The 63520-nt window shown below is 47.5% G+C and overlaps 3 protein-coding genes across 4 annotated transcripts in view; 2 read left to right on the top strand and 1 right to left on the bottom strand.

Annotated features, from left to right (window-relative positions):
* Positions 1–2927: 2927 nt before the first annotated feature.
* TMEM121B (transmembrane protein 121B) lies at positions 2928–4762 on the top strand. Its single transcript, XM_039249993.1, has one exon. It carries the CDS (start codon positions 2928–2930, stop codon positions 4686–4688), a length of 1761 nt encoding a protein of 586 aa, XP_039105924.1. The 3' UTR covers positions 4689–4762.
* Positions 4763–13215: 8453 nt separating this feature from the next.
* On the bottom strand, positions 13216–39314 carry IL17RA (interleukin 17 receptor A). The gene is made up of 13 exons (XM_039250011.1): positions 39048–39314; positions 28437–28461; positions 27560–27706; positions 26004–26116; positions 24298–24424; positions 22709–22756; positions 22461–22624; positions 20910–20993; positions 20470–20554; positions 19137–19148; positions 18767–18868; positions 16318–16356; positions 13216–15705 (listed from the first exon to the last, which is right to left on the bottom strand). The coding sequence occupies exons 1-13, from the start codon at positions 39189–39191 to the stop codon at positions 15650–15652; spliced, it is 1146 nt and encodes a 381-aa protein (XP_039105942.1). The 5' UTR covers positions 39192–39314; the 3' UTR covers positions 13216–15649.
* Positions 39315–61201: 21887 nt separating this feature from the next.
* The window catches only part of LOC120243784, a 10295-nt gene continuing 7976 nt past the window's right edge, over positions 61202–63520 (top strand). For both annotated transcript variants that reach the window (XM_039250025.1, XM_039250026.1), the window contains exon 1: positions 61202–61471. The gene's annotated coding sequence lies outside the window, so the exon portion shown is untranslated. The remainder of the gene's footprint in view (positions 61472–63520) is intronic.

The following is a 63520-nucleotide window of genomic DNA, read 5'->3' as shown; positions in this document are numbered from 1 at the left end:
CTCTCTCTCTCCCTCTCTCTCTCTCCCTCTCTCTCTCTCCCTCTCTACTCCTCCCCTGTGTTCTCTCTCTCTCTCTTAAAAGTAAATAAACTTAAAAAAAAACACAAGAAAAATTTCCCAGAAATACAAAGGATAATGTCAACCTGTCCTGGACGCACCTGTGGGAGGGGGGCTGGGGCTGCCAGGTGAGAGCAGGGCGGGAGCACTGTGAGTGGCGAGCGGGCAGGGGTGGGGAGTGGGAACAGACCTGTGAGTGTTCTCTCAGGAGCTCAGTTCTTTGCTTTCATCAGCTGCTTTTGCTCCTTCACTGCTCTTCATTAAGTTGAGCAGAAGGCTTGGCTCAGCTTTCAGGTTAGTCTTTGGCTGGTGTTTTCCCTGGGGGAGAGCCGGGAGGCTGGCTATAATCCCTCCCATTAGCACTTGGCGGCTCCCCAGTCTGCTTCTTAACCTGGACTGTCTCAGGCCTGACGTCCGCCGGGTCTGCTGTGGTGCTCACACGTGAGTGCAGCCTGCACCCGCTCTTTCTTCCCCACCTTGCCCCACGTGGCAGGAGAATCTCTCACACTGTGAAGTCTGTAAAGATCGGATCCAAGAACCACTGTCCTATTGAGAGAAGCTTTGCTCCCTCACGCTTTCTGGCGTGCGAAGCTGTGGGGGACAGAACTCTGAATGTGGCCTCAGGAATCCAGCCCAGAAAACCATCATTAGTGGCCTGTACCATGAGTAAATGTCCCATGGGAGGTGAAGACAAGAGCTAAGAGGAATTATGATAACACCAGCTTCTTTTAACTGAGCACATACTCTGTGCCAGGCACTAGGCTAAACCCTTTGAACTCATGACCTCTCTTAATGTAACAGCCTGTTAAGGTAGATATTGGTCCCTTTTTACAGTTGGATAATGTGAGGCTCAGAGAGGGGAAATAACCAAGCTAAGTGGCAAAGCTGAGGCCACTGACCCCAGAGCTCACGTTCGGTCTGGCATGATGATTGGACATATTTTCAAAGGCTGTGTGTGCCAGAGGCAGGTGGAATAGTGCACGATGGTGGTTCTAAATCCCACATTTACCATGGATTAGTTGCACAGACTGACTTTCAAGAGACTGGAGAAAACAAGTTTGGCTACAACTGACCCTTATTCAAGAGGCAGATTTAGGGGCAAGGCCTGGGCTCTTCTGTTTCCTTGTCCCTGGTGTCATCTAGAAAGGTGAGCCCCAGAGGCACACGCTCTAATGGCAATGAAATCAAGGCAGGGAACTTGGAGCCTGAAGTATGTGGGGAAGGAGGAAGGGGCTGACAAGCTTCTTGCCTAGCTCTGAGGAGGCCGGGATATTTGCATTATACATGAGCCTTGGATTTTTTTGAGTCCCAAATGCTTTAGTCATTTTTTCTCCCCTAAACTCATAAAGCCATAGCTCTACCTGCTGCCTTCCCGAGTTGCTGATGGATATCTAGCCTCAGTCATGGAATAAATCCTAGGGGCTGAGTCAGAAAGAGCTCTGAGCTGGTAGCTGCAGGCCCCTGTGTCTTCTGTCTACAGTGGCCAGTTGTTAACATTCACCATCACCCTCTTTGCGACTTGGTTTTTTATCAAGGTACCCATACCTCTAAAGAGGCCTCTACTTTCCTCTCTGCTAGGTGCATCTTTATTATTTCCAATTCCTGCCTTAAAGACCTCTGAGAATACCAAAAGCCCCACTTGGCTGGGGCCACAGAAATAATTCTTTTATCTACCCTCTCTCCCCCAACAGTTATATTCAAAGAACTGCTCCATTCACTGGAAATTGGGACCTCCCTGAGGGTCTATCACTGAAACCAGTTCCGGGCACATGAATATGTAGAAATACATGACTGGGCTGGTCCGTTTATTTTTTTTTTATTTTTTTATTTTTTTTAATGTTTTATTTATTTCTAGGAGAGAGAGAGAGAGAGAGAGAGACAGCATGATCAGGGTAGGGTCAGAGAGAGAGGGAGTCACAGACTGAAACAGGCTCCAGGCTCTGAGCTGACAGTCAGCACAGAGCCCGACGCGGGGCTCGAACCCACGAACCGCGAGATCATGACCCAAGCGAAAGTCGGACGCCCAATCGACTAAGCCACCCAGGCGCCCCTGGGCTGGTCCTTTTAAACCGTATAGCCTGATGTCTTCATTAGTTTTTAAGTGCGTGGCACTTAAAGGCAGGATGCCCCAGGCTAGTGGGCACTGGACAGAGGGGAGGCGCCAGAGCTGCCTTTCTGCCTCCAAAAGAAGTGTGCTGACCAGGAGGAGCAGAGGCCTGAACCCGTCGCCCGTGCCTGGTGCTCAGAGGCATGGTCTACACCGAGACCAAGGCTATACAGTTGCTAACGGTTCAGCAGTTCAGCTAGTGGGATCTCTGAATGACTTCCCTAGGAATCCTGTGCTCGGGTTAGTCCTCCCAGCGCCACCGGCTCCCCCCACCCCCCCAACTCCCGCTTCCTGGCCCCTCCCTCCTCCTCCCCTCTTCCCCTAGGCCCATTACCGCGCTCCGTACCTCAACTCTCTTGCCTCTGCAACCCCTTCCCCCTTTTCTTCCTGCTGATCCAGCGAGCCAGGCTTTCTCCTTCTCTGGTCTCTCCTCCTCCTCTCCCCCTTGAATCCAGTCCTGGTTTCCCCGCCACCAGCCTCCCTTTTCTCTCCGGCTGGGCTCGCTCTCTGCCCCCGCCCCCGCCGCGCCCGCCTTCACCGCGGAGGGTTCAGCATCTCGCCTTCCCCGCTCCCAGCCACCCGGGGCTTGGCTGGCCCAGTCCGGTAGCTCCAGTCCAGATCTCGCTGCTGCCCGACCCGGGTACGAGTCCCAGCCGCTCCGGAGGAGGCGGCGGCTGGCCCCGGCTCCCCTCGGCCGCCTAGCCAGCCCGGGGTTGGCGGGGAGGGAGCAGCTGGGCAGTCCCCCGGAGCCCCTTGGAGGACAATGCACCCAGCGCTCGGCAACCCCCGCTCGGTCTCGTCCTCGTCCGGCTCTTTCCCGCCGCCCCCCGCCGCCGCCCGGCTGCAGCCCCTTTTCCTTCGGGGGGGTTCCTCCCGCGGCCGGAGAGGCTCGGGCGACAGCAGCACCAGCACCAGCACCAGCCGGGGGGGAGGCGGCGGCAGACGCGGCGGGGGCGGCGGCGGCTCCCCCAGCAGCAGCACCGGCGCCGAGCGAGAGGACGACGACGAGAGCATCAGCATCAGCAAGCCGCTGGTGCCAGCCACCGCCGCCGGGCTCCCGGGACCCCCGGCTCAGGGGGGCGCCCCAGCCGCCGACCCCGCGCCCGCCGCCTTCTCCTCCTCCGCCGCCACCTCCTCCTCCACCTCCACGCCCACCTCCTCTTGCAGCATGACAGCCGCGGACTTCGGCGGGGGCGCGGCGGCCGGGGCCGTCGGGGGCCCCGGGGGCCGCTCGGCTGGGGGCGCGGGCGGCTCCGGGACAGGCAGCGGCACCTCCTGCTGCTCGTGTTGCTGCTGCTGCGGCCGCCCTGCCCGGCCTGGCCGCAGGGGTCGACGCCGCGGCTGCACCCCCAGCCCGGGGTGCCGCTGGGGCTACCAGGCGCTCTCCGTGGTGCTGCTGCTGGCGCAGGGCGGGCTGCTGGACCTGTACCTCATCGCCGTCACCGATCTGTACTGGTGCTCCTGGATCGCCACCGACCTGGTGGTGGTGGTGGGCTGGGCCATTTTCTTCGCCAAGAACAGCCGGGGCCGTCGGGGCGGCGTGGCGAGCGGCGCGCACAACCACCACCAGCACCACCACCACGCCGCGCCGCCCCTGCACCTGCCCGCCTCGTCGGCAGCCTCCGCCGGGGCTGCGGCAGGGGCCAAGGCGCGCGGCGGCCGCGTGGGGGCCGCTGGCCCGGGGGGCGGCCCGGGGACTGCCGGGGCAGCGGGAGAGTTCGCCTTCGCCTACCTGGCCTGGCTCATCTACTCCATCGCCTTCACGCCCAAGGTGGTGCTCATCCTGGGCACGTCCATCCTGGACCTCATCGAGTTGCGCGCGCCCTTCGGTACCACGGGCTTCCGCCTCACCATGGCGCTGTCCGTGCCCCTGCTCTACGGCCTGGTGCGGGCCATCAGCGAGGCGGGCGCCCCCCCTGGCTCGGCGGGACCCTTGCTCCTGCAGCCCCAGCAGCACCGAGCCGCCGGCTGCTTCCTGGGCACGTGTCTGGACCTGCTCGACAGCTTCACTTTGGTGGAGCTGATGCTGGAAGGCCGCGTGCCGCTGCCCGCGCACCTGCGCTACCTGCTCATCGCAGTCTACTTCCTCACCCTCGCCTCGCCGGTGCTCTGGCTTTACGAGCTCAACACCGTAGCAGCAACTTCGTCCTGGGGCCAGGCTTCAGGGCCGGGCAGCTGTAGCCGCCTTTTGCGACTGCTGGGCGGCTGCCTCGTGGACGTGCCCTTGTTGGCGCTGCGCTGCCTCCTGGTGGTGAGCTACCAGCAGCCCCTCTCCATCTTCATGCTCAAGAACCTCTTCTTCCTCGGCTGCCGCGGCCTGGAAGCCCTAGAAGGCTGTTGGGACCGGGGGAGTCGGGCCTCTCCCAGTCGGGGGAGAGGGGGTTACGGCGCTCCGCCCTCTGCCCCGCCGCCGCCGCCGCCGCCACCACCTCAGGGAGTCTCCCAGCTGGGCCACTGTATCTCGGAGAATGAGGGGGGAGCCCATGGCTATGTCAATACCCTGGCTGTGGCCTCCCAGAATTGAGGAGGGATGAGGGAGAGGGGCTTGCTTTGGGATTGAGAGACCCCAGCCCTTTATCCTCTGACCTTCTCTCACCCAGATTTGATCAGGCTCTATTTGGAAGAGGTAACTGTCAATACAGCTACGGGCCAGTGTGCCCTTCTGCACCCCTTGGGTCAAGACTGCTTGGAGGGAGACCAGCCGCTAATGGTGAAGGAGGAAGGTCCACTTACTCTATTCTCCCTTCTCCATGTCTTACTCTAATCTAGCCTCCAGGGGGCTGGATACCTCTGTTTCTTGCTTTTCCCACCGCCATCCTAATTCCTGTCCATTGTGGGGGAGCATGGAGGAAAGGGGGTGGGCAGCAGGGGGTGCTGGGCCTAAGCCTTCCTCTTGCCTGGAAGTGTCAGCTTCTTATAGGCTGTGGTTAGTGGTCACTGTCCCATGCCTTGACACTGACCCTAAATCCACTGTTCCCCTGATGTGTCTATTTGGTTCCCCCCATCCCCAGAAGGTAGATGTGTTTGTCTCTGTGTGTATAGTGTTGTTTTCTCGTGTCCACACTGTGGCCCCTTGCAATCAGTAGATCTGGGGAAGCCCTGCCCTCCCCATCACACATATGACCACCCTCCTCATTCTTACCTGAATTTGTGGCCATGAATTCCCAGAAAGAGCTGGGCTCCTGGGAGCTGCCCAGTTGCTCTCCTCCGAGGGAGAAGCTCACCCAGGATCTTCCTCAATTCTATTCCTCTCTTCTCAGCTTAGGAGAGGGTCCATACTCTAAGGACCAAACTGCACCCTTTCTTGGGTGAGTGAGCATTTCTACCTCCGTGCTTTCAACTTTTGTAGCATCATGCACTGATGCTGCTTGCAAAAAATACAGGCAAAATACTCAGAAGTTGCATTCAACATGGCCACTGGATCCAGCTGGGGTTTGGTGCCAGTCTTATTACAGGGTCTGTGGAGTATCAGCCATTGGCTTGCCCTCCCTTCCTCCCTCCCTCTGCACCCAGAGCTCTTATCCTTCCTGAGGTTTGTTGCTGACTGGGTCAGATCTTGGCTCAGAACAAAAGCTTTGGTGGGGTTCCTGGATATATGTGAAGTTGGGGCTCCCATTAGCTTAAGGAAATCCAGTTCCTCATCTGTCCTTCCTCTAGGAAGCCTGGTGTGGATCACAAAGGGTGGTGATGACCTTTGTCCTCGGCTCTGGTTAAGAGACTTTCTACAGAGAAGGCAGGCTGCATGGAGAGGCTGGGCAAATCTTACCTCTGCCCCGCCTTCTTCCGTGGTATTCTCACTGAGATTGATGACGAGGGACACCCAGGGGTTACCCACTTATAGTCTCAATGTGGGACCTCACTCTTGAAGCAAGATAAGTGTTTTTTGGGGAGGTATGAGTACAGGAGGGCAGCTGGCAGCAAGGCCAGGAAATACTCACTTTCTTCCACCCCAAAATAAGATGGGGTGGGGCTGTAAGAATTTTTGTTTTCCCCTCCCTGACTTCTTATGCTTGAGAAGTCTTGTGTGGTGTAATGAACCCTGGACAAAGGACTAGAAGTCATGGATTATAGTTTTGACTCTGTCACTCACTAGCTTTGAGTGACACATCACTTTTGCTTTCTGGGCTTCAGTTTTTCACTTGGGGCCCTTCTCTCCCAATTTGTTGGGAGTTTGTTGATACATAATGTCTGTCCATGTAGACAGAGACACAGAGGGGTTGATGGCTCCACCAGAGTTCTGAGCCTCCCCTACTGTCACAATGAGGAACAATGGAGGAAAAATGTTTACACTCAATGTATTATCTGTGCGCTCAGCCCCTCACCCTACCAGGTCCAATATTAGCTAGTTGGATTTTACAACTGATCTTTTTTTTTTGTTTTCTTCCTTCTCTCCCCACTCCCCACTCCAATCCTTTCCCTTTAAATTCCCTGTGCTTGAAGTTCTGGGCCCAGACTCTGGGTGGGCCCCCATGGCTGCTCCCTGGGTCCTCATATCCTCTCTCCAGCTTTGCTCTCTCTGCTACCTAATCTCAGTGGTTGTGAAAGGGCTCTGTGTCTGAGCCATGGCCAGCCCCTGGCTGGCCCCTGCCCTACCCCTCTCTCCTGTTTGGATGGTGGTCTCCCGATGAATGACTGTAAAATCTGAGTGCTATTGAGTTTTCTGGTGGGAGGCTGTGATAGGTTCCAATGAGCTACCACTTCCCAAGATACGATGAGAGATTGATGGCACCTGGCCAATTCTGGCAGAGGCCAGGCCTACTCAGTCTCTGTCTGCTGACCCCCTACTAACCCCTGGACATTCTCTTTCAAACATCTGGTGCAAGCACTTTGTGCTCGGGGGTCAACCCCTTTCTTCTGGGGTTTCTTTCTTGAGTCCTTTTACTTTGTTTCCTTGCCCCACTCACAACAAGAAATGACCCCTAAAGTTTCATTTTTCTTGCTTTCTAGGGGCGTCTTTAGTGGGGGGTCAAACTGGAGGTGTTTCCCGTAGGTCTAATAAAGACAAGGTGCACTGCCTCCTGAGGCTTGTGCTGGGAGCACAGTTCACAGAAAAGTACCCTGGGTTCAGAATTCAGACTGCCTGCCTCTAACATTTGTGCAAGGAAGGTGTGCCCTTGACCTGAGCATTGGACTCTGACTCTGTTTTAAAAGGGGGTTGGACCAGACCCTCTTTAAGGGCTCTTCTGATATAATGTGCCCTGGTTCTGATTCTATGTGTCTTTGTGGAAGAGAGCTGTCTGGCAGTTAGAGCCTGGAAGAAGGGAAGTGGCACCTCACTAGCATTTATCACGTTTTTCCCCCCTTTCTCTTTTTAAAAATAAAACCAGCCTCTGTTCTGAAAATAAAAAAGAAAAAAAAAAAGAAAAAAAAAAAAACCTTGAGACTTGTGACAAGCTTCCTGTGTGGTTTGTTTAAGATCTTTCCCGTCCTGGTTTCCTTACTAAATTCTTAAATGTCACTGTGACATTTGTCATCATTTTATAGGCCTGTGTTAACATTGTGGGTACACCTTCGCTATTTCCTTCTAGGCAGTAGGCATGCTATTCGTAGAGGCAGTGTGGCTTTGGCCTCGACCTGGGGGTTGTTGAGCCAGGCTTTCTATAGGCAGAGCTAACTCAGGTGGGCGCTGGGCCTGAGAGAGATTTCCCCAGCCACTTGGGGCTTTCACTCCCATTTCTTTCTAAGAATAACTTGCTAAGAGAAAGACTGAGAAACTTATTTTTAAATACTCTGCCCTCTTCTATTACTCTTCCCCCAGCCAAAGACATGAATTATGTATGAATGAGAAGAATGAGGCCTTTAACAAACAAACAAACAAACAAACAAACAAACAAACAAACACAAAGGGGATAGTGAAATCTAAGACAGAACATTGAGTCTGCACAAATATAGTAGATTTTTTAGCACAGCTATAGCCACTCTGTGTTGTTGCGCTTTGGTGCTGCTGGCCATTCCAAAGACTACACAGTGATTGGACCCAGAGGGTGAAAGAGGCAAAATCAGAGCATGGGAACAGCCTGGCCCTTGGCTTGCTCTCTGTCCTACGAGCTGAGGCTGTGGGCACTTACCTCACCTCCTGGAATGTTTTCATCACTTATAAAACAGGAGCAATATTACCTCACAAGGCTGTGGTAATAATTAAGTGAGGTGGCAAAACAGTCCTTTTCCTCAAGATATTTATAATCATAATGGGGGGCAAATTTACATATAAAAGAATGACAGAAAAACATAAGATCATGTCTTCATTTGTTCCTAAATCTAGATGCAAAATAAGATGGTGACTGGACTTAGCATATTATAAATATTTACACGTTTCTCATAGTTAGGTAAGCTAGCTCTTACCCATTTGGTCAGCGGGACCATATATGAAAGCATCTTTGTGAAAGATGCAGAAATGACATATGAATGGGCAGTATATTCAGAGTGGGTAGGGCTGAGGTCACACTCAGGCTTTGCCGGGGGGGTTGAGTCTGACCCTGCAGTTCTGACCCTCTGGAAGAGGCTGGCAACATCCTGTGCTCGCCTGAGTCAGGCCCTAGATGCACAGCAGCTCATTTCATCCTCACAGCCATCTCCAAGGGAGCCTTGTCTCTATTTTCCCAAGGCCCAGAAAGACAGTAGCTTGCTGAATACCACACTAGAGTCAGGAAGGGAATCCAGATCAGGGGTTCCTGGGTGGCTCAGTCGGTTAAGTGTCCAACTTCAGCTCAGGTCATGATCTCTCAGTTTGTGGATTCGAGCCCCACAGGGAGCTCTGGGCTGACTGCCCAGAGCCTGGAGTCTGCTCTCTCTCTGCCCCTCCCCTGGTTGTGCTCTCTTTCTCCCTCTCTCTCCCTCTCCATCTCTTAAACATAAATACATACACATTTTTAAAAAAAAAAAAAAAAGGGAATTCAGATTTGAACCCAGGTCAGTCTGCCTTCCAGATCTGCACAACCCCAGGCAGCCTACAGACTCAGCTGTCAGTTGAGTTCAACTTCCCCTTATTAAAGCTTCAGAAAAGTCCAGCTAAAAAGCAGGGGCTGCTTTTCATATTCTGTGTGAGTTCCAAGGAAGAGACACTGAGCAAAAGTCAACCACTGGGATACCCATGTCAGGGTGCAGGGTGCAGGACACCAGCCAGCTGCGCCTCATTCCTTTCTGTTCTCCTTCCTCTTCTCAAGTCATTGTTGTATCTTCTTCCTCTCTAATCAGAAAGGAAGGATCCAGTAAACTAATAGCCTAGGGGGCTACTCTTCCTAGGAAAGGAATCTAGGAACTGGGGTGTCGGGGGGCATGTTGGACAAGAACTCTTGGTATCCTTCAAGTCATAAGAGAGGGGACTCCATGTTCCTCTAACAGACAAAGCTGGCTCACCTGTCTTCACCAACCTGAATGGACAGGATGTGAATGTGGTCCCAGCACCAAGATCTGGAGGAGGCAGCAGCGCATGGAGACCTGTGGGGAGACCAAAAGCAAGAAGGTGGACCTCAAAGGCATTTAGGAGTGATGTGGGAGGCCGTGAGTGGGCACCCCGACTTTGCAGCCTGTACCCATGGGCTGGGGGCAGTTGCCTTATTTTATATTCTTTCATACTATAGAATACTGGATCATATATTACTTTTGTAATCTGAACAAGCAAACGCTAGAGCAAGAAAGCCCTAACAACAGGAAGAGAGGCTAGATTAACAGTGAGGTTCCTAAACTGCTCTGACTCAAATCAGGTCAGAGTGATCCTTGCTAAGAGGCAATGAGACCTAAGGGAGCCTCTGGACTCCTCACAAAGGCAACGATGTATAGGGGTAGCAACACCTGGATGAAATGATGGCTACCATGTACTGAGTACTACCATTTACTGAGTACTCCTGTATACTGAGTTCTCCTGTGTACTGAGTACTACCATGTACTGAGTGCTCCTGTGTACTGAGTATACTACCAGGTGCTAGTGAGTGCTCCTGTGTGCAGGACACACCCAGGAGCTTCACATGCATGTTCCAGCCACTCCTCATAAGACCTCTTTGAGGTAGGAGCCCCTGTTGCACATCCCGCAGCCTGAGACCTAGGGAGGGTTACTTGGTAAGCCACATGGTTGGCAAGCAGCAGAGCCAGGGTTCCAGCCTTGGATTAATGGTTGCTTCTTTTTTTTTTTTTTTTAATTTTCAATGTTTTTAATTTATTTCTGAGAGAGAGAGACAGCGTGAGCAGGGGAGGGTCAGAGAGAGAGGGAGACACAGAATCTGAAGCAGACTCCAGGCTCTGAGCTGGCTGTCAGCACAGAGCCCGACGCAGGGCTCGAACCCACGAACTGTGAGATCATGCCCTGAGCCGAAGTCAGTCGCTTAACCGACTGAGCCACCCACCCAGGTGCCCCAATGGTTGCTTCTTTTTAATGGATCTCTCAGGCACCTGGGTGGCTCAGTGGGTTAAGCATCTGATTTGCGCTCAGGTCATGATCTTACAGTTCATGAATTCGAGTCCTGCATCGGGTGAGCACGAGCCCTTCTTCGGGTGAGCCCCGCTTCTCTCTCTCTCTCTCTCTCTCTCTGCCCCTTGCTCACTTGAGCCCTCTCTCTAAAAAAAAAAAAAATTATCTCTCCCTCTTTCTGTCCTTCCCCTGCTCTCTCTAAATAAATAAATAGCTTAAAAGAAGAAAGAAAGACACTCTGTCCCCAACCCCCTGGCTTGAGACCCACAGCTGGGGCTGAAATACCAGCTCTGCTTTTATTCCAAGCTCATGCATACTTGGGCCATTACTTTCTTGCATAGCCTGAAGCAGCTGGTGTCTTGTGGCCCTTACTTAACTGACAGGTCTTTTCAGAAAGCGCTGGGGCAGAACCGTCTGACACTGCCTTTATGTATTTGGAATGGGGGCGCACCAATTTCAGAGCTAAAGGCCACAGGACGAAAACTTCCCAGTGCATTGTAAGTACATCTTCCTCTCCCTTATGCCTTATTTAATATGCAAAGACAAGCAGAAAATCAGTAAAATCCATCATACCCTGGCATGTAGAGATCCCAGCTCAAACTGCTGAATGGATGTTTAAGTGACTAACAACCCCCTGAAAGCTTGGACATCTCTGAGATCCTTCTTAAGCAGAAAAGAGTTTAGAAGTCGAGTTGGAAAGCACTGTATTGAACAATGTCTACATCACCATTTAATCATCACTCCACCCACCCTCGCGGGGTTTTTTTTGTGTGTTTTTTTTTTTTTTTTTTTAACCAGGAACAAGACAGCAGGCAAGTCCACTTGGAAGTTGGCAGCTGGCCTGGTTCAAGCGTGCAGGTTTGGGCTGGACACCAGTCACAGCTGCTCCACTGCAGGCTTCTGTCACATGTTGACTGTGGGTCCTCCCACCCACTTGAGCCACTGCTGTTGCAGTCTACTTAGGAGGGGGCCTGGGTGGTAGGAAAGTCACAGCTTGGAGGACATCTGTTCTTGGAATGGTATTTCTGGGTGAAGTAGGATTTTATTAGCCATGTTTCAGAATAATATGAAAAGAGAGGCATGGCTTTATTTATACATGCTCTTGAAGCTCTTGGCATTTGGCTGACAGCGGACACCACGGGTTGACAGAATTTCTGGCATAAATATGCTAGAAAGACCAGTATGAGACTGGGGGCTTTAGGGGAGAGGAGGCGACGGGGGAGGAGTCAGGGAAGGACATTAAAGAAAGGGTGCAGAAGCCCTGGGTAACTTCATGATTCCATTTACATGTCCTGTCCACAATGGAGAATTCTATAGAGGGACGGGGAGTTTAGGGAGGTTGGGGTGAGGATTAAAGAGGGCTGGATTTTCTTTTCGGGGTAAGAAACATATTCTAAACTTGGTTATGCTGATAGTCACTGAAGTCTCAACTCTTAAAAGCCACTGAACTGCATGAGGGCAGCTGTGAATGGTATGGTATGTGCACTGTATCTCAAAAAAGCTGTTAGGAAGAAAAGTAGCAGCCCTGGAGATAAACAGGATACAGTGAAGAATGCTAATTGAGGAAATTTGGCCTCAGAGGCCAGCAAAGCTAGAATTCAAGATTTGCAGGGAATGCATTTCAAATGGGAATGTCTTCTGGGCACCAGTACTAGACGGGTTAGGGCCATTCTGCCAGTGACGCCCACTTCCGGCTTATTGGAGAGGGGACCGAGCCTGAGAGGCTGGAGGCTGGGAGAACTCACTTCCTTTTCTCCCTTCTCTTAGTCTCTTAGGGCTGCTCTAACAGAACACGATAGGCTGAGCTGCTTACAGATGCAGGAATTTATTTCTCACAGTTCTAGAGGCTGGTAAGTCCAAGATCAAGGAGCTGGCGGATTGAGTGTCTGGTTCATGAAGGACCATCTTGCTGTGCCCTCACGTGGCCGAAGGGTGGAAGTCTGGGGCTCCATCCATGTGACCTCATCACCTGTACCTCCACTTCCGTCACACTGGGGATCAGGTGTCAATGTAGGGATGCTGGGGGGACACAGACACCCAGTCTGCAGCGCTGCCTTACTTGGCCCTGTGCTGCTGGGAGGCTGTGCACAGGCCACACTCTGTCTAGGACTGAGGCCTGATGCCCACTGCCACTGTGAGGTGAAAGCTCAACACTGGAAAGGACTCTACGGCTGGGGACTCTTGACCCCTAGTAACACGTGACTCAGACTACCAGGAATTCTTACCAGAGTTAACACGTTTATTCATTCTTTTATTGATAATCTCTTTTGTGCACACACATGCATGTATGTGTCACACACACACACGTAACCTGTGATATTTGGTTTCCCATTACATGCCAGAATTCTCACCCCTTCACTAAAGCTCGGAGCTACAGGTGGGGACTCTATTCCAGGGGCAGATGGCATCCCAGCATGCTTGCCGGGACCCCAGAGGGACAGAAGCCTTCAGTTTCTCTAAAGGAGGCACTTTCAGGAACCACTTCTTCAAACACTGGGCCTTAGCATCTCTCCTCTTGAAACACACTCAGACTTTCAAGTACAGAGTGGGACACTTTCTTCTCCCCTCAAAGCGGCCTGCCTCTGGCAGCCCTCACTCCTGACCACCCCCCCTGCTGTGAGCATCCATATCTCATACTCCCCCCCGCCCACCCTGCTGTGAGCATCCATATCTCATACTCAGTCTTGGACCCCCAGGTCTGATGCTTCCTGAGCTCACAGGTGCATGTGTGTGTGTGTGTGCATGCACGTATGGGGGGCTGCTGCCCAGAGGCCCAGCCACGCAGTCCCTGAAGACCCCATCTCCCATTGACTGAACACCAAAAAGGGGGCTCAGGATTTCAGACTTTTCTCCCTACTGAGTGCTGCTAGGTTTCACGCCACACAATTCTATCCTCTTTCCAAAACTGATCTGAGGTGGCTTTCGGGTATGTCTGGTCCTCAGCCTCCTTCTCTGCAGAGCAATAGAAGGGAATTCCATACCAAAGGAATCCCAGGCCATGCGGCTGATGTCTCAAACCTCTGCCTGGCCCACATGCCTTCTCCAACCGGCCTCTCCATTACCTCTCTTCCTACCCCTCCTTCCGCTCCAGGCTCACTTGCCTCCAGCCCTTACCCCACCCGCTACCCACTTCCCCTGCGTCGCTGCCTTCTGCAACCACAGTCTCTTGGCCCAGGTTCCCCTTCTGTGTATTTTCATAGTCCTGGGCAGACCTCTACTAAGGCTTTACTTTGCACATGACCATCTTGTTTGCTAATCTGTTGCTCTCACTAGATGTTAAGTCCTCTGTGACCAGGGTGTGACTTCGGCAATTTATCTTTGAATCTCAGATGCCTGGCACATAAGAGGCGCAAAATAAATGCTGAAGGAATGAAAGAATGAACGAATGAATGAATGATGGAGATTCAAGGACACTTTGTCACCAGCTCCTGGGAATGGGCCATGGATTCTGGTGGGGAAGAGACATAACCAGAGGGTCGGAGAAAGAAAATTAAGGGGGATGCACAGGGGTCAAGAGGTCTACATTTCAAAGGCAAACATTTCACACACGGACCTATGTGTATATACAGACACTCACGTGCACACTCTTGTACACACACGCACCCTTCTCCCAACACGCAGGGTCTGAGGAAGCCCTACAGTGCCTCGGGCTCCACACTGTCCCAGCCAGAGTTCTTCTGAAGCTCTTGGAAGAAAAGCTGCTGCTGGAGGCTTCTCAGGCTCTCTAGGTCCTCAGGTGAGAGCTGCTTGGCTGATCTCCCTAGGTCCTGCTCTTCGACCCCCTCCTCCATGTCCAGGAGGCCTTCGGGGGGCTGCGGGGAGCTCCTGGAGATGTAGCCCTGGTCAGACTGCACTGACTGCCGCTGCCCATCCTCGCAGGGCGGGTACAGGTCTTTGAGGGCCACCGCGGCACTCTCCCAGCCCTCCTGGGCCTGGCAGCCCAGACTCTGCTGGAGGAGTGAGAACATCAGGCCTTCAAGCTGTTCCCGCACGTCTTCCGGGAGGTGGCTGGGTGATGCCCTGGGCGTGCTGCGGAGGGCTGGGTCCTCAGAGTCCACGGGGAGGAAGAGGACGCTGTTCCGCCCAGGGCCATGGCCCTCCAGCAGCGGCCAGGCCTCATCTCCCTCCACCACAGCCAAGCGGCTGGCTGGGCTAGGCCCAGTGGCTTGAGGGACAGGCTGCACTGCCTGAGCTGGAGGCACCTCCTCTACCGGGAGTACCTCTGTCTGGAGGGTCTGGGCCGCCAGCTCTCCCTGGGGCTGAACTTGAGGTTTGAGCCTGGACATTCCCCTTCCTTCCTCACGGATGCACAGATCGAGCGCCAGGCAGCCCTGGGAGGCAGGTTCCCGTAGCAGGGGCTTTTGCTTGATGATCCCTCCTCCAGGTGGCAGCAGTGGCTCTTCAAACACCTCTTCGTCCAGGGACGGGAGGTCCTGGTCATCTGCGGAGCAAAGGTTCTCACGCTCGAACCAGTCAGGGCACTGAGCCTGCCACTCCCGGAACCTCTCCACGGCCTCCTTCAGCTGCCAGCCACTGGGGCTCCGCAGGTAGTTCTCACCCGTGAGCTCCCCGACACGGTGCATCCGGCCGGGTTCAAACATCTCCAGGTCCTGGATTCGGAAGTAAACTTCCTCAAATTTGTCCATGAGCGGGTACCTGGAAGTGATGTTGAAGAGGTCAGGGATATCGCTCTCACTGCTGATGTCACGGAAGTAGCAGACGATGTAGGTGCCGAAGCAGGCTGGCTTCTTAAAGTCTGGCAGGATCATGTTCATGGCCGCGGTGAAGAGGTCTCCCCCGGGCTTCCAGCGGTCACACCGAAGCTGGACAGCAGGCTCCTCCCAACCGAGGATGGCCTGCCACTTGGCGCGGGTGCCTCGGGAGCACAGGATGATGATCTTGGAGTTGGTCTCTACCATTTCCTGCTTCTGGCGGCCCACCCAGGTCATGATCCCCACCTCTGAGATGACCTGCTCCTCCAGCAGATCGAGGGCCACTTCGGTGCCACAGACGGTGAGCAGGAACTGGGCAAACTTTAAGACCACATCCACGTAGAGGGGGTGGTCAGCTGAGTAGACGATCTAAACCTTCCTGGGCTTCAGGGGTGGGGGTGTCAGGCTGTTCTTGGGCAGAACATCTAAGGGAAACAAGGAAAAGCAGGCCCACAGTTTCACGTGTACACCCACACTGATCCTCAAACCGCAGGCAGGAGCAGCACTCCTAACTGGTCAGGCCAGGGGCACCCTGGACCAGGCAGAGACTGGCTCCCTAGCCTACGTAATGCAACCGAGGCCTCAGAATAAGCCAAATGTTGCTACTTTGCCCATTTTGGCTGCCTGAAAAGAATCACAATTTTGTGCCTTCTGGGAGAGTAAATTTCTTTTCTCAAGATTCCTATCTGGCCTCTAGCTGATACTTTAATTATTGTAATTAAAAAGAGAAAGAGGCACAAAGGCCTGCCTATGGAATACAAATGTCTGTTATAGGTAGGACCTCTCTTCATAAAAGATGGTCCCTTCCCTTCCTTCCTTGTCTAAGTGATTTAAAAAACTGTTATCTTAGCTTTGCTATTTGAGGTCCCCTCTGTATGGGGGTACTAGGAAGCAGGTCCTCTTATGGGGAGGTCTCCTGAAGGAGCTCAGGAGTTAAAATACAGAAGGTAACCCACCCATGTCTCTCAAGAGAGCCCTCCATCAAGCCTTTGACAACACACACCAAACCCAGCCCACCCACACCAGGAAATACTGACCTGTGCATTTGGTATCAGTCTCGTATTTTTCATGAGACCCTGAAAGAAACAAAAATAATACACTAGAGTAGCTCTTTTGGAAAAGAAATAGGGACCAATTCACAGGGGCATCTGATGGCGTGCTGTCCCAACCCTGACGCAGGGCAAATGATAAGGGAGGGTAGTTATTAGATGCTTCAGGGCCTTTGCAGGATCCTGTGCTATGTGGAGTCTCTCAGGTGTGAATCCCAGGTCAGCCATGAACCGCTAGGAGATCTGGGAAAGTTACCCATGCCTCAGAAACTCAGTTTCTTCCTCTGTAAAATGGGTCTGTGTGGCAGGGATTAAATGAGATTGTGTATGTGAAGTGTCTGGCACATTGAACATACTCAATCAGCTGGGGTCACAAGCATGAGGCAGCACTGACCCAGCCAGGACCCTGAGAATGGTGACTGGGGATTCCACCCGTGTCCCTCATCGTAGCCCTGGTTCCTCTCCTCTCCACAGCTGGGATGTCTCCGAGAAACACCCCACTGCAGGGAAAGCATCTTTCCCAGAAGTGTCCTCGCCAGAGGCTTACAACACATCTCCACAAGTAGCCCCCACCAGGTCAGTTTACAACATTTCCTCCTGGTATTTTTGAGGTGAGGAAGGGAAACAACATTCTTAAGCAACTGCTCCCCTCGAGCTACAAAGAAGGAAGCTGTGGTGCAGGAGTCGGCTCCCCAGTGACACGGCAGGGTGAATGGAACCCATGATGGCCAAGGAGGATATGCAGAACCTTCATTTCTTTTTTTTTTAATGTTTTAATATTTTTATTTATTTCTGAGCGGGGGAGAGAGAGAGAGAGAGCGACTGAGCAGGGAAGGGTCAGAGAGAGAGGGAGATACAGAATCTGAAACAGGCTCCAGGCTCTGAGCTGTCAGCACAGAGCCCGACGCGGGGCTCGAACCCACAAACCATGAGATCATGACCTGAGCTGAAGTCGGATGCTTAACCAACTGGGCCACCCAGGCACCCCTCTTTTTTTTTTTTTTTAAATGTTTATTTATTTTTGAGACAGAGAGAGACAGAGCACGAGCTGGGGAGGGGCAGAGAGAGAGGGAGACACAGAATCTGAAATAGGTTCCAGGCTCTGAGCTGTCAGCACAGAGCCTGATGCAGGGCTCGAACCCACAGACTGCGAGATCATGTCCTGAGCCGAAGTCGGATGCCTAACCGACTGAGCCACCCAGGTACCCCCAGAACCTTCATTTCAATCCCTACCTTTTGGGCCCTTCCCCAGAACTACCAAGAGATAGTGAAATGAGTGAAGTTTCCTTTGTGTCCTCTCCTTCATGTGTCTTTTCATGTCAGTGTGGTGTGGGGCACTTCAGTAAAAGGTCACAAGTACAACAAAAGAAAAGGAGCAAAAGCCTCTCTGGCGTCTGCAGGGAGCTTTACAGTTTATAAAGCGCCTGCAGAGATGTTAACTTATTTGACTCTCCCAACAATCCTGTGGAGAAGAGCTCTCTAACTGGGTCTTCCAGTGCCTGGTCTGGTGTTCTTCCCATCACACAATAAATAATAATTAATAATACCTAATCCTGACAAGCCTTCAACATGTGGAAATGGCTCCCAGACTACTGAAGGAAGGGCCCGGGCCCAGGGAGGGACAGGGAAAGGCTGAGTCCCTAGGCTGAAGGCCCATGTTCTCTCCTGCTTAGAACTTGGCCAGCTCATTCAATCCTTACCACAACCCTGAGGGGGAGGTGTTATCCCATTTTACAGAAGAGAAGACCAAATCTAGGGTTTGTTAAGCAACTTGCCTATGCCTGCAAAGCAGGGAGGCAGAGCTGGGATCCACACCCATATGTTCTGGGTCCACCTGGAGCCTTCCTTCTCTTTTCACACCATGCTGCCCCTCACCATTCTCCCTGACCTCAGATGTACAAGTGTGGGGGCTGCAGCATGGCGTCATTCAGGTTCTCCCACCCACCTGGCTGATCATGTCTGATGCAGGAAAACTCTACCCTAGCTCTTTCTAACAGTTTGTTTTAATGGTATTACTTCTAGTAGCAATAAATATAATTATGGTTAACATATGTTGAGCAAATATGTGCCAGGTTCTATGCTAAGAATTCACACACATTATTTCATGTCATCCTTGTATTTGTTCTATGACATGAGTATCATTATAATTTCCATTTTATAAAAGAGGAACCCGAGGGTCAAGAATTTAGTAATTTGCCCAGGCAATAAGGGGTGGAGCTGGTATTTGAGCCCAGGGCAGCCTTCCTGTAGGCTGAGTTCTTGACAACTGAACTAGATGTGGCCTAAGAAAGGCAATGTCTGTTCTTCAGGCTGGGGTCGAAGGGAGCCCTCTGAGTACAGCCTTACAGAGACTGGAGCGGAAAGATGGGGACATAGTAAGAAACAGAGGAACAGAGGGGAAAACCCCATGACCCGTCCCCACAGCCCTGCCCCTTACCGGGTAGCCTCCAGGTCATGCAGATGATCAGCAGGATGACGGAACCCACCAGCAGGATGGAGAGGCCCGTGATGAACCCGTACACCCACAGGGGTATATAGTCTGTGGTAAGCAGAACAGCATGAGTGACGTGGCAGAGGAGGTCTGCTATGCCAGCCCTGAGCTCCCCCAGGCCCCGTGCCTGGCCCCTGGGCTGTCCACTCTGGCCTGCACCATGACGTGGTGACGATCTCCACCCCTGGGCTGGCCTCTCAGTTCAGCCTTGTCTGCCTGGCTCCATCCAAGGCTCAGCCGGGGACGTCTCACGTGGCCCCTGGGGAATGGCCCCTGCAGACTCCTACAGCGTTATGGGAAGGAGAGCACAGCTTACCTGCGATCGAAACTGCAATGAGAACAAAGGGAAAACAGCATTCTTAATTATTAGCAGTGACCACAAGAACCATCGCTGCCCCCACTGAGGGCCTGCCGGTGACCTTGGCCCTGCACTAGCACTCCAGATACCTGTAAACTGAGTGAAAACAACTACATGGAACACCTGAGTTGTCAGTCTACTAAGAGATGCCCCAACTCCCACCCAGGGGGCCAGATTCTCCTCCAGGCCAATGGAATGTAGCAATGCAATGTGGGCTACAGCCCCACACTAGGCTGCAGGTGGCTTCTGAGGGAGGCTGGCCACGGTGAAGAGGGAGGGAACGGGCTGCCGAGTCTCTGGCCCTCAGGTCAGAAGCTGGAGCTCCACCACTTCCTTGGTGTATGATCTGGGACAAGTTACTGAACATCTCTGTGCCTCTATTTCCTCATCTGTGAACCTGCGGGAGGGACCCTCTGCCTAACAGTATGAAGAGTCACAATTTGTGAGAGTTGAAAGTGGACATGGTAAAACACTTCATTCAGTACTCGGTCCATAACTCTAACTCTCTGACAGTAATAATCCCTGTGTTTTTCAGTCCCAAAAGTTGAGGATCAGAAAGGTTAAGTATTTTGCCCACAACTACACAGCTAATGAAAGGCAGTCAGGAGTCCAACCCAGGAGTGTTATTTATTTTTTAAATTTATTATTATTATTTTATAGTTTATTGTCAAGTTTGTTTCCATATAACACCCAGCGCTCATCCCAACAAGTGCCTTCCTCCATGCCCATTACCCTCCTTCCCCTCCCCCTCACCTCCACCAGCCCTCAGTTTGTTCTCAGTATTCAAGAGTCTCTCATGGTTTGCCACCCTCCCTCTCCCCAACTATTCTTCCCCTTCTCCTCCCCCATGGTTCTCTGTTAAGTTTCTCCTGTTCCACTTATAAGTGAAAACATCTGTCCTCTGCCTGATTTATTTTGCTAAGCATAACACCTTCGAGTTTCATCTACATTGCTACAAACGGCCAGATTTCATTCTTTCTCTGTACCATGTAGTATTCTATTGTATAGATAAACCATATCTTCTTGATCCATTCGTCAGTTGATGGACATTTAGGCTCTTTCCATAAGTTGGCTGTTGTTGAAAGTGCTGCTATGAACACTGGGGTACATGTGCCCCTATGCCTCAGCACCCAGGAGTGTCTTTAGAGCCCCACATTGCAGGCCCAAGTAACCCCAAGTAAAATTAAACTCTGCCCCCACCCTCAGGACCAGGTCAGAGTTCAGTTCAAGGTGTTGACTTTCATTCACGCTCACCCCCCAAAATGCCCCAGAGCAGCCATAAACCTCCTACCTGGAGGATCTGGAATTTCCGGGCAAGGCACGGTTATGGAGTGTCTGAGGCAGTCATTTAGACAGCTACTGAAGAAGGGCTGGATCTGTGAGAGCAGAGAAGAGAGGGGCCCTGAGATGCTGGGGAGACTCGGGACCCTCCACTGATGCTTCCCCTCCAGCAGGATAGCAGAGAGGAACACGCCTAGCTGGCTGCTCCAGGACCTGCCTGTGACTGTCGGGCAGATTGCCCATCAGCTACAGGAGCCAAAGAAGCCCACCCAGGTGAGACTGGAAGAAGGGGCCGGGGAAGGTGGACGTGATGCCTCGCCAGGCGGGGAGGTCCAGTGCGGCACAGTCCTCGGAGCAAGGGTCCCTGAGCCCCCCTCCTTTCCTATTCTGCCCATTAGGAGTGCCATCTGTGCACGCACTCTCACACCTGTGCACACCGCACTCACCCACCTGCACTCGGTGGCGGCAGCACCAGTTCGAGTCTGACAGGATGAGCGTGACGTTGGACCGCTGGTGGGAGTCCTGGTACGCAGGCTGCAGGGAGAGAGGACGGGTGAGAATGCACTGCGGGCGGCTGGTGAGAAAGCTGTCATTGCTGTCCACTGTGCCCTTTAGGGTGGCCATGCACACAAATGCTTCCCGGGTTTCTCTTCCAGGAGAGACTACGTTTCCCTAGGGCGACTGGCTCGTTGTTAATTCATGAACACATCTAGTAACTGGAATTTCTCTTTGCTTTGGCTGCTGGCACCATGGGGACAATCTGTGTTCACGGCCAACAGCGTGACACACATTTTCCTTTCTTTTCTTTTTTTAATAGTTTATTGCCAAGTTGGTTTCCATATAACACCCAGCGCTCATTCCCACAAGTGCCCTCCTCCATGCCCATCACCTCCCCTCCACCCCCATCAGCCCTCAGTTTGTTCTCAGCATTCAAGAGTCTCTCATGGTTTGCCTCCCTCCCTCTCCCCCACTATTTTCCCCTTCTTCTCCCCCATGGTCCTCCGTTAAGTTCCTCCTAATCCTCCTATACGTGCAAACATATGGTATCTGTCCTTCTCTGTCTGACTTATTTCGCTCAGCATTACACCCTCAAGCTCCATCCTTGTTGCTACACATGGCCAGATTTCATTCTTTCTCATTGCCATGTAGTATCCATCGTATAGATAAACCACACCTTCTTGATCCATTCGTCAGTTGATGGACACTTAGGCTCTTTCCACATTTGGCTATTGTTTAGAGTGCTGCTATGAACACTGGGGTACATGTGCCCCCTATGCATCAGCACTCCTGTATCCCTTGGGTAAATTCCTAGCAGGTGACACACATTTTCAGTAGTAACTGCACCCTGGCTCAATTTTACTTCCTCGTCTTTATTTCCCCTTTGTCTTAATACCCCATTAAAAATCTTCAGATCCTTTATGGAATAAGGTGGAATAAAACAACAAAAACGACAAAAAGAACAGATGACACTATGGGGAAGAAAGAACTGAAAGGACGGGGGAGGTGAGCAGGGCAGATATCAAGGACATTTTTTTTTTTTTTTTTTTTTAAAGATTTCTTTTTTTTTTTTTTTTTATTTATTTCTAGAGAGAGAGAGTGAGCAGGGGAGGGTCAGAGAGAGAGGGAGTCACAGACTGAAACAGGCTCCAGGCTCTGAGCTGGCAGTCAGCACAGAGCCCGACGCGGGGCTCGAACCCACGAACCATGAGATCATGACCTAAGCGAAAGTCAGACGCTTAACTGACTAAGCCACCCAGGCGCCCCATCAAGGACATTTCTATCAACTGCAGGATTGACTATAAGAGACAAGGGAAAGATTCACCACAGAACCAACTCTACGTCAACCACATATCGGAAGAAAAAGGACAGAGCCGTGTAGGACTGGGATTGACCAAGCGCTGGACTTCTGGCAAAGGTTCTGTCCTGACAGGGGAGGGTGACTTGAGGTCAGGGGAGGCGGGTGGGGCCACACTGCAGGGGTCAGTACAGCAGCAGCATTACCTCTCGCACCATCTGTGGCTGCTGGAAGCAGCTCTGGTTCTCTGTGTCTGGAAAACTGGTCAGCAGGATCTGGTAATGGGTAGATTCATTCCACAGGGTGAAGCTCACCCACAGCTTGCGGGCGTCCAGGATCTCCACAGTGATGTTGGGGTCCCACAGGCTGCCTGCTCAGGGCGCAGACATGGGTTGGGAGTGAGGGGAGGGTGTGCATGCAAAGTTCCCTCAGCAAGACCACCAGCCGCCGTTACCTGAGCCCACGCATGGTGTGGTCATCTTCATCCTGGGATCCTCGCAGCCTGTCAACCCAGAAAAAGGTGAAACCACTAAGCCTTTGCCTTAGGAAGCTTGCTTTTCCAGACTCCCAACACCAGGGATAACAACCTCTTTCCTTCTAGCCTTCAAAGATGGGCCCTTCACAGGCAGCTCCCAGACAGCACTGCTGCCGGGGGCCAGAGGTCCCACAAAACTGGGGGCTGACCTGGTTATCTCCTCCCTCCTCTCTCAGGGAACCTTCCAGATTCAACTGTACTCCTGCTGAACTTGCTCTGAGTGACCCAAGAATCTCGGCCCACTCCAGATCCTCCTCCCACCTCCAGCTTTCTCTGCAGGTTGCCTCTGACTCTTGACAGGGGCAGGAATATTTTGTTCCTCCACAGCAGTGTTTCTCAAACTTTTCTGTGCATCATCATGGGTAGTTTCTGATTTAGTCAGTCTGAGGTGGACCCTGAAAATCTGCACTTCTAACAAGCTCCTAGGTAATTTGATGATGCCACTGGCCCAAGGATTACCTTGAAGACCACTGCTCCGTAAACATCTTCCTAACCTCCCTTCCCCAGTGGCCTTGACGGTATTGTTTTCATTTTGGTTGAAGAAGACAGGTGCTAGGTATGAATTGCCATGGAGTGACAGTCACTGAGTCAGTCTACTGCAGGAACAAGGGAGGGGGCTGGGGAGATTCACACATTTGACAAGCACCTACTGAGCACCAATCTGTGCTAGGCACTGTTTTAGACAGTGGTAAATAAGACAGAGTCCCTGCCCCCTGGAGAACACATTCCAGGAGAGGAGGCCAATGAAAACAAACAGCATAACGTAACATCACAAACATATTGCGATAGTATGTCAGGGAGTGATGGGTAACGTGAAGAAAAATAAAGCAGGGTAAGCAGATCGTGCGTGTGTGCGTGTGCACGTGACTGTGTGGAGCGCTCCAGGAATGGAGGAGGCCATCATCACTCTTCACAAGCATTTCCTGATGGCCTACTATATGCAAGGCACCGTGTGGTTCTGGAGATTGCGCAGATGGGTATAGGCCCCAGACCTGTCCTCAAGGGGGCTGGGTTTCCAGATGTAGTTGGCTTTGAACAATGAGAAATGAAGTAGGTTGTGGCTGAGATTCTGGAGAGAACAGAGAAACAGGCGGTGCACACACATGAAATGTTTTAGAAGATAAACCCAGCCTTCTTAGGCAGGAAGGATTCATGGGGGAAGAGGAGATGGTATCACACATGGGATGGTGGTAGATAAATGCAGGTAGGATGTGGGGTAAAAAGTGAAGAACCAGGTGGGGGCAAGTGGGGAATGAAAAAGAAAAAGGTGCAGAGCAAGGTGACCAGAGCTGGAGACAGACTAGAAGGAGGAGGGAAAACTCTTTTGTCTTCCTGACCCTTCCCAGTAGGAGCTCCCCAACTGTGGCGTCTGTTTATTCTGTAGGTACTGCATGCTGACAATGGCAGCCACTGTCCAGCTGCGCAGGGAGGCTGATGTCTGAGCCACCTGCTGGTTTCTTCTCAAAGAGCTGAGTGGTGAAGGGAATGGCTTGGGAGGGTGCTCTTACCAGGTACGGGGATGTTCCTGGACTGGTGGTTTGGGTCACCGTCAGGGATGGGTTTGGGCAGGTGGTGAACAGTCACCTCATACTCCTGGCCAGGTTCTACCACAAAGTGTCTGAAGGCAAAATGCCACTGAAGAGAGGGAAGAAGGGGAGGTTGGAAAGGTCACACACACACACTTCTCACCCAAAGAGCTACAACCCCACCCACCCCCAAAAGATCAGTGAAATGGGAGAAGTAAATAACCACCAGAGCAAGATCCCAAATCAGAGGGAGGCACTTCTTTGTTCTTTGTTTCCTCTGGTCTTTGCTGCCTATTTTTAAAAACCTAGGTCTGGCCCCTTATCAGGAGACTGTAGTATCATATGCCAGAGAATTTGGGGAAAGCCAAAATAGTCTTCCTCCCTTGTGAGCCCTCTCGAACTCCAGAATGATGGTGTAAGGAAGCCAGGGAGCCGAGCCAGAGGACTCAGGGCTATTGGGAGAGAGCTAACACACAAGAGGTAGTTCCATGGCTGTGCCTATTTTGGGCTTTCCATTTCATATGAATAGGATCATTCATTCATATGTGAAGAAAAAAAAAAAAGAGGCAGCTAAACACCATTTGTTAAATGACTCTTCCTCCTTAAGGGAAAGCCAGCGATTTTTTTTTTTTTAAATGTTTTATTTATTTTTGAGAGAGAGAGAGACAGCATGAGCAGGGGAGGGTCAGAGAGAGAGAGGGACAGAGAACCTGAAGACAGGCTCCAGGCCCTGAGCTAGCCGTCAGCACAGAGCCTGATGCAGGGCTCGAACCCAAGAACCATGGGATTATGACCTGAGCCAAAGTCAGATGCTTAACCAACTGAGTCACCCAGGCGCCCCGTCAGGGATCTCTTGAGAATATTCTGGAGAAGGAAAATGCAGAGGGAGGGTTATAGATCCCCACTGAGTCTGCACCTATAGGCACCTTTGTTGCAGAGATAACAGAAGCTGTGCAGATATTTTTTTCTGGATGGTGGAATCAATTCACGTCATTTACAACTCCCATTCTAACTATCCTGGGGGTGATGGAGGTGGGGGGGGGGGCTTCGCTTCTAAGTTAATCTAGGCATCTGGTCCTCACCATCCACCTAGCAGTCAAGTTTGAGGGTCCTAATTACATACAGGAGAAGGATTCTGGGATCTGTATGGGCTGCTTATGTTTGTGGGAGATCTGCAAACAGGCACATTTGCAGATTTCAACCAGCCATTTGCACACTGGAGCTTGCACCAGAATCCCTGGGCAGGCTTGGTCAACACCGATTGTGGGTCTCACCCTCAGAGTTTGATTTTGAACTCTGGAGTGGGGCCCTAGATTCTGCATTTCTAACTGGTTCCCAGGGCATGTGCATGCTTTGTGAAACCCCTGCTTTAAACAAACCAAATGAGAACATTTTACCATCGAGCAGTGAGCAGCCAAATAAACAGAAACCACTGCAGAACTCACTGGCTTGTGCCCCAGCCACGGGGTTCTCTGGGCTGGGTAAAGCTGTTCCTTCATGGAGGAACAGGTTAACCCACTTACAGAGAAAGAGAGGAAGTCCTTCCCATTCAACTCTCTTTTCAATGAACAGCTAGGTAAAGCTGGAAGCAAAAGCTGGGGTGGGGATGTCTGGGAAGGCTTCAGAAACGTTTTCTGCTCCTCACTGTCACCAGAGGAACACACTCCACTCTGGAGCCAGACGCTTACCCGCTTGTGATGATGCTTCAGTCTGGTCAGAAACTCAAACTTGACACACAGACGTTCATTGGTGTTCAGCTGCAGGACAGACAACTCTGCACCCTCCAGGTAGAGGATGCTGGCTGCAGGCCAGAGGGAGGAAAGGAGACAAACAGATGCAGATCAACAAACACAAACCGCGGGGTGTGGCGCTTCCCCATCTGTTATGCTTACTCACTCTTAAAAGAAAATCTGTACATAATACCTACCCTCCCACTTCCTGTTCCTTTTTGCTTGGCTCTTGGGCCTGAGTTACCCTCCTGCCTTGCAGACACTTACTTCCCAGCTGGGCAGGGACAAGTGAAACTTTACACTGGGCTAGAGGCAAAGGCTGTGCAAATTTGTGGCTGGGGTGTTGAAAACATGGCATGGGTGTCACACATGGCTATCCCCATCCTTGGGGAGGCTGGGGCAGGCACCAGAGGCTGGAGACTTATAAGGAAGATGACCTCCCCCAGGCTCTGGTCACAAATGTGGGGCTGGCTCTTATTAACCCCAATCTTCCTGATTCTGTCATACAAATCTCTATTCCTGGAGAAGTTTTTTGGGGAAGAAGGGTGTTCTCTTAAAAAACGCCAGCCCTCACATGTACCCTAATGTTCATAGCAGCACTCTCAACAATTAAGTGTCCATCAACTGGCGAATGGATCAAGAAGATATTGTTTATCTATACAATGGAATACTACATGGCAATGAAAAAGAATGAAATCTGGCCATGTGCAGCAACATGAATGGAACTTGTGGGTGTTACGCTGAGCGAAATAAGTCAGACAGAGAAGGACAGCTACCATTATGTTTGCAGGTATAGGAGAATTAGGAGGAACTTAATGGAGGACAGTGGGGGAGAAGAAGGGGTAAAATAGTTGGGGAGAGGGAGAGAGGCAAACCATGAGAGACTCTTGAATGCTGAGAACAAACTGAGGGCTGATGGGGGTGGGAGAGAGGGGAAGGGGGGAGATGGGCATGGAGGGGGGCACTTGTGGGGATGAGCGCTGGGTGTTATATGGAAACCAACTTGACAATAAACTATTTAAAAAAACATTAAAAAATAAAAAATGCCAGCCCTTAGGAGCTGCTGGCTGGCTCAGGCAGAAAAGCATGTGACTGTTGATCTTGGTCGGGGTTGTGAGTTTGAGTGCCACATTGGGTGTAGCAGAGATTACAAAAAAAAAAAAAAGCCAGCCCCTAAATTAAGAGGAAAAGCAGGCTGGCAAATGTGTTACCATTTTCCAATAAATATTTGGTACTGCTGTCAGAGAATTAACCACCTCACTTCCTTTTCCAGGTTGATAAGGATTTTAGGCAGAAGGAAGGATGTCATTGTGGGTTAATATCTAAAACATTGAAAAAGTATTTACTTATTGCATGAAATGACAGAGACTTTCAGCATGAAATCTGGGCCCTCATGTCTAAGCACAGGACTGGGAGCCCAACTCTGAGTCTGGTGGGAGAGCCGGATGGTCTAGTCTGTGGATTCACCTGGAGGTGGGTAGAATCCCCCAGGGCCCTGTGACATGCCCACTCACCATCTGTCTGCAGGGTCCATCTGATGCCAGCTACAGGCAGTAGGTCTCCATGCTGGGTCTGGACAAAGTCCAGGTGGACCTGGACGTCTTTTGGGGATGAAGGGGTCAGATTTCGAGGGTGGATCCAGCTGTCATCCAGGCAGGTACCTGGAGCCAGAAAAAGCAGAAATTAGAGACCCACATGCTCTGCAAGAACCTGAAAAAACTGCAAAAGAATGAGGTGTGTGGGCAAGATGTGCCAGCAGTGGCTCCAAAGAGCTAGGTCTTAAATGCTCAGGGGCCTGTGACCCTTGGCTGGGTTCACGGCTTCACCACCCTGCCCCCTACCTCTTTTCCAGCTTGTCTGGGTCACTGCAAGTCTCTGATGTCTAAAGGGCATGTTAGGACAGAAGATGAAGCACGAAATTTGGTTTTGAAATAAAGCAGTGAAATGGGAGCACAGGAAGGATGGGGTAGTGATAAAAGTTGATTTATTTTATATGCCAGGAGTCCCTAATTAGCACAGACACTTGAAGAACATGCCTTCTTCTTGAATTAAAACACAAAACAGAATCTATGCTACAGATGTCTCTCACCTTACAGTCAGAAGCTCTGGAAGATCAAATCATATTAGAGACACATCAGGGCAGCACCCCAGACAATACCTTCAAAACCCAAATGACAGTTCTGTTTCTTACTTCTGGACTTTTGCATAATGGATATTCTTGACAGGAAGGGCAGGTGCACACATCCTGGATTCCCAAGGGCACCTCCTGCCGGGGGCTGTAACCCTTATCCCAAACCAAAGTGGACCAGGGGCACTCTTGTCGGAGATCAGCATAGGGTTAGCACTTTATTAACAAGGCAATGACAAGATGAACAAAAACAGATGACTTACTATTCTTGACTGTGCAGTTTAGCCCCTGTGGAAAAAAGGAAGGAGGTAATTACAGCTGTGAAAGAATGGCAGTTCACGAACCAGGCTCCCCATGTTTCCCTTGGCTTGTTCTCAAGAATAATATGTACACAGCCCCCCACCCCCACTTCAGGCCGCTCTTGGGGCAGGGAACCATATTCGCCTCACGCTTCTCTTCTGCCCATCCAAGGAGAAACAGGATGGCAGTGGGTACAATGGCTGGCAAAACAGAAAGGGCATTTTCTGAATAACTAGTAACAGCCGGGAACTTCCCAATTTTAAAAGACACTGAGGGGGTTCTCTTAGGGCACCCTGCTGAAAAGTCCTCTAAATACCCCGAGGCTTCCCGTCTCCTGGCTGGGTAACAGTGTTGTAAGAGGAGGGAACAGAAACTATAGCCCTTGTTACAGGATCAGTTATGGAAAATTCGTCAAGTTTCTGCAAGCTCCCTTAGGTACTAGACCCTGTTCTGGGTGACTTAGATATATTATTTCACTAACTCTCACACACGTATGATTAAGAACTGCCTTGGGGCGCCTGGGTGGCTTAGTTGGTTAAGCGTCCGACTTTCGCTTAGGTCATGATCTCGCGGTTCGTGGGTTCGAGCCCCGCGTCGGGCTCTGTGCTGACTGCCAGCTCGGAGCCTGGAGCCTGTTTCAGTCTGTGACTCCCTCTCTCTGACCCTCCCCTGCTCACGCTGTCTCTCTCTCTCTCCTAGAAATAAATAAAACATTTAAAAAAAAAAAAAAAAAAGAACTCCCCTCAGCCCCGTTTTATAGATTAGAAAACCGAAGCACAGATATTCCCTTATGCCGCCTCCCACTTGGCAATCTGTATTAACTCTTTAACCCAGAGGAGCTCTGGGGAGCCGAATTTAGAAGCCCCAATTACAAACAATAGATGTAATCACCGGGCTTGAGTTTGGCCAGCCAACTCTACTTTGGAAGACACACATCCCTGGAGCTCAGCCACCTTCCCACCTCTTACCAGCTAAGTGATTCTAGGCAATCAAACATTGCCAGGCCTTGATTTCTTCAACTGTAAAATCAAAACACCCATAACGCCAACTTCACAGCATGGTTGAAAATCAAATGATACAAATATAAATATCATGGGGTAGGGGCTGGGCTGGTGGTGATGGTGGCATAGGTTTAGGGAGCTCCTTACTTTCCACTTTTAATATATCTCTATTATAAAAAATTTCAAGCAGCAGAAATGTATTTGTGTATTAATGATGCAATTAGATAAAGTAATACAGCACTCCTGGACTGTTAAATAGGTAGCTTACTAGAAGCCCTAAGAAAATCGTTATGAGGAATTCTGTTGGCTATAGTGCCCAGGGAACCATGTCACTGCCTGCTAAACGAGACAATATTTATCCAATGTCTGGCACATAATGGCTGCTCTTTAATTACTGGCTGCCCTTCCTTGGAGCTTGGCATATAGTAAGCACTCAATAAATGGAAGCTATTACTATAAGAGGTAACCTCTATATATTCAGATTTGACAGTGGAGCAAAGGAAGAACGTGGGCTCAGGTGTTTCTAGTTATCCAAACTGGCAAAATGGACCAATAATCACTTGTGGGACAGAAAGTTGGATGTCGAAGCAGATCAGAAATAAGATTTTCAGGACAACACAGGGATTTGGTATATGCGTGTAAATAGGGTGTTGGGGTCAGCACCTGCCTTTCTCTCCAGAGGGAGCAGAGAACACCTAGGTGGCTCAGTCAGTAAAGCATCCGACTCTTTTTTTTTTTTTAATGTTTATTTATTTTTGAGAGACAGAGCATGAGCGGGGGAGGGGCAGAGAGAGAGGGAGACACGGAATTTGAAGCAGGCTCCAGGCTCTGAGCTGTCAGCACAGAGCCTGACACAGGACTCAAACCCATGAACTGTGAGATCATGGCCTGAGCTGAAGTCAGATGCTCAACCTACTGAGCCACCCAGGCGCCTTGCGTCTGACTCTTGATTTTGGCTCAGGTCAGGAGCTCATGGGTTCCTGAGTTTGAGTGCCATATCAGGCTCTGTGCGGAGCCTGCTTGGGGTTCTCTCCGTCTCTGACCACTTCTCCCCACCCTGCCCTCTGCTTGTGCTGGCACACATGCTCTCTCTCTCTCTCAAAATAAATAAACTTAAAAAAAAGAGAGAGAGATAGAGAGAGCAGAGAGACAGAGCTAAAGATGGGAGGGGGAAGATGTGATGTCACCAGGGTTCACTCATAAAGTGGATACAGGGATGATATCCTTGAGCATGCTCCAGGATTGGTTCCAAGCATTCCATTTCATCCATATCTTACCATCTGAGCATCTGGGACACCAGTTCAAGAGCCCTTGGGGTCCACATTTAATGTATCCTGTCCTGCTCCTGGTGATAAGTTCTCATCGCCCAGGACCATCCAAACCCTACTAGGTGCTCCTCACATGTTCAACAAAATCTACTAGCTGTCTGATCACTCTAGTATCACTCTGTTTCTAGTGTCAACCTGCTGGTGAGGAGATTAACTCCCAAGCACAAGCTCATTTCTCCTTCCACTGGAAACTCCTAGGACCGGGCATGGCTGAAATCAAGAGTCAGATGCCTTAACTGACTGAGCCACCCAGGCCACCTAATGTATCAAGCAAGCTTTAGAATTATCCTTGTGCTATCTTTAAAAAATGGGTAACTTACCCTCTTATTCTGTGGTATTGAATGCCCATCAATAGGGAATGCTTGAATAATGGGAGATCTAGCTTAAATCTCAATATCCATCAAGACAAATGGTTGGATAGACTGCTCTCTACTATGGAATATTATGTAATTATTAAAGAGAATTAGTTACATAGATATACTTACTGACCTGGAGTGATGGCTAAGATGTGTTGATGAGTGAGAAGAATAAGTTCCAAAGAACTTTTTATGATATGAACCAGTTTTCTATAGAAACAAATGATGAAAAACCCCTTCCCATATATATATATATATATATTATATTTTTATTTATTTCTAGGAGAGAGAGAGAGAGACAGCGTGACAGGGGAGGGTCAGAGAGAGAGGGAGATACAGACTCTGAAATAGGCTCCAGGCTCTGAGCTGGCAGTCAGCACAGAGCCCGACGCGGGGCTCGAACCCATGAACCGCGAGATCATGACCTAAGCGAAAGTCGGACGCTTAACCGACTAAGCCACCCAGGCGCCCCACCCCTTCCCATATATTTACATATGCTTGCATACGATTGTATGAGCATATGAAAATATGTGGACAGATATATAGCAGGCTGTTAACACAGAAAAGATGGAGAGAGGAAAGAGGGGGAAAAGATTTAAACAGAAGAGAAAAATGTGCATATAAGTGAGGTATAGAAGAATAAATTCCATTAGAGGTTGTGGCATGCTGATCATGTACATATATTATCTTTTCCCCTTCCCTGAACCATGTGAAAATTCTAGGAAAGAGCAAATTTTATAAATTTTCAAAGACAAAGAGGAAACACCAGTGGACAAAAGAGGTGAACACATTTTAAAAGCCAAAGAGGAAGGAGGACTAGACAACTGGCTCAGGCCAAGTAGAGGAACTTGCATCTGAGTGCTGCAGAAGGGAATGAGACAAGAAGGAAGCCAATGGCTCATCAGAATCTTTTAAAGAACAGGGTCTTAAAGGTATCAGGTGTTGGGGGAGGTAATATAAACAAAAGAGCTGAAGGGGGTGTGGTAAAGTGAAAGTCTACATATGGAATGTTGGGAACCTTAGCCTCTTTTTCCCTGCTCTAATCTCAGAATGCTGGCACCCAAGCCCTGGGGTAAGACCTCCAGATTCCGACATTTAAGAGTACTCTGATAGGGCAAGTTCATCACTGGGCTGAGCCCCTATATTAAAGTCTGATGATCAATAAGCTCTATCTACACAGAGTATTTAATCAGCTTTTTAAGACCTCATTCTTTAAAACATTTTTTTCAATTAAGTTTTTCATTTTAATTCCAGTATAGTTAACATACTGTGTTATATTAGTTTCTACATTAGATGTACAATATCGTGACTCAACACTTCCAAACATTACTCAGTGCTCACCATGATTAGGACCTCATTCTTTTTTTTTTTTTTTTTAAATGTTTTATTTCTAGGAGAGAGAGAGAGAGACAGCGTGAGCAGGGGAGGGTCAGAGAGAGAGGGAGTCACAGACTCTGAAACAGGCTCCAGGCTCCGAGCTGGCAGTCAGCACAGAGCCCGACGCGGGGCTCGAACCCACGAACTGCGAGATCATGACCTAAGTGAAAGTCTGACGCTTAACCGACTAAGCCACTCAGGCGCCCCGATTAGGACCTCATTCTTAAAGTATTCTCAGACAGCCAAAGAGTATCAGATATTTAAGAAGGGTTTCCTGTATGAGAAATAGACTGAAACTTAAAAATTTAAAATAATGCTCTTGAAGAAAATAAGGCAATGCTGGGAACAGAATAAAATTAAAACAAAATTATAATACTTTCAAAGAGATAAGAGACAACATGGACAAGGACAGGATACTGTGGTATAACGAGCAAGCAGGGAATAAAAATAAACCTTGGAAGTAAAAAATTCCAGAGAAGGGTTGGGTGGCAAAATTCAGGAAATTTCTCTGAAAGTAGAATAAACACAAACAGAAATGAGAGAAAATATATGAATATTTAGGAACCAACTCAGGAAATCAAAGTATGATTAACTGGATTTCCAGACTACAGTTATACTGGAAACAGAGGGGAAGAAATTAAGAAGCAAAAAAACCAACTCCAGAACTAAAGGATACATATTTCCAAATTAAAAACATTCATTGAATGGCCTGAAGAAAAGGCCCAGACCAAGGCCCAACATCATGAAACTTTTGGAATACCAGGAATAAAAAGAAGATCCTATGTTTCCAGAGAGGGAAAAAAAATAGGTGCCATACCGAGAGTCAGGAAGGCATTGGCTTTCTTAGCATCTGTACTGTTTGCTAGAAGGCAACAAATCAATGCCTTCAAAATTCTAAGGGAAAATTATCTTTAAATCCATGATTTTTATACCCAGCCAAATTAACCAAAAAAGTGTGAGGGTATATATGTATATATATTTCCCTCATATCCTTATACATTTTCTTAGGAAACTGCAGGACAATATGTTCCAGCAAAATGAGGTAGTTAAGCTCTGAGAAGGAAATCACAGGGTCCAGGACACAGGAACTGTAAGCAGGACAGATAATCTAGTATGATAGTTGTGCCTTGGGCCAAGTCCAGGTCCGAGCTGGAGAATGCAGGGTTCCAGGAGGGAGTTCTCTGGGGGATGAGGGAATGAAATGGATGGAATATCTGATGTTTGAGGAAAACAGTGCATGACAAATCCAACAGAAAAAACTGACTAGTTATGTGGAAAATTATGGAAGATAAAGAATTAAAGGAATTATCATCTCAGAGAGGAAAATACTTACTTGGTATAAACACCGTGGATTTCACTGAAATTATGCCCTAACTACAATGGGTACATTGGGAGAGGCAGTGGGAGGAGAAGTGTAAGAAATTAAAAGTTTTATCTGTTATGAGTCAATAGGTAGTATCTAAAATTGACAAGTCAAGAAAAACAGTATAAGTACATTTAGAAATGTGCAGGAAAATGCCAGAAAGAAAAACACTAGGGGCACCTGGGGGGTTCAGTCATTTGAGCGTCCAACTCTTGATTTTGGCTCAGATCATGATCCCAAGGTCATGGGATCGAGCCCCATGTAAGTTCTGTACGGATTATGGAGTTTGCTTAAGATTTTCTCTCTCTCCCTCATACCTCGCCTGCCTGTGCTTGTGTGCTCCCACACGTGCACATGCTCTCTAAAATAAAAACAAAACAGAAAACTAAAAGAAGTATACGTGATCATCTCTGGGAAACAGTTTTAGGGAGTGCTGAGGGCTGGGACAGAGATCCAATGGTTTTGGTTTTAAATGTCTTAGTATCATTTTAAAAGGATCACCATATATCATACGTGTTGCAGAAGCAAGCACAGGATAACCACATATTAGCTAAGAATTAATTAAAAGACAGACTTTTATTCCAGACATTACTCCAAACAAAAGAAGGAATTAAACGGTGAGATAAACAAAAGAAAATATTAATTTGTTTAGGGGAAGGAATAGCAGACTTTTTCCTATTAATTTAATTTCCATGTAGAATTTCCTTTATATGATGTCTTAAATGATGTAAAAAATGCATTCAAGGTCTTTTTTTTTTAATGTTTGTTTATTTTTTTGAAAGAGAGACAGTGAGAGTCATGGAGGGGCAGAGAGAGAGAGAGAGGGGGAGACACAGAATCTGAAACAGGCTCTAGGCTCTGAGCTGTCAGCACACAGCCTGATGTGGGGCTCGAACTCATGAACCAGGAGATCATGACCTGAGCTGAAGTCAGATGCTTAACCAACTGAGCCACCCAGACCAGGTGCCCCAAGGTCTTCTTTGAATGCTACCGAGACAGGTCTTGTATTCTCTTCCAACAAATCACCCCAAATTTCTTTACTTCGAATGCCCACTTAAAAAAATTAGTTGGATCAGAATATTATTAATGAGCGTCTTGCTTGTGAATGGTATTTCCTGCAGAAATCTGAGAGGGAGAATGTTGGTGAGCAAGACTGCACTGGTTACAGCTAACATTTATTGACTTCTTCTTTTGTGCTGGGCATCATGCTAAGCACTTTATACATGTATCTCATTTAATCTTTATAATAGTCCAATGAAGTAAGTACCATTATCCCATTTAAAAAAGTGTTTATTTCTGAAAGAAAGAGAGAGAGAAAGGCAGATAGAGAATCCTAAGCAGGCTCTGTGCTGTCAGAGCAGAGCTCAATGCAGGGCTTGACCGCACAAACCAGGAGATTGTGACCTGAGCTGAAATAAAGAGTTGGATGCTTAACCGCTTAAACAACTGAGCCACTCAGGCTTAGTCCTATTTTTACTGATGAAAAAAAACCCCAAGGGACAGAGAGGTCAGCTAAGTGGCCCAAGATCCCATAGAGCTGACATTCAAACCCATGTAGTTTTGCTCAGAATCCATGCTTTTTTTTTTTTTTAAAGTTTATTTGAGAGAAACTGAGATAGCGCGCGTGGGTGAGGGACAGAGAGTGGTAGACAGAGAATCCCAAGCAGGCTCCACGCTCAGCATGGAGCCCAATGTGGGGCTTGAACCCACGAAACTGTGAAATCATGACCTGAGCAGAAACCAGGAGTCGGGCACTTAACTGACTGAGCTACCCAGGCGACTTCCAAATCCATGCTCTTAATCACTGCTATACTGTCTAAATAATAATAAAAAAAGGAATGCCTACAACAGGTAAGCAAGCATTCTCTATCCATAGTGGTAAAGGTTAAAAGGAATAAATTTATTCCACTATGTTTAACTGTGTGCATGTACTGAAGCTTGCCAAGTGCCTGATAAAGAAAAGTGGGCTCCGAAGTCACATACTGCTTTGATTCTCAGCGCCGCATTCACTAGCTGTGTGACCTTTGGCCACCAGCATGTAATCATGTGGCCTGGCAGTTGTTGTGAGTGTGGAATGAAGCTAGCATGTTAGCCCCGGGCAGGGTGCTTGCCACAAAGCTACAGGTGAATGTTAGTGCCTTGTACCTTCCAAAGCCACAGCCCATGTAGTCGGCTGTTTTCACTCACTCACATGTTATCTGCTGTCCCCATGACCCTGTGAGGGCAGGATCTTTTATAGGCAAGAACATTGGTCCATAGCAGTGAAATGGACCCAGGGCTGCAGAGCGGGTGAGCAGGGAAGCCTGACCCAGAGACCAGGTCTTCTGACACAGTACTGCCACGTGCTAAGTCTTGCTGTGAGCAGTAAGAGTGAAGAGCTGGGTATGATGGCCAAGGAACCTGTTAACTGTGCTGGGGCCACAGTCAGCAGTGACCCCAGCCCTGACTGCCAGAAGGCCTATACCATGTAAAAACATCCACAGAACACAACTTTTTATACCAGGATAGAGGCATGGCAACCAGAAGATAAGGGTTACATGTAACAGTTTTTCTACCACAAGTCAAAACCACAAAGTGCTCAGGAAAAAAAATTGTGACACAACACACATCCTGTCTCTAAAGTCGTGTGTTAACACATACTGACCAAAGCCAAATCACTGTCTTTCCCTGAGGGCTTTCCTCTGGGGTAGCAGTCATGGCAAACCTGTGAGAAAGTCCAGGCAAGGGGAAGGGCCAACCAGCAGGCTGTCCAGGGAAATGCAATTACTTATGGTTTCTCCATTATCGATTTCTGTGGGGAACTGAAGAGTCATCTGGGTTTTCAGGTGCTAAACCCAGGAAGCCAGAAATAGTGGTATGCCTGGTGTTAGTTTATCGTTGTTTTTCAAGCAGAGCTAACCATTCATTCATTTATTCAACTTTCAGTCCACAAATATCTATCAAGCCCCCAGATCCCGTGCTTGCAGCCTAGGCTAAGAACAGAATAGGTATGCAGAAGGCGTCACTCTGTCTTGGGAGAGAGTCACTGAACGATAACTCCAACCAGGCTCTGGACAGACATTTGTATCTGGAAAGTGGTACGGACATACTTTGAGATGGTTCATCCAGCTCTTTCATTGTGGAAGTGAGGAAACCCGGGCGCAGGCCGCCTACGTTGCCAAAGCCTGCAGAGATTCTAAAAGTGAAGTCAGGATGCAAATTTGGGTGCTCTGTGGCCAAGTTTCCGTGGCCTCCCCTCCCCTCACTATACTGTGTCCCATCCAAAAACACCCGTGGAGGCAGAGAAATCTGAAGGGTGTTGTTTCTTTCTTTTTAAAGGAACTAGTCAATGAAGAAGGGAAGCTGTTTGTTCATGGAGATGAGTAGTCTGTGAGCCAGGTGTCCATGTAGAGGCAAGATGGAGGGAAGGAAGAACACAAGAGATGGCAAACAAATCTGGCTCATAATTATCTGTCTCCAGCCCTGCTCCTCACTTTTAGTAGCTTTCCACCGAGCAATTAAGGTCAAACACGTTTAGTCTAGCTCTTACACCAGACCGGAATGGAGTCCCTACCTCCCTTTCTAGCTTCTTCTCTCACTTTCCTGCCACACATACCCTCTGCGGCAGCCGCACAGTTAGTTCATCCTGCTCACCCAAGGGCCTTGGCTCAGCCTCCTCCCACCTCCTGGACTGCTCCCACCACCCCTCGGGGCTGCCCAAATGTCTTGTCTGCCCTTAAGAACCTCCCAGCCGGAAAGAGTTTTTCTTTTCCCTGGAATTCCGTACACTCTCTGGTTGCACAAGAAGCACTTGCTACAGGCTGCCTTGCACCATTAGTTAGCACCCTCAAGCCTCTTCCCCCTCCTAAATGATTGGAGTCCCTGCACATTAGGGTCCCCGGGGTGTTTGTGCATAGTTTCAGTTCAGAGTAACAGTAGTATCTTGTAGTTTGCAGGAAGCTGGCACACACGAATTCTCTAGGTAGAACAGCTCTATACCAAGTCTGTGGGAAGGATCTGCTGAGCATGTGTCCCCTGCTTTGCCTAAAAGCAGGACTCACAAGGACATTTCCCAACATCATTCACATTTAAAATAAAATTCTTCTAAATCGTCACTCACTGTCCACTCTCTTTTGGCAAATACCCCGACATTAGATAAGGAGAAATATCTCTGGTTGTTTCACATCCTCTGACTCAGATACTGGGTCAGAGGTGGTGGAGGGGAGGGGGCTGAGGAAACCAGAGAGAAAAGGAGGAAAGAGAGGCAGTTTTGAGGGGAGAAGCCGTGGTTTTGCTGTTTGTTTGTTTTTTTCCCCCTTAAGATAGTCCTCCCCAGAAGGCTACCGGCCGGGTGGGTGTGTCACTTCCCGAGGGCACATTGGGGGTACTACTTGACAGGTCCCAACCGAGCGGGGGTGGCGCGGTGATGGAGGAGGAGCTAGAAGGGCGATGTCTTCTTAATCCTCTGCCCAATCTCTAGGGCTCTGCGCCCCTGGGGAGGTGTCGCCTAGCTGTCCGGAGTCGGCCCGCTGCCCTCCGTACAACTGTCCCCGTCTCACCGCTCTGGCCCCTCGGCCCCCGCAGGCCGTCCGGGCCCCAGCGCAGAGCTCCAGGATCAATGGGTCCCTCCTGAGGGTAGCGGGGCCCCCAAGCTCCGCACTGCCGCCCCCTAATCAGGTTGCCGGGCGGGGGGCAGGGGGCTGGTGCGGCTCCTTTGAGGGAAGCTCCCGAGGTCCGGACGGGTCTCCTGAGCTCCGGTCCTGGCCCGCCCCGGCACCGTGCGGATTTGCAGGGCGCACGGCGTGGAGGCCGCTAGGGTCCAGTCCCCGCTCCTCCGAAGGCCTCCCCCCACCTCTCTTTCTGGCCGGGCCCCGCGCCTCCCTCGGCTTCCCCGAACCGTGGGCCCCGGCGGCGGCGGCAATCCCGCCTCGCGCCCGGGACGCCGGGTCGGGTTGTGCAACACAAGCCACGCGAACTTTTGTCCCGCAAACTGCCTCCGCTCTCGGGTCCACCGCGCGACTCCCACCGCTCCGAGTGTCCTTCCGAGCGCGCCCACTCTGAGCCCCCAGCGCAGACTTCCCGCCGGCCCGGCCCGGGGCACCTCGTTCGCTGCCGCCGCCCCTGTCTCGCCCTCGCGCCCCAGTAACCTCCGGGCGCGTCGGGGTCTCACCTGCTGGGAGCAGACCGGCGCCGGGTGGTCCAGGAGCCGTGGGGAGGCGCGAACCGAGGCCAGCCCGCTCAGGAGCAGGGGCAGCAGTAGCCGCCCCAGCAGGGGCCCCAGGACTACGGGCAGCCCGCGGCGCGGAGTCCCCATGGCCCCGCACTGTCGCGGAAGGCTCGCGGCCCGCGGCGGGGGCGCTGCGAGGTGCCGGCCAGGCGCTCTGCCTTCCGCTGAGAAACTCCGAGTCTCCTCGTCTTCGCCCGCTTCCGGCTTCCAGCGGTCTAGGGGGCGGGCCGCCGAGGGGCCGGGCTCCGGCGCCACCGGCGCTCCGCTGGGCCCTCCTCCAGCTGTGCGTCCAGGTGCGCGCTCCTCCCCGCGCTCCCGGGGCCGGCGCTCGGCTCACAGGCACTGGCGTCCCGCCGCCCCGCCCCCACCCCCCGCCCCTCCTTGCTTTCGGCTCCAGCCAGCTCGCAAATTTCAACTCCGTGCCTACCCGGCCGCCGGGGTGCTGGGCTTTAGTACTTTCCCGCGTTGCCCGCCCCCCTCGTCAGCCTTTTCTTAGTTTTCTTCTCTGTCTCTGGACGTCAGCCCCCCAGCTCGAGACTCCAAGGAAGTGCGATTTCTTAGTCCCTGTTCCTCTACTCTCACCCCTGGCCGCTCCATTGTCTGGCTCTGCTCTGATTTTGTTTCTCAGGCAGGGGTTGCTGCCGGCTCCGACGCATTTCTCGGTTGGATCCCAGGGGAGGAGGTAGGAGTAGTCATTTCCCACATAGTTGGCACCAGCTCTGGGAGACTGAATTCTTGGCGGGGGGCGGGCAGGCACCCGGTTTCGGGCCGTTCTGCGTGTTCACAGCGCCGAAGACAGCTGTATTTCCCGAAATTTACTCCACGTCCACTGGAGGACGGCCATTGCAAACACAGCTCCTTAGCCTCCCTAACGAGCCATCCTCTGGAGGAGTGCTGACTGCATGCTTTTCGATCCGGACTCCCCAGACCATCCCACGGTGGGGCCACATCTCCCCTCCCCTGGCTCCTGCTACTGCCCGGCCCGGCTCGCGGCTTCCAGCCTCTGCCTTCAAGGTTTCACCCTAACCGCTCCTGGCACATTGGCCTTTCGCAAACTGCATTTCGTATCCCCTTCCAGCGTTTCCCCTACACCCACCGTCCCCCGCATTTCCCTCCTGGTCAAGTCTAAACGCCTGGCCTGGCCTTTGAAGCCCACGGAATCTAGACGCACTTAGCTTTTCCTTGTGTTTCCTACCCATGGGCTGGAGCTCCCAGTCTGGGTCGGTGGAGTTTTCATTGTCCGAGGCAGCAGCCATCCTTACCGCTGCTTACGACCCCTAGCGTCTACCTCTGCTAGCCCGCCACCACCCAATAGACCCCTGCTAAGTTAGGCCTCAACTTAGGCCTGCTCTCCGAACATCTTTACCTGTTTCTTTCTTTTTAATGACTATTTATTTTGAGAGAGAGAGAGCACGAGTGGAGGAGGGGTGGAAAAAGAGAATCCCAAGCAGGCTGAATGCTCCAAGCCCATCTGGGGCTTGATTTCAGCTACTGGGAGATCACGATCTGAGCTGAAATCAAGAGTCTGGATGCTTAACCAGTGGAGCCACCCAGGCGCCCCTTTACTTGTTTATTTCTGAAAGAATCCTGGAAAATTCTGCATCCTCTCACCCATTTTTAAAAATCTTTACTTTTGAGAGAGAGAGCGCGAGAGCGACCTAACGTGTGAGAGCAGGGGAGGGGCAGAGAAAAAGAGAGGGAGACACCATCTGAATCAGGCTCTAGGCTGGGATCTGGTCAGCATGGAACCTGGTGCAGCGCTGAAACTCACAAACAGTGAGATCATGACCTGAGCAGAAGTCCTGTGCTGAAGTCAGAGGCTTAACAGACTGAGCCTCCCGGGTGACAGCCTCTCACCCATTTTTAAGATGATGCTTAAGGGGCGCCTGGGTGGCTCAGTCTGTTGAGCGTCTGGCTGTGGCTCAAGTTATGATCTCACAATTTGTCCTCTACCTTTCTCAAAAATAAATAAGCATTAAAAAAAAAGATGACACTTAAAATATTTTTTCCTGTACTTAAGCAGATGTAGAGGATATAATTATTACTAAAATTTGACATTTGCAGCAGGCAGCTTCTGAGATGGCTACCATGATCCCACCTCCTGGTATTCACATCCTTTTATATCTCCCTCCCCTTGAGTGTGGGCTAAGCCTAATGCCTTGATTCCAACAATAAAATAAGAGTAGAATAAGACAGACATGATGCGATGTCACTTACAAGATTAGGCCACAGAAAGACCATGACTTCTGATTGTTTGGCCTCTCTGGGTTGCTGTGAGCTGCTCCGTGGAGAGGCCCACGTGCCAAGGAACTGAGAAAGTGCTCCGGAGGGTCAGCAGCCAGTAAGAAATTGAGGCCCTTATTTCATAATTATAAGAATTATTCCATAATTGATCAAACTAAAGTAAACATGACACATTTTGATAAGTAATTATTAAACAGAATAACAAACTTATTTGAAATTCACTTCTTATGAGACAAATAAGTTTTTTCCTCGTGTATCTGTGGACAAATACTGCTGATTCACAGAACGAGACTGCACTCAGCATTTTAAATATATTACATGTAAGCCTTGAAAACTATTTACATGAATAATTATGATACTAGGTTCGTTATAATCATGTTACTCAATTCTTTGAACCCCTTCTGAGTTACATGCCCTAAATTATATAGCAGTCTGTCACCAAATATTTTCAGTGGTTTGGCAGCTGACAACTTGACTGGGTCCTCTTTCAGTTTTGGTAATGGAATACTTGGAACCCTTCTGACTTGAAAACAAGATGTCATTAGAATCCTATTAGACACCAGTATTCAGGGAGATTCTTTTGTTTAGTGCCTGGGAAATTTTTACACTCTCAAGGCTGGTGAGAGGTCTACTTTTCTTTTAAAAGTGGGAGAAGGGCAAATATGAAAAAGAAGTGGGCAAGGAGAAGATGCCACCCATACCCGGCCCCTCTTCCCAGGCAGGTAAGTTCTTAGAAGAGGACAGAGAGATGTTATGGGTTCTAGAAACCCATTTTCTTCCACCTGGGATCAGCAAACCTTTTCTGTAAATGGCCAGTTAGTAAAGAGCTTAGGTTTTGCCATATGGCCTCTATCCCAGCTCTTTAACTCTGCCCGTGTGGCACAAAAGCCACTATACCAAATTATGGAAAGAACCCAGATGTCCATTAACTGATGAATGGATAAAGAAGATGTGGTTTATATATACAATGGAATACTACTCGGTGATGAAAAAGGCATGGAATCTTGCCATGTGCAACAATGTGGATGAAACTGGAGGGTATTATCATAAGTGAAATAGGTCAGTCAGAGAAAGACAGATACATGTGTTCACTCCTATGTGGGACTTGAGAAACTTAACAGAAGACAATGGGGGAAGCGAAGGAAAAAAATAATTACAAACAGAGAGGGAGGCAAATCATAGGACACTCTTAAATACAGAGAACAGAGTTGATGGCAGGGTAGGGGGGAGAGGGGAAAGTGGGTGATGGGCATTGAGGAGGATACTTGTTGGGATGAGCACCGCGTGTTATATGTAAGTGATGAACCAAAGAAATCTACTCCCGAAGCCAAGAGCACACTGTATTCTCTGTATGTTAGCTAACTTCAAAATAAATTATATTAAAAAAAAAAACAGTATAGACAGTATGTAAACCAAGGGATGTGCCTGTGTTCTAGTAAAACTTTATTTATGGACACTTACATTTGAATTTCACATAATTTTTACATGTGCCCAAGTACTATTCCTCTTTTGATATTTCCCCCCATTATTTAAAAATGTAAAACCCATCTTAGCTCCTGAGGTGGTAAAAATCAGGCAGCCCACCAGATTTGGGCTGTAGGCTCTAGTTTGCTGAGCCTGAAGCATCCATAGAGACACTGCTCCTTGGGAATGTGTATTCTGGTTTGAACTCTCCATCTTGGTTTTCAACCCTGGCTACATATAAGAATCACAAGAGTTGCTTTAAAAACTACCAGTGCCCTGTCCCACCCTCTTCATATTGATTTAGTTGATCTGGGATAGAATCCAGGTATTAGCTTTTTTTCCCCTTTCTTTTAGAGTTTCCCAGGTGATTTTAATGTTGCAGCCAGACTTGGATCACTATTCTAATTGCCATAGGCTCTTACACAGCTCTCAGGCATGAGGCTGCTCTGTGCTTCACTTACAGTGTTTTCATCCAGTAGAAAACATCACCATCATAAGGTAAAGTGCAATTTAAAAGATTATAAAATGTAAAAAAGTGGGTGTCTTCAGTTTAACAGAATCTCACCTACAGGACTTCCTTACAGCAAGGATCCTGGCTTTCCCACCACTGTGTTCCTCTCACCCTTCAGTGCTCTACTAGGTGCGCCATGTTGAATAAATACTGAATGAACCATTATGCTGCTTTGCGTATTGCACGTTCTCTGGGCTCTTACTTTTTTTCTTCCCTTCTTTGCATAATTCTGAGGGAATAGTAGATGCTCAGGAAACATTTTTGTATTTATTGATTATGAAAGGATTGGTAGGCTGATATCAGGAATTGGAGTCAGGCAGCAACTGAAATGTGGTGGTGTCTTTGCCTATGGATAAAGAGAAGCCACGGCTCCTACTCCTGGGTGATGAGAGATGGGTCAGAGTGGTTTTTGCCATGAGGAAGATGGGATAGAGTCGGGAGATAAGGAAATAGTCTCTGAGGCAAACCATGAGAGACTCTTGAATGCTGACAAAAACTGAGGACTGATGGATGTGGGGGGGAGGGGGGATGGGCATGGAGGAGGGCACTTTGGGGATGAGCACTGAGTGTTATGTAGAAACTAATTTGACAATAAACTATTTGTAAAAAAAATAAAAAAAAAATAAAAAAAAAAAAGGAAATAGTCTCTGAAAGGTATTTGTCTATTATCTCCCTGTATTCTCTACTAGTGTATAATCTCAATGAAGGAAGGTCTGGGAGTCACTTTATGCCTGTGTCTAGAAAGCATCTGTCTCATAGCAGATGATCAACAAATACATTTTGAATAAGCTATTAGGTAAATGTGCCCACTGAGGCTTACTAAAGCCTGAGAGAGGTTTTTGTATGTGGAAAAGTTATTTGTAATATTGGTGTTTTAATTATCATTCACTTATACTGAGTTACGAAATTTAAGTCCTACTTTTTCTCAAGCTTCTAATTTCAACTTACAAATCTTGCTAGTCCATTTATTAATCTAGTAATATTTATTTAAAATAAGAACAATCACCATTACTTGTTCTTTGATTCATGTACAGTTAACTCATAAATGTAAAATTAAATAGTTTTTAAATATTTAAGACTGTTCAAAACTTGATTATATTTTCTTAGACATTTCAAACCATATCACAAATTTTATGTGTCAGCTTGTCTCAAATATTTCTTTTTTTTTTAATATTTTATTTATTTTTGAGAGAGAGATAGAGACAGCATGAGCAGGGGAGGGTCAGAGAGAGAGGGAGACACAGAATCTGAAGCAGACTCCAGGCTCTGAACTAGCTGTCAGAGCCTGATGCGGGGCTTGAACCCATGAACCATGAGATCATGACCTGAGCTGAAGTCGGCCGCTTAACCGACTGAGCCACCCAGGCGCCCCTGTCTCAAATATTTCTAATGCTGAGCAAGTAGACTTATAAATTTAACAAAATATTTCTAAACATTTAAACAACACTTGCAAATCTAATTGTTAACAAATTATAGAAGGTTATTGCAGCAATGGCTCATATCCTGATTTGTTCATACCTTCTTGAGTAACCCTCTTGTACACTTACTCTGTGCTTGGTCATTGGAATTTCTTTGACCAATGGGACCATAGCATATGTGACACACTGGGGCTTTCTCTCTCTTACTGTATTTGGAATCCTTAAACTCCCATATGAGGAAGCCCTGGATAATTATTGGAGGATGAGTGACCATGTGGAACAGAGACCAATGGACCAACAGCCTTCCAACCACCTGACATGAACCATTCAGCTTGACCATTCAGTACCAGCTGGAACCAGACCAGACCAGAAAAGCTGTTCAGTTGACCCACAGAATGAAGAGAAATAATAAGAGAGAATTCAAGTCACTAAGTTTGGGATGTTTCAATGCAGCAAAAGCAAACTGATATTTAAACTGAAATTATTCTTTAAAAAAATTTTTTTTAATGTTTATTTATTTTTGAGAGACAGAGATAGGGCACAAGCGGGGGAGGGGCAGAGAGAGAGGGAGACACAGAATCGGAAGCAGGCTCTAGGCTCTGAGTTGTCAGCACAGAGCCTGATGTGGGGCTCGAACTCACAAACCATGAGATCATGACCTGAGCCGAAGTTGGACGCTTAACTGACAGAGAAACCCAGGTGCCCCTAAACTGAAATTATTCTTATTTGTAGTAGAATAATTTGTAATTTGTAATAGAATAATTTGTAATAGAATAATTTGGCCTTTTCAGGCCAAGCTTTTTTCCTTGAAGCCTGGACATCCATCTGCTTTATAATAGAATCTCTTTCATAACTTTTGTGTTCCTGATTTGAGTTGGTGAGGTAATGAACCCTACATCCAGATTGTAACTAATTCCTTTTTTCCTGTTTGTTTGGATTCCACACCCTTCTAATATTTCACTTTCTTTTATCAACTCTCATTAAAAAGTTTTTTTTTAATGTTTATTTATTTTTGAGAGAGAGAGAGACAGAGCATAAACTAGGGAGGGGCAGAGGGAGAGGGAGACGCAGAATCTGAAACAGGCTCCAAGCTCCAAGCTGTCAGCACAGAGTGCAAAAATGGCTTGAACCCACAAACTGTGAGATCGTGACTTGAGCTAAGTCTGATGCTTACCTGACTGAGCCACCCAGGCTCCCCTCAACTCTCACTTTAAAGTCATTTGTAGGGGTGCCTGGGTGGTTCAGTTGGTTAAGCATCTGACCTGACTTCAGCTCAGGTCATGATCTCATGGTTTGTGAATTAGAGCCCCACATCAGGTTCTGTGCTGGCAGCGTGGAGCTGGGAGCCTGCTTCGGATCCTGTGTCTCCTTCTATCTCTGCACCTCCCCCACTCATTCTCTCTCTCTCTCAAAAATAAATAAATGTTAAAAAATTTTTTAAGTCATTTGTAGATATCTCCCCAACGGTCAATGGGCCAATTATCTTTTTAACTGTAAAGTTTGATCTTTTTAAATAAATAAAAAATAAAATGTATTTAATAATTTCTTGAGATAATAAACAATGCTAGTGTAATACAACTAATATTAATACCAAGGTGATAAGAAAGAGAATAACATGATTATCATTAAGATCCTACATAATCACCCTTTTCATGAGTTGAAATTTTCTTCTAGGATATTTTATGTTTTTTTCCTTCTGGAATACCATTATAGGCTGATGATTTTTCTCATATTTTTTCCAATGAAATATAATGATGTTTACTTTTTCACTCAAATCATAATATCTCAGCCAGGGAAAGATCCTTTAAATTTGCTCTTGTCTCCTCAGTGTAAACCCAGATGGTCTGAAGCATCTCATTTTCTGGGAATAAGGTATTTCAGGCAACAAAGGTGGAATTAGCTACTTTTCACCAAGCTTTGATTATTTCAGTGGTGTGTTAGAAACCCCATTCAGGGGCACCTGGGTGGCTCAGTCGGTTAAGTGTCCGACTTCAGCTCAGGTCATGATCTCACAATTCGTTGGTTCGAGCCCCGCATTGGGCTCTGTGCTGACAACTAGCTCAGAGCCTGGAGCCTGCTTCAGATTCTGTGTCTCCCTCTCTCTCTGACCCTCCCCTGCTCATGCTGTCTCTGTCTCTCTCTCAAAAATAAATAAAATATTAAAAAAAAAAAAAGAAACCCCATTCAGTGTTCTCAGGGTACATTCGAATAGTTCTATATATGTCTGAAATGGGTGCTTTTCCTGTGGACCATTTTTTAAAATATATATTTTTAATGTTTATTCATTTTTGAGAGAGAGAGAAAGAGAGAGAGGGAGAGAGAGAGTATAAGTGGGGGAGGGGCAGAGAGAGAGGGAGATACAGAATCTGAAGCAGGTTCCAGGCTGTGAGCTGTCAGTACAGAGCCCGACACGGGGGTTGAACTCACAAACTGTGAGACCATGACCTGAGCCAAAGTTGGAATCTTAACCGACTGAGCCACCCAGGTGCCCCTCCATTTCTATTTCTAAGAGGACTTAGAATTAGAGCAAGAAAACGCTATTGCAAAAAAAAAAAAAAAAAAAAAAAAAAATTTTTTTTAAGGCATCCAGTCCAGGGATTGTTATGCTGAAGTTCATGATAGGTTCTAGGAAGTTTATAAACACTCAGACATAATTTGCAAAATGTTCATGTATTTATGCCTTTTCCTAGAAAGAGAATTCATAAATTTCCTCAGATTCTTGAGTTTTCGTATTACCGAAACAAAATAAAACCACCAGCAGCACCACAACTAAACCAGAACACTGATTTAGTTTAATCTTGCTCCTTAGCAATAAGTAAACTGATAAAGTAAATCACTTGCTTGAAATCACAGTCTGTGGCAGAGCTGAGGTTAGAGAGAGGCAGAGTAGGTGATCATTACATCCAGAGATGATTACTAAATTATATTTGAAAAGGGGAACTTTGAGATTTTGGGAGAAATTGTGCAAAATGAGTCAAAAGAATCAGAGGCTTAGAAATGATTCCTATTCCTGAAAGACAGAGAAGAATATGTAATGAGAGGTACAGAATTATGTGTAAGTGCTTGTCAATAACATGGCTAGAGGATAGTGGTCACTGAGAGAAAATAAAATATGAAAACATTTGCAGAATATTTCTCGGTCAAAGTCTCAGCAGGCTTTTTCATAGGAATTGAAAAGCTGATTTTATTTTTATTTATTTATTTTCTTTAATGTATTGAAGTTTTAATAATGTACTTCTCTTTTTTATAGTTTATTTATTTTGTGTGGGAGAGAATGAACAATGGCAGAGAGAGAGAGAGGGAGAGAGAGGATCCCAAGCAGGTTCTGTGCTGTCAGCACAGAGCCCAATGAAGGGCTTGAACTCACAAACCATGAGATTATGACGAGAACTGAAATCAAGAGTCAGATGCTTAACAACTGAGCCACCCAGGTTCCCTGACAAGCTGATTTTAAAGGTTATATGGAAACTCAAAAGACTAAGAATATCCAAAGCAGTCTTGGAGAAGAATAAACTTGGGGAATTTATCCTACTGGACTATAGTAATCAAAACTGTATTGGTTGGTACTGGCATAAGGACTAAGAAGTCAATGGAACAAGTAGAGATTCCAGAAATCATGCAGACTTATATAACCCATTGATTTTTTAAAAAAATGTTTTTATTATTTATTTCTGAGAGATGGAGAGAGACAGCGTGAGCAGGGGAGGGTCAGAGAGAGAGGGAGACACAGAATCTGAAGCAGGCTCAGCCTCTGAGCTGTCAGCACAGAGCCTGATGCAGGGGTTGAGCCCACAAACTGTGAGATCATGACCTGAGCTGAAGTCAGACGCCCAACTGACTGAGCCACCCAGGCACCCCTATAGCCATTTGATTTTTGAAAAGGTGCCAAAGCAATTCAATGGGAAAAGGAAAGCTTTTTAAAAAAATAATACTGGAACAACTGGGGATCTCTATAGAAAAAAAGTGAACCCCTACCCCTACCTCACACCATATATAAAAATTAATTCAAGAGGGATCATAGATCTAAACATAAAAGTGAAAGCTGTAATAATGGCTCTAGAATAAAACATAGGAGGATATCTTTGTGACTTGGGAAATAGATACAAGTTTCTTAGATAGGATGCAGAAAATAAAACCACAAAAAATATGATAAATGAAATGTCATGAAAATTAAAACCTTCTGTTCAGTAAACACACTGTTAAGAAAATGAGAAGATAAGGCACACTTGGGTGGCTCAGTGGGTTAAGTGTCTGACTCTTGATTTCGGCTAAGGTCATGATCTCATGGTCATCAGACTTCGTGCTGGGTGTGGAGCCTGCTTAAGGTTCGTTTTCTCTCTCTCTCTCTCTCTCTCTCTCTCTCTCCCCCCCTCCCCCCATTCCTCCCTTGCTTGCATGGTCTCTCTCTCAAAGGAAAAGAAAAGGAAAGAAAATAAGACACAAACAAGGAAATATATTTTGCAAGACATACATCTGAAAAAGAATTGATACTTGGAATATATAAAGAACTTCTTAATAATTAAAAGACCAACTCAATTAAAAATATTTATTTTGAGAGAGAGCAAGCGCAAGTGGGGGAGGGACAGAGAGAGATGGAGAGAGAAAATTCCAAGCAAGTTCTGTGTTGTCAGTGGGGCTTGATCCCATGAACCTTGAGATCATGACCTGAGCTGAAGCCAACAGTCAGACACTTAACCGACTGAGCCACCAAGGCGCCCCAAAAGACAACTCAATTTTTATATATAGGCAAAACATTTCAATAGACACTTAACAAATTAATGTATATATGAATAGCCAATAAGCACATGAAAAAGTACTTACCATCATTATTCATTAGGGAAATACAAATTAAAACCACAATGAAAAGCCACTATATACCTACCAGAATGCTAAAGTTAAGAATACTGACAATACCAAATGTTGGCAAGGATTTGGACTGACCAGAACTTTCATACATTTTTGGTGGAAATGTAAAAGTATGTGGAAAAAGTTCTAGCAGTTTCTTAGAAACTAAACATACAACTCTTGTAGCCCAGCGATTCCATTCTTAGGTGTTTTTCCAAGAGGAATCAAAAACATATGTCCAAAAAAGATTTGTGTAAAAATGTTCATATAAGTCTTATTTATAATGCCCCCAAACTAGAAGCAGTCCAGCTGTACATCAACAGGAGAATGGATAATCAGTGGTGTATTTATAGAATGGTACAAACTATTGATGGACACAATAGCATGAATGAATCTCAAAAGTGTTGGAAAGTGTAGTAGAAGGTGGGCTGGACCAGTGGGGCCTGAATTCTAGAAGACCTGTTCAATACTTCATCTGCTTTTTTGTCTGTCTGTCTATCCATCCATCCATCCATCCATCCATCAGTCCGTCCATCCATCCATCCTTTCGCCCATCCATCCAATCTTTCAGTTAGTTGAGATATATTGATCCTGACCCATACTGTGCCAGGTTCTGCATTCTGGGGACCCTCAGATGAAGGGATATAGTCTCCGCTTTTTCGGAGCTCACTGGGAAGACAGACAATGATTAGATGATAAAAAGAGTAGAACATGCATTAACAGCCCTGTGCTCAGGCTGCTGCAGGAAACTAATCAATATGGATGACTCGCTGTTCAGAGAGATGAGGGAAAAGTGCCCCAGTTGCCCCCTGGCTACATATTTATATCACCTCAGTCCACATACGAGGTAATGAATTATCTAGAGTAGTGGCAGTGAACAAGGAAAGGAAAAAACGAAAGAAATCAATCTTTGCAGCATTTTATTACAAAATTTTAAACTTAAAGAAAAGTTGAAAGCATAGTACAACTAAACCTGTATACCCACCACCCCGATTCAATACTTGTTAATGCTTTGTCATGTTCACTTTATCTGTATCTGTGTATGTGGGTGTGTGTTTTTCAGAAACATTTGAAAATTGTAGACAATGATGCTTGGCCCCCAAATATTTCATCAAGCATCTCTGCAGAGTAAGACAGCTCACTGTCAACAGTGAGAATCCCTTTATTACATCTAAGAAAATTAAGACTAACCTCTTAATAATCAGATCATAGTCAAATTTCCCCCATTGTGCCCCTACATGCTTTAACCATAGTTTTATTTAAAACCACAGTTCATTCAAGTGTCACATATTGCATGTGGTTGTTATGTCTCTTTAGATCTAGAACAGGTTCCTCACCTTTTAAAAATGACATTGAGGGAGTGCCTAGGTGGCTAATTTAGTTAGGTGTTCGACTCTTGATTTAGGCTCAGATCATGAACTCACTGTTCGTGGGATCAAGCCCTGAGTTGGGTTCTGCTCTTACAGCTCAGAGCCTGCTTGGGATTCTCTCTATTCCCTTGCTCGCTCGCTTTCTCTCTCAAAATAATGAAATAAATTTTAAAAAATGACATTGAATATTCCACATTTTTGTATTTGTTTAACAACTTCCTTAAGTGTCTCTTACCATGATTTTTTCTATCCCTTATACTTCCTGTATAAAGGTTTGATTTGATTCAGGTTAAATCTTTCTGGCAAGATTATCCCTCAGGCGATGCTGTGTATTTCATATGTCGTCACATCAGGAGACCCAAATAAGCTTGGGTTGTTCTCACTGTTATTTATTTTATTTTTTAATAGTTTTATTGAGGTATTCACAGATCATACAATTCACTCATTTATTTATTTTCTTTTTGTATGTGTGTGTGTGAGAGAGAGAGGGTGCAAGTGAGTGAGAGAAAGAGAGAGAGAGAGAGAAGGGAGGCTCACCCGAAGTGGGGTTGGTCCTCACCTGATGTGGGGCTCAAACTCATAAACCATGAGATCCTAACTTGAGCCGAAGTCAGATGCTAACAACTGAGCCACCCAGGTGCCCCCAATTGATGCTGTTCTGTTGCCCCAGGGCTGCAAAACTACTCCTTTTAACCAACCCTAAGTCTGATCACCTGATTGAAGTGGTGATTGCCTGAAAAGAGAGATATTTTAAATTACAAAGATTTATTGAGCTCTATGAGTCAAGCGCTGCATGGGGCACTAGACTCCGAAAGGCTGCAGGACTGCGAGTTTAAGGGGTTCCATGTGACCTTGGAGAATGCGGCCCCAGTGAGGTTGTGGGAATAGAAGTCAGATCCCAAGAAGAATATGGGTGCTGGGGTTGTGGCAGACTTAATTTATGAGGTCACACATGACACAGACACACACATTATGGGTGATGGGGAGAGAAAGGCAGAGACAGAGGATCTGAGGTAGGCTCTGTGCTCACAGAAGAGAGCCCCATGCAGGGCTCAAACTCAAGAACCATGAGTTCCTGAGCCGAAACCAGAGGCTTAGCCAACTGAACCACCCAGGCGCCCCATTTTATGAGGTCTTAAAATCACAAATCACAGGGAAGCAGGGACTTAGGGGGTGGCTTGAAGGGGTAACAGAATAACTCCTAGAGCCATGTTGAGAGGAACTAGAACAGCAGCCACCCCTTTCCTCTACCTGCATATGGCTGCTCCGCCCCATTGCTCCTTGGCTGTAGTCCTGGGTTTGTATGGAGCAGCTTTCCAGACAAGTTCAGGAAATCAAAAGTCCAGGTGAGAGCGGGTGGGAGTAAACCAGAGGTTGCCAGGTGCAACTGAGCAGCAGGCCCGGGCACAGCTTTCCCAGTTAATTTAATCCTTGAAGCCACCCTGTGAAGTGGGCACTGCACAGATGAGCAAACAAGTTGGGAGAGATTGCTAAGGTCACCAGCAGAGTTTTTGGGTGAATACGAATTGGGTCTATCAGTTTTATTAAATGTTTTTATTTATTTATTTTGGGGGGTAGGCAGAGATAGAGGGAGAAAGAATCCTAAGCAGGCTTTGTACTGCCAGTACAGAGCCTGATGAGGAGCTTGAAGTCCTGAACTGTGAGAGCATGACTTGACCCTCGGTGCAGTTCTTTGAGTGTTTGTTCTCTACCCTTGTGGAGTGGGACTCACCAACGGCCTGTGGAAGTCGACACCCTCCTCGGGATGCCCCATCACAGCAAGAGTATCATGGGGAGCAGCAGAGGTGTGACCCTCCTTCTTCCTCCATGGCACTTGGTTCTTTCCACAATATTCGATAGTGGGGACGAAGGGGTCACAGACCACTCCCCTTGAAGCCATTGTGTGATTCCTTTTCAACCCATATTGCCCTCATTTTTTCAGCCACTCATTCTATGTTCTCTGAAAATTACCTGACTCTGCTCATTCTTGGGTTAGGTATCACTTGGATGTTAGTTTGGCTGGGGGCAGAAGACATTCAGAAGAATGTTGACTTAAACACTGTATTTCTGTTGCATGTAACAGTTCAAATAGATATGGAGACTTTGCTTTATGAGGCCATCAGAGGGCCAGATTCCTTCTATCTTATTATTCCACCACCCCTGGGGGAAGGTCCTAGTCTGCATCTGGGGGGTGGCATTTCAGCTAGTGAGAAGAGAGGAGGGGGAAGGGGAGGGAGAGCCATTTCCCTTGGACTGTACAAGCCTGAAGGTGCATGCCTCACCTGCTCACATCCCACGCACCAGAATGTTCCTGACAGGAGGAGAGGATGGGGATTTTAGCCTTATTAAGGGAAGCTATGTGCCTAGCTGAAAAAGAGCAGGATGGCAGTATCTGCCACAGACAGGCCGGGCTCTCAGGACCTCTGGTTCCATAGGCTGCCAGCAGTGGTGAGACAGTCTACCTCTCCCTCGCCCCCTGCTCCTGATAGTCTGCATCCATCTCCTCCTACCACGTTCCCCTGTATGGCTGGAGTTCAGATGGGTCCAAACGCTACCTGAGGGAAGGTGATTTTGAGATTATGGGATGCTTATGGTCTGTCCAGAGTTCACCATTCTCTTAGACAGTGCACCAGACCCCAGCTTCACAGATCCCATAGTCACTGCTGCTGAGATGAAAAAGAAACTAATTATTGGAATGATGTCCATGTCCATCCCCACATCCACTCCTCCATTCTGAGTAAGAGGTTGAATTAAGGATGCTCCCCTTTTCCTGTTGATGGTTCCTGTAGGTTCCTGCCTTGGTAGAAAATACGCCTTTTGGCTTAGGGGTATGCTGTGTATTTCCTTCTCTGGGAGTCCATGCCCTCTTTTATTTACCTCCACTGCCTCCTATAGATGATCTGATGGAGAGAAAGTCCAGGTTATGTCCTGAAGGAGGGTCAGTCCTGCACTTAAGGGTGCAATTGATGAGTGTACATGAGTTATTTCAACAGAGCAATAGTTGCAGTCTGCACGCATGCCACCCCTTGGCTGTGGGCAAGGACCCCCACGGCTACAGCAGCAGTATCTACTCAAACATGAAAGTAATCTCTTCTGGTTATGCATATGTATCATACAGGTCAAGTACATTGGGCTCATACCTACTATGTATCGGTAAGATCTGTACAATATTTACCAATCACATGAAGACCTATTTGGGTCCTGGCCTGGTGGGTGCATTCTGGGGGGTAAGGATGCCTCCTGGCACTGGTACCAATTCCTCTTTTGATGCTGGATCACGATCTCATGCCCAGAGCAGCATTATGACATGCCTCTAGTGTCCTGATTCCTTATAAACTAGAAGTCCTCCAGGTGAGATGATCTACCTGAGCATTTCAGTGGCTCGAGTGGGGAAGTACACTTACCAGGTGAGTTCTGACTTGCTCTTAAATCTGTGGCATTGGTTGTTCTATGGTTTCACTACAGCTTGTATCAGATTAGGAATTCCCTTTGAGGATCCAATCCTGGTCCTCCTGAGTCCCTGAAAACTCAGTAACCCTGTTGTGATGGCCCTGGAATTTCTGTAGATATCTGGGTTATGACCTCCTCCTGGTTGCTGTTGCAGAGACCACTGGTCTTATTATTGTCTGGGCCCTCCCTTTGTACACATTCCTGTCATAGTCCTGAGTCTTGGTGATCTGGTTTATTTCTGGGGCATGATTTTATTTAATTCAAACTAGGGCAGTGTGAAATACATCATCTTAAACACCTTTCTTGGCCGAAGTGGGTTATTACTTACTACTTATTTATTCAACTCCTCTAGGCCCTACATATACTACAGAGAATAGAACAAAGTCCTAATGTGATCTAGTGTTACAACCCCCCTGTTCCTTGTGTCTTTGCTGAGGTGGTTTGATGAATGGTAACCACCTCTGATGGGTGGGGCAATTTGAGGGTTTACAGGGCAGCTTTCTTACCACACATGGGGTGGGCCCCTGCACTGGCCCTGCAAACTGGTACCAGCTCCCTCAGCTTCTAACAATGTTCACCTCTGTCTCTTCCAACTGGTCTGCTTCTATGGCAGTCACCCTTACTTTGATCAGGCTCGTGCATTCTGGCCTCTGGAGTGAGGGAGTGAGGACATGTCCTGACATCCTTACTCTGATCAAAGACCTGTCCCTGAGATGATGGAGGTCACCTGGAACACCTGAGTTCCCATGCCTGGAGCCCATGGGCCATTCCTTCCTCACTCTCAGTCCACTTTATTAGTACTTTGATGTAGGCATCCCATCTCCTGGCCATCCTGGGTCTAGGCCTTTATCCCTGGCAGGACACATCCTTGTGTTTTTGCAAATCTTTGCCAGGGGGCCTGGAGATGTAGACCTCTTTCCACCTATCTCCTTTTCATAAAAAATAAAAAAGTTGTTGCCTTGGCCGCAGGTGCTGTGTCTGACCCACTGTCTCCGTTTCCTCTTCCTTATCATTAGTTTTACTACTGCACGAGCTGGAAGGGAGACTCCTCATTCCTTGCATTTCCCTTCTAAGCCCCCTCCAAGCTCACCTGTCCCTCCTTCCCTAGTTGTCAGTACCAGGTCGTCAAGAGCTAGGAAGGTGGAGTCCGGCTGAAGACTGGGTTGAGAGAGGGATGGGCAGCTCTATGGGAAACCCCCTTGTAAATTTGGAGGTCATCAGCACCATAAGCTGCTTCAGCACCCAGCCCTGGGCTTGGAGGTAGTCCCGATGCCCAAGGGGTGCTACTTGCATTTAGTTCACCCAGGCCAGTGATGCTAACAAATTGACCAGTTCATGGAAAATTCCACCCAGAATGTGGAGAGAACCCATGTTGAGAGTCCTGCACTTAGCTCCTGCTCCAAATCAGCAAGCAGCACTCTGGAAAAGGCTGACTTGAACCACAGCTGCTCCCTGCACCTGAGAATTCAGCTCATCTAAGCTTCTGGGTCTAGTCCAGCCCGTGATGGGACATCCCCACAGAGCCCACAGCTGAAGGCCTAAAAAGGTAACAGGGTGTGAGAGCCTTTTGTTCAGCTTAAACTTCTCTTATTACTGTCTTGAACCACAAGTTCTTTCAGACAAAATCCTGCCAACATCTGCCAAATGAGATCTGCCAGCTACTAAGTCTGGCTGGCTTTGATGTGACATGGTTGTTTTTGCTTCATTTTATTATGAAACTAGCACCTACACTGTGCAAAAGCCATTCATGAGGCCAGCGGTACTGGTGCTGAGGTTGTTCTGGTTCCCATGGCTTCCTTGATCCTCACAGAGGCACTCCAGAAATGGCATGGTCAGAGCCTCAGGGAGAGAAGAACCTGCCAGGTCAGATCCTCTTAAATTCTCTACACCCTTGGTGTCTGTGTCTTTCCATCTACTTCTCTGACCATTCCATTTGTTTTCCTTTGTGGACTTCTCTCCCAGGCTCTGGCTCTGTCCGGAGCTGGGGCACCACTGGGGTAGGTGGTAGGAAGTTAGGGACCCAGGTGTCAGAGGGAGCATGAATCCTGGGCACCCAGAAGTTAGCAAATGGAGGGGGAAGAAATGAGGGCCAACTGCTTGTATGAAATTGCTGATATTTGATCATTTTTGATCTATAAAATCAGCAATTTCATCTGGTTCAAACTACAACTTCAGAAATTGCTTCAGTAGGGCCTATGTCCACCTATACTTTATTTTTTAAATGTTTATTTATTTGGGAGAGAGAGAGAGAAAGAGAGAGAGAGAGAGAGCGCATGCATGAGCCAGGGAGAAGCAGAAAGAGAGGGAGAGAGAGAATTCCAAGCAGGCTCCATGCTGTCAGTGCAGAGCCCAATGCGGGGCTCAACCTCAAGAAATGTGAGATCATAACCTGAGCCAAAATCAAGAGTGATATACTCAATGGACTGAAACACACAGGCATTCCACCTATACTATAAAGAAGGCTATAAGAAGGTAGCAGGGTGCCTAGGTGGCTCAGTTGTTTAAGCAACCGACTCTTGGTTTCAGATCAGGTCATGATCTCACTGCTTCTGGATTCAAGTTCTGTGTTGGTCTCCACAGTTGGCAGTGCAGAGCCTGCTTTGGATTCTCTCTCTCCCTCTCTCGCTGTCTCTCCCCCTCTCATGCTCTCTGTCTTTCTTAAAATGAATAAACTAAACTAAAAAAGCTTAAGTAGCCTACACAAAGGTAAATAGAAATAATTAAATGAGAAAAGACTGCTCTTTACAACTAGCAACTCTGCAGTTCCAGAAGTTAGTGAAGTGCTGGATTCTCACGTGAAATCATGTACAGTCAGGAAGTAGATCTGTTCCTGCTAAAAAGTTTATAGCCAACCTAAAATCCCCTTCATTGTCAAGGAAGGTAGGGCAGTGCAGCAGATCTCTGTGTCTCTGAGACTAGGATGCCTGTCTGGGGTAATTATTCAGAGCAGACCTTGGAGTTCTATCATTCTGTGGGTCTGCACAGCAGTCTGTGAGGAAGAGCATCAGCTAGAATTTTAGAAGGGGTTGGTAAAGACTTAGTACCTCCGGGGTAGCTCAAACAACTCTCTGCAAAGACCAAGGCTTGCTATAAGGAAGCCTGCACTAGATGCTGAGATGCTGCTTACTATCTGTGGGGTCTTAGCTAAGTAAAACTCTCTGGGCCTCAGGATGCCTGCGTGGCTCAGTTGGTTAAGCATGTGACTTCAGCTCAGGTCATGATCTTGCAGTCTGTGAGTTTGAGTCCCATATCGGGATCTATGCTGACAGCTCAGAGACTGGAGCCTGCTTCAGATTCTGTGTCTCCCTTTCTGTGTCCTCCCCACCCTGGTCACACTCTGTGTCTCTCAAAAATGAATAAATGTTAAAAAGAAAAAAAAATATCTGAGTCTCAGTTTTTTCCTCTATAGAATGGGATGGTAATTCCTACCTCTTAAGACTATATTAGTCTACTAGAGCTGCCATAAATAATACTACTGGGTGGCCTGAACAATAGAAATGTATTTTATCACAGTTCTTGAGCCTAGAAGTCCAAGAGCAAGGTGTTGGATGGGTCGGTTTTTGATGAGGCCTCTCTTCTGGACTTGTAGACGGCTGTCTTCTTGCTATGTCCTAACATGGCCTCATCTCTGTGAGGTTGCAGAGAGAGAGAAAGAGAGAGATCTCTGATGTTTCTTCCTCTTCTTATAAGGACACCAGTCCTAACAGATTAAGATCTCATCCTTATGACGTGATTTAACTTTTGTTACCTTTTTATAGGCCCTATCTCCAAAAACAGTCACATTGGGGATTAGAGTGTCAACATATACATTTGGGAGAGGGGCACAGCTCAGTCCAGAATAGACTGTTTTCAGAGTAGCAGGACATATATTATGCTCTGAAAATAGTAGCTCTTTTGATGCAGGGCATAGAAGAGGTCAAGCAGGTTCCCATGAATCTGGCTGCTGAATCAAGAAGGTCTGAGCAGACCAAGCCAAAGATACACCAGGTCTTTGGTGAAGAGGAAATAAAAGTCAAGACCATAGCCCCACACTATATTATCATTATTTTGCTACACTTCTCTTTATGCTTAAAAGGTCTGTTTAATAACTATCTTTGTATTTTCATGATGCCACCTTCTCCCTTACTTCCTACATTCCGTCAGATACTAGCTGTCCCTGATCTACATTCCCCACTCTCTTATTAGTCTAGGTCTCCACCCTTGATGAATTAGATACTCACTGTGGCTTCCTCTGTTCTTTTGCCACATTCAGTCCCACCCACTCTCACACCCCAGACAGGCTGGTAGTTTAAAGTGTAAACTAGATAATGGCACATCTCCACTCAAAATGTTTTGATGGTTCCTATTATTTTTAGGATAACCTCAAACTTTATACCAAGCTTCCAAGGACCCTCCTTGTGTCTTTTGGCTCTTACCCATCTCTTCAGCTTCATTGTCTGTCAACCCCAGTTTCTCATTCTCTGACCCAGATGCTTCTGGGTTACTGCCCAAGCTGCTCTGCCTGCCCATACTCGTCTGTTCCCCACACCCTTGTACCAGAATCATTTTTCAGATCTCAGGTTCCAAGCAACACAACCCAGAAAGCCTTTGTTAGGAGATTAGGCTGGGTACCTAGCCCATGTGCTCACATTCTTTCTGTCCTAACAGCTATCTCCCCATATTGAAATCTCCTGTAGCTGTCTCTATTTCACCCTTCAAGCTGTAAGATCTCGGAGGTGACCGAACATAGCAAGGGTCTTATTTATTGTTGTGGTCTAAGCACCTAGCACAGCAAGTGGTACATAGTAGGTGCTCAATAAATACTAGTCGAATTAACTAATTATCTTTTGAAAAACCATTTTGGATAGTTGTATACCTATGTTCACAACAGCATTATTCACAAAAGCCAAAAGGTGAAAACAACCCCACTGTTCACTGATGGACGAATGGATAAACAGAATGTGGTATGTCCATACAATGGAATATTATTCAGCCTTAAAAAAGAAAGAAATTCTGACACATACTACAACATGGAGGAAATTTGAAGACACTATACTAAGTAAAATAAGCTTGTCATAAAAGGACAAATATGGTAGGACTCCTCTTATCTGAGGTTCCTAGAGTAGTCAAATTCAGAGACAGGAAGTAGACTGGTAGTTGCCAAGGACTCAGGGGAGAGAGGAATGAGGAGTTAATGTTGAATGGGTGCAGAGCTTTAGTCTGGGAAGACAGAAAAGTTCTGGAGATGGATGGTAGCGATAGTTGCATAGCATGGGGAATATATTTAATGTCACTAAACTGTACACTTAAAAATGGTTAAAATGATAAGTTTCATGTTTGTGTATTTTGCCACCATAAAAAATAACCACTAAAAGTAATTTTTATAAAATTTCTAACAACAATCTACCAAATTAAAGGCTAGAACATGTAATTGTATTACAGAGCATTCTAGTACCTTCACATCAGTTTGTATTCATTGTAATAATATCAACATAGATAAAAAAAAAAAAGAAAGAAATCCACCTACAACTTCACCATTCCAACGCTTCCTCTGTTTTCATTTATCCATATGTTTTTCTGATAGTGTATGATAGGCATACACAATGAGACGGTGTTGTGTTTATCGAGCACATGACATTGTGCTGTTTTTCTCCCTTCTCATTGTATTTTTCATTCGCACATCGAACAAATATTTACTGAGACCTATTTCATGTTAGGCACAGAGGATTTGGAGCTAAATGACTGCAAAATCATTTTTCCATATTTTTAATTATTTACATAATAATTCCTGTAAAATTGCTCTTTGAATCAAACGCAAATTGATGCAGGTGTTCCTTTTCTTGTCTATTTATAAATTTTAGCTCTGAAGAATGTGTGGTAACTTATAATGTGACCTATAGTATCAAACCATAAAATTAAAATTATCAGGGAAGGAAAATAAATATGCCATAAACCTAGTCTAATAGAATTACTATAACTGAACATATAGCTCTGAGATTTCAGGCAAGGCAAAAAGAAAACAGTGAAGCAGTCATTCTCATTGCTTGACTTAAAGCAAGCCCGTCATACTTCTGATAGGGATGGAGATCCTGACTTCCCCACATGGGAGGAACTGATGGTGGACTAGAGGTAAGGAGGTGGAGATAGTCTAGGTAGGGGAGGGCCAGCTTTACCCAGGAACTTGGTTAGGAGGAAGAGTAAGGTGTGGTGAAGCTAGGCAGGGACAAAGAGTGTTGGTTGGAAAATTCTGTAGAGAGCCAGAAATCAAGGATTCAGGAGAGAGATGGTTTGACTGAGGAGATGGGGTCCTTGGGGAGGTCCAGGAATGGGGCCTTGGACTCATGTGGGAAATGAAGGCATTTCCTGGCTGGTGATGACTGGTTTTTGTTTTTTTTGTTTTTTTGTTTTTTTTTTTTTCAGTTTAAATGAGATGAGAGTGTGAGAGAGAGGGGTTGGAGGTTTGAGAAGAATGGGAAAGGCACCAGCTACTCCTTGTTGAATCTACTGATAGTCTGTTTCAGATTCAGACTATTGAGGTATCTGAATCCAGGAATAGATAAGAAAAAGGACAGACCATGACCCAAATATCAACAAGACCCTGGTTCAATCTTCCAAGTAGGCCCTTGACCCTGTACAAACCGTCTCTTCTTCCCTATAGGATACTATATCTGAAGGTTCTCCTACCCCTGCTTTCCTGAGAGTGATGATTCGTAGTGACTGTGAAGACAGGCAGGTGGCATAGCCAATGGGGCAGCTAGCTGGGAGATTCTAAGGAGTGGAACAGTTGGTGAGGAAGGAGAGGTTTCCTGTTGAGCACCAGGCTTTACAAAGGAAAGGAGAGAAAAAAACAAGGCTTCAGAACTGTGGCAGCAGAAGCAGGGACACAGGCCGTCCAGACAGGATCCACTCCTCCAGCCACTGCAGTAAAAAACCTTCCCTTTAGTCATCATTCAACACATGTTACCAGCGATTTGGTGCTTTAATTTGAGTGACTGGGATTTGGCTATAAAGCTGTCTCTGAAGGAAGAAAAGCAGAGATCTGTGAGCCTGACCACCAACTGTTTTATTTCCCAGGAGAGTTGGCAGGTGAGAGTTGGGAGGCCCACCATGGCCTTCCTCTTTTCTTCCCTCTCATCTTTGGACCATGCGCTTGCAAAGCAGATGAAACCCAAAGTTTAGGCTGCTGAATTAGATACTCTGGTTTCTAATCTTGACTCCTCTGTGTACTTGGCTATGAAATGATCATGGAGGAGTCATTTAATGATTCTAAATCTCAGCTTTCTTGTCTGGAAGTTGAGAATACTTATCTATAAGGTTGTTCTAAAGAACAAATGACAAATAACTGTCCATTTGTGGCAGAGTGCCTTGCACATAGTAAATGCCCAGTATGCGCATTGTTTTTCCACTGTCCCACCTACCCTTTTGGCTCTTCTCCTTGATCAACCACTGCTCTTGGCAGGCTGACTGGTTAGTCCTACATCCATCAGCTTACTCTGGAGCCTGGCTCTCATTCCTATGTATGGCTGTTTGAATGATGTGACCTGATTCTTGGGGATAATTCAGAAATATTGCTGAGTCTCAGACACCTTTGAAAGAGACTTTTCAGCACAAGCTGTGACAATTTTTCAGTAAAATCCAAAGCATTAAAAAAAAAAAAACCCCAGAAAATAACAAATGTTGGCAAGGACATGGGGAAATAGAGCACTTAATGTATCGCTGGTGGGAATGCAGATGGCATAGCTACTATGAAATACATTGTGGTGATTCCTCAAAAAAAACTAAACATAGATTTACCTTGTTATCCAGCAATTCTGCTTCTCATTATATACTCACAAGAAGTGATTGTGGAAACTCAAACATATTTGTACATCCATGTTCATAGTCGTTTTATTCACAACAGTCAAAAAGTGGAAACAACCCAAATGGCCATCAACAAATGCATACATTAGCAAAATGTAGTATATCCAGACAGTAGAATATTATTTAGCCATTAAAAGGAATGACAATTTGATACCTGCTACAATGTGAATAAAACTTGAAGATTTTATGCTAAGTGAAATAAGCCAGTCGCGAAAGGATAAATATGGCATGGTTTCTCTTTGAGGAGGTTCCCAGAGTATTCAAACTCATAGAGGCAGAAAGTAGAGTTGTGGTTTCTGGGGACTGGGAGAGGGTGGGGGGTGAAAGGAAGATATTGCTTAGGAGTAGAGCTTCAGTCTGGGAAGATGAAAAAGTTCTGGAGGTGGATGGAGATGATGTTTGCGCATGTGCAACATTAGTGTGAATGTACTCAATGTCACAGAAGCGTACACTTAAAAATGGTCATAATCGTAGATTCTGTGTTAATGTGTATTTCATCAACAAAAGACATCAAAGATTTGTTAAATATTCTAAATCTCAAGTTAAAAGATTGGTCACTGTCATGTAAAAGAACATATATAAGAGAGGACAACCACTGACAATTACCTAAATTAAACTAATAAAAAAGATTTAAGAAAGGTCAAGGCCAAGATGGCAGAGCAGCATGGACATGTTTTACATCTCTCGTCCATGAAATGCAGCTAGATCAACACCAAACCATCTTGCACACCTAAAAAATTGATCTGAGGATTAACTCAACAATCTGTATAACTTGAACCACAGAACTTGGCAGGTACGTGACACAGAGAGGTTAACTGGGGGAGAGAAGCCACGGAGGGTAGGTAGCTGTTTTTGCTTGTGGAGAGAGGACAGAGATGAGGGTGGGGAGTACTGGAAAAGCACTCCCTCCCAAAAGCAGCTGAAGAAAAAGAGAAAGAATGGAAACACCCATAAGGGAATAAATAGGAAAAGAGGGAGAAAGGAGAAAGAAGAGGGTTTGGGCCATTATGACTCAATGAACAGGGGAGTGTAGAGTCTGAAACTCCACATACCTGGTGGGGTTCTGGTGGGAAGGGTGAATCCCCAGGAGCAGACAGTGAGGTCTGAAGGATCTTCAGGCCATATGGGGAGAGGTGGCCCTGCTGAGAGGACATTTAGTAAAGGCTGTGCAGACTCCTCATGGGCAAAGGTCTCCAGCGAACCCCAGAGAACAACCACGTTTTCTGGCGTTGGAACAAGGACGTTAAGAACCAGTAAGGCCGGGCGCCAGATGTG

The sequence above is a fragment of the Hyaena hyaena genome, unplaced genomic scaffold (assembly GCF_003009895.1).
Source record: "Hyaena hyaena isolate Hyena2069 unplaced genomic scaffold, ASM300989v1 scaffold_368, whole genome shotgun sequence".
In the NCBI taxonomy this organism is placed as follows: Eukaryota; Metazoa; Chordata; class Mammalia; order Carnivora; family Hyaenidae; genus Hyaena; species Hyaena hyaena.
This window is presented reverse-complemented; position numbering and strand designations above follow the sequence as displayed.

Bases quoted from the DNA above. Each gene is read 5' to 3' on its own strand.
- TMEM121B (XM_039249993.1), top strand. From the start codon at position 2,928: ATGCACCCAGCGCTCGGCAACCCCCGCTCGGTCTCGTCCTCGTCCGGC.
- IL17RA (XM_039250011.1), bottom strand. From the start codon at position 39,191: ATGGGGACTCCGCGCCGCGGGCTGCCCGTAGTCCTGGGGCCCCTGCTG. The intron at 22,757-24,297 runs GTAAGAGCACCC...CTGGGTTGACAG, and splicing joins CAGGAACATCCCCGTACCTG to GCTGCGAGGATCCCAGGATG. The intron at 22,625-22,708 runs GTAACGGCGGCT...CGCCCTGAGCAG, and splicing joins CACACCATGCGTGGGCTCAG to GCAGCCTGTGGGACCCCAAC.